This window comes from Phytophthora infestans, genomic scaffold (assembly GCF_000142945.1).
Source record: "Phytophthora infestans T30-4 supercont1.5 genomic scaffold, whole genome shotgun sequence".
Classification (NCBI taxonomy): Eukaryota; Oomycota; class Peronosporomycetes; order Peronosporales; family Peronosporaceae; genus Phytophthora; species Phytophthora infestans.
Window position 1 is genome coordinate 187,279 of NW_003303754.1, and position 72,089 is coordinate 259,367.

Genomic DNA, 72,089 nt, shown 5'->3' on the forward strand with positions numbered 1-72,089 from the left:
TTTGCAGATGCACTTCCAATCGACTTCAACCTATGAGTCGAACTTCTAAGCGAGCACGTGACGGCGCTCAGGACGCGCTCTCTAATGCGAGTCAGCCCTCAAGCGTAGAGGCTCAAGGGCGTTACGTACTCCGCTAAAGTCGCAGCTCTGTCATGAAGCCTATCGACCGATTCTTGATGGGGCCCAATTCAGCCATCATGGATGCAGCTCTCACTGCACACGAGTCGTGCCAAACCCGGCTCTTGAGACGATTCATTTGCGACGTCTCGAGGCAGCTCATTGCTGCCGCTACCAAGGGCCATCAAAACGTTGTCAACAGGCTGCTGGTGCCCTACTAATTTAGTAGGGCAGCGGTAGCCGCTGCGCGGGACACCTCGAGATGACAGCGTTTCTATTAAACCAAAACGAACTAAACGTAACTTACTTACGGGATGATATCGAACGGAAGTAAGCGCATACAACAGCTCGAGCTGTGTTGAGTACCGCAGCGGCAAATGGCCATCTGAATGTGGTGCAGTACATGGTGCAGCGTCCGCAAGATAAAAAGTACGATAACAAGCGATGGCAGCTCTGGCCCGAGCAATCACTGGTCGCCACACGGTAGTGGTGGAATATCTGCTCCTTCTTAGCATTTCTCCTTGGATCTGGTACTCGCCTTTGCAGCGGCGGTGGATACAAACCAGCTCTTACTCACCAAGAGAGTGTTTGACGCCTACAGAAAGAAAACCGGCGGGACCAAAATGTTCGTCAAACTGGCAGAAGGTGGCCATTTGAGCGCCGTCAAGTATTTGTATGACAGAGGAAGCCTCTTCGCTCCAGTTAACCCCTTGGACGCGGAGGGTTGTAATATGGTCTTATGCTGTTCAGAACAGCATAACAATTACTTAGATTCACTATGCCACGAAATCCGCAAAAGCGTATCCACGCCCCTTCCCATAAATTGATCGACTGTTATTGGTCCACGTGTACAAATCCAACAATTTAATTGGTTCATGAAACAGGTGGCTTGATGTACCGCGCGTAGAGAGCAGACTCTCATATTTTGGAAAATATAAATTTTGGTTTCCTTTGCCGCTTTCGCGCCAAGCCACTCATTCTTCGTTTTTGCCACGTCAAGCGCAAGAATGACTTACTTTATGGATTTCAAGTCAGTATGGCCACTTCTACGAAAGGAGGGTTGGACGTGGAAGCCTGCAGCCGGCATCCAGATCCAGTACGTTACCTTTTTGTCTACTTTGTTGCACCACAGTAATGTACTAACTTGCATAAATGCGTGTAGTCACAACTACCTGAAACCAGGAAGCAAAGTTAGGGGAGGTAAACGCGGCACGAACTATTTCAACGGCGAGGATGAACTACTGGCGTATGTGCGTCGCGATACAGAGCTGTGCGCGCGGCTTAATATCGCGAACGTATGGGTGCGCCCGCCTTCTCAAGCGGGTAAGTAGTATCTTGCTGTTACTATGTGTTTACAAAAGTGACTTACTGTTTGTATTGAAATTTAGTCCAAAGCACTATAGGTGCTGCTGCGTGAGACTCTCCCACTCCAGTGCCTGATCAGCCCGAAATCGAGGCTGCAACTGCACCAAAGAGAGATGCTCCTGCGTCAGGTAAAGCGCCGGCGAAGAAACGCGTGAAACAGACATCTACCGAGCAGAAGACTGCAAAGCCTTCTACAACGAAGACGAAGAAGATGACGAAGAAGCAGCTTGACAAAGAAGCAGCAGATCGCCGTCGAGAGCTCTCGTCGTTCGGTAGAGTGTGGGGAGGCGAAAACGCCCAAGGTACCGCTTCGTTTCAGTGCTGGTGCCTATAAAGATCTAACTGGGTATTTGTAGCAAACGATGGACTTCGTGCAGATCCCCCTCAGACAAATCAAGAACCTGGCTCCATGAGCGCTGACAAGAATGGTATAAGAACCCGATAATATGCTGACGTTATGCTAAGCTGACACTGTCGTAATGATTTTTAGATAATGCTGACAACGGAGGACAAGCTAACGCTGACACGACAGGTATAGTCGACTGTTTTTATGCTGACTTGTTCATACGCTGACGTGGTGTGTATACAGAAAACGTTAATGCTGACTTGGTAGCATCTGCTAATACTGACCCTCCAGGTATAGCATTGCTGATTTTTTAATATGCTGACGAATATGTTTGCTAATTCCAAGTGTGGGTTATTGTAGCTATTGATGATGCCAATAAATCTCTAGTCGGATATATGGATGGTGATGTGGATTCAGTCATCGCCGGTAGCAGCGATGGCAAAAACAGTGAGTACGTTTTCGATGAGAGTGATGGGGATGATTTTGAGTCTGAAGGTGATACTGGCGACACGACCCGAGACGACGACGGAGTGACGATTCCGCCTGCAACAGTCAGTTCGTCTCAATTTCGAGGAATCGAATTCGCGGTGATGGAAGCCACTGATCCAAACCTCGTATTGAGAGAAGGTGAAGATTTTCTAGATTCGGACGGAGAAGGGAGTGATGATTTGGTGGAGGCCGCTGAAACATTTGTGGATGAAGATTCCAGCGAGAGTGAAGATGCAAACGAGTCAGTCGCAGAAGAGGTCAGTCGTATGATCGGCCGTATGAAGCCAGCTGAAATTGATTATATGCGGTTGCGCGTTCAAGGTGTGTGGTTTTTTGTTGTGGAGCCAAGGAGAGTTTATCTAATTGACATTATGCTGACAGGGTCGTCTGAGATTTATGACACCACTCAACTTGCTGCCATGGCACAAGATGGCTGGACTGTTCTACCGGACGATACAACAACGCCTGTCACTAATGATGCTGGTGTAGACAACATGTACGACGGTGTACTTTGAACCCTCAAAAGGCGTCATAGCTGCTTCACAGTCACCTATCGACCTCTTCTACTTTTTCCTGCCCAAATCGTTGTGGCGGCATGTTGCAAGCGAATCCAACCGGTATTGGAAGCAAACGCTTGAAGCACGCCTCGAGAAAATGGTACAGCAAGAAGGGAAGGTGATGCACCGGCTTCACAAGAGTAGAGAAAAACTGAGAAAGCGCCTGATGAAATTTGATAAGATTCTGCCGCACGAAGTTGTTCAATGGGTTGGGCTGATGTTGGCCCATGCCTTGAGTCCTCGAGAGTCGTTTGAGATGCACTGGAATATGGCCGAGGATGGCCTAATTCCTGCAGGAACATTTGGAAAAGCTATGTCTCGAGACCGTTTTCGGCTCATTACCAGATTTCTGCATTTTACTGACAACGAAGATCCTGCGGCTTCTAGTGATAGGGTCTGGAGAACTCGTTCGGTGTTGGCAACGGTGGAAATCACATTCAAGGAGGGGTTCAAGAGTGGCTGTTGATGAAGGTATGTTACCTTCGTTCAATCGGCACAATCCGACACGCATGTACATGAAGGACAAGCCGCATAAGTGGGGAACCAAGTGCGTATGACGTGCTGCGCCGAGTCGGGCTACTGCAAAAGGTAATGCTGACATAGTCACGATAAATTATTGAATCTATGCTGACTTAGAGTACATTATTTGATGCATGACCGAGTTGAAGTCGACGTTGGGCGAAAGAAGGACAAGGAGGGTGCTCAATCGATGGACACAAAGAGCGGCCCGGCGGCTGTCATACGAAATATTGCGAGTGTTTTCCGTGGACTCCCTTACCAAGGAAGGCGTATCGTGGTTGCAGATCGGTTTTATACTTCTGTACCGCTAGCGCAACAACTGTGGACTATGGGCTTCAATTTCGTTGGGACTATAGAAAAGAATCGAAAAGGGTGGTGCAAAGGGGTTGAATTTCCTTTCAAGAAGCGACCAGCAAACTTTACAAGGGGCTCCTTCAAAATGGCGATCGCTAAAAGCAATCCGGGTCTAGTGGCACTGGGCTGGGCTGATAACAGATCGGTTTACTTCCTGGCATCCCAAGTTGGAACAGCTATGACGACTGACGAGTGTTCAGCGCCGTGAAAAGAACGGAGAGCAGAGCACTGTTCCATGCCCGGGGATTGTTGCAGAATACCAGCGCTTCATGGGTGGTGTTGATCGCTATGATCAATTGCGACTTCAGTCGTACTCTATGCAATATGCAGCAAGGTAAATGCTACCCTGACAATGTCAACTTATGGTCTCTAATTTATGCTGTTCTGTATACCAGATTTCAGAAATACTACAAGAGTCTCTTCCTTGGGCTATTAGACATGGCCATGGTGAACGCGTACATTGTACATTCGCTGTTGTAGGAGGAACAGAGCAAGAAGAAGATGTCGCATTACGTGTTCTTGGCAAGAATGCACAAGCAACTTATCCTGCAAACACAGACAGCATTTACAGAGACAACCAGATTATCTCGACCGACTAAAAACAGTTACTGAACAAGTTACTGTACATGGCGGGCATGTACTAGTTCAAACGCCAGATACGCGCATGAACAACGGTGTCCAGAGGCTGAGACAGCGCCAGTGTAAAGTCTGCTCCTGCTACAAGCCTGAAGGTAAGCGGCGTGGGGGGACATCGACATTCTATTGCCCAAAGTGTTTGGAGGACAAGAAGGGTGTGGTGACGCTTTGCAACAAAGTCCGAGGGCATCCAGCAAACGAGATATGGCATATCCTGTGGCAGAACGGTGAGTTTTCGCCAAAGGAGAGTCACATTCGGGACCGTAGTCTTGCCAACCCGTAGCTAACCTTGTCAATACACGTACCTTCACAATCTCAACCATTTATTGGCACCGTACCTGCACATGCGTTCGCCTCTGTTAGCTCTCGCTTGGCCATCCAGTTACTGCCACTATGCCGCTATAGTTTGCACCGCTGCTTGGGGTCTAGTTGGGGGAAGGAGGGAGATGTTTGTCTGTGATGCGTGTGCTGTGGTTGTCTCCAAATTTAGAGCTTGCATAGAATGACCAGGAAACAGTTGATTGGAGAATTTTAAATCCGCTGATCACACCATCCCCTTCTGCGGAATAATTACCAAGGAGGTTAGCCACATTCGTTGCTAAGAAAGTGCATTTTTAACCTTGAATTAATTATATCATATTTTAACGAAGTTATTTTCTTATACCCTCCGGGAGGGTAAAAGCATTTTTCTTAGCCTATTCGTGTCACACCTCCGCGTCCAAGGGGTTAACCCCGCGTTCTTGAGCGCTGCAACTTACGGCAAGACTAATGTCGTTGAGCTCCTGCTCACCACTGGTCTAATCACTGCCGAGTCTCTTGATAACGCCTTCGAGGCTGCTGCGAGACTTGTCGGGGTTGTTCACTTCGACACAGTGATATTCGTATACATGACACGCCGAGCATTTCTAGACGCAACAAACAAAGCACACGAACGTATTTCTGACAAAGCAATTATAACAGCATTCGAAAAGGCTACTGAAGGTGAAGAAAGTAACATCAACTACCACAGTCGCTACCAGGAGCTCTGTATCCCCACTGAGATGATCTGCAAAGCCTTCGTCATTGCAGCATCTAACGGCAACTTGGAGGTCGAGGAGCATCTATATGACTATCACCGCATTTCTGCTGAAGCAATGGGTGAAAGTTTCGCCGGTGCAGCATGTAGCAATCATGTGGACATGATGACGTCGCTCTATGACGGTCAGCACATTCTCCATGGCCGTTTTTCAAGCATTTAAGAAAGCTCTTGTTGTGGAGAATCCTTCAGCTTTGTAGTACTTAGAGACAAAGCCAACGCAGGAAGAGCGTGTGCCGCGAGAATTGAAGCACCAAGCGTTCGTGGCTGCTGCCAGGAAGAAGACGCACTGTCGCTACTAACGAGACACGAACGTGGAGAATGGCCACTGGATGCACTGAAAGAAGCACTCGAGGCGCCATATTACCGTGTCATCGAGAACATCATCTAACCGATTGACCACGTTGGAACTGAACATAAAACGTTAGCTCCGCGTACCGGTATTATAGGTTTTGTAAAATACCCTGGGTAAAAATTACTTTTTGAAAGTAAAATGTACAATTACTTTAATCGCTTTTAGTAAGAACAATTTCATTTGATGGCGTAGCTACGCTGGGCTCACCGAAAAAATGTAGTTTTTTTTAGTTTTGGTGCCGCTAATACTGTACTACAGTAGTAGCCTATCGTTATAAAATTCATACTCTTTTTATATCAATTCGGTAATAGCCGCTCATGTTAAATAGAAGACAAGTTATTCGATGACGCCCGTCCGTAAACAATAAACCTGCCACCTCCACGAAATGAAAGCAGTTCTTCATTGTTCTATCTCTTTTTAAGCGTCACTAGTTTGCTTCAAAATGAGCCACTACATCAGTCCAATCGCTATCATTTTTCTTCTTGTATGTGTCTCTGTTTCGGATTCCAAGAGGCTGTTTGGGGCTCAAACACCCCCGACAATGGTCAACGAAGATAGAGGAATCCCGGGCTGGAACAAGATTGCGTCGCCGGTGAGGACAAAAATATCAAAAGTCGCTAATGCCGTGATTTTAAGAACTTGGTTGTCCACGTGAAAACCTGTTGACGACGCATTTGCGAGTCTGAAGCTTAACCAAGGTTTGAGTAAAGCTCTTGGCAGCCCAAACCTACCGCTTATGAGAAGGTATGTGGACATGTTCAACAAGAAGAATCCTGACAGGCAAGTGTCGTTAGTCAATATGCTCTCGACGAGATACGGAGAAAAGGCGTTGGCCGAAGCGCTTGTACGTGCGACGAAGGCCAAAGATCGATAAAAATCGCATCACAGCTGCAGAGCCAGCAATTCAAAAATTGGTTGCACGCGGACAAGTCTGCTGATGACATCTTTGCGATGCTAAAAATCAGCCACGATCCGACTCCAGCTATGATCGATTCGAAACTGGAAGCGCTGCGAGGATATATTTTCGTGTTCAACCGTAAGAACCCCCTACATGTAAAGGACGAGCTCACAGTGTTGCGGGATGGCTTCGGTGACAGCAAGCTCGCGATGTGGATTGCAAAGCTCATGCACGGTCCAGACTCGGACAAGGCCACATTGTACAAAGATTGGCTGTTTGCGAGATGGTACGAAGAAAAAGCTGCTCCGGCGGGCATTTTTACCCATGTGTTTAAGGTCTCAGACGACTACCGGGGAGCTGACGTTATTTGGATGAGATGGATAGCTAAAAACTACAACTTCTACATGGACAAGATTACTTAGGGCTGACTTTTGTGTGCCCTCGGTATTAAAAGTCAAGTGAAAGTAACTACCGCTACAATTGCAACATTCTCATACCGCTTTATTTGCAAGAACAATCAGACTGCTAAGTTGATTCGCTGATTTTTAGTGCTGGATGGTGTGCATGTCTTCTCAGGGTCCTCGGGTTTAAGAATATCTAAAATGTCGATCGGGTTGTTCAGTTTTGGCACACCTGCAGCGTTTCGGCCATCGTCGTTCCTCCACACTAAGCTGGCCTCTTTCGTTACGAAAAACTTCACGACCACGACTCACTGCCAACAACAAAGGAGTCCACTTTGACTTGGTTACACTATCGACCCGATGCAGCAAGGAAACAACATCAACAAGGACTCGCTGAACCGCCGTCAATAGCTAAACTCGAGTCTCTCTGAATTAATATCCGAGCGCACTCTGATGACCGATGTACACTGCTTCGCGCAGAGTCGCCATCGCTGTCTTTTGCGTTACTCTGTGACCGTTAAGCTGTGTTTTATCCGCAGTTTAATCTTTTCGCATGACCTCTCTGTGATGCGGTCGTCAAAGGCGCCGAATCTACTCCGCAAGAGTTCACGTGAGCTCCACGCTCCAGTAACGTTCGAGCTGCCTTCACTAGCTCGCTTTCAGCTGCAAATGTCAACGCAGTGCTGTGTGGCTGCTAACATGACTGGCGTTGGAGCTGCCCCGTTACTCAAATTTATCTGGCATCACACTTAAGTAGCAAACAAACAATGTCCAATTGAAACATTTGGCGGGACCCCGGGGTCCGGATGGGACCCCGGGGCTCTCATAAGTAACCGGTAGAAAACATAACCAATTTTTGTTTTGGCTGCTGAGGTACATCCACGATTACATTTGTAGAGCTGATATGCTGCCGAACTGTCAGCATGGGTGTTTTTTGTGTTGGAGCGTCAACGTCGTTGACATCGACGAACAGATCTAGTGTCATCAGGGAGAATCTGGTACGTACTCACTGTGTCAAGTGGACACAGGTCACAGTGCGATGAACACGGGCGACAGAGTGGCTCCAGCATTAGCGACATCAATGGGAGCGACGTGGGTATTTCGACGTGAGCGATGAGAAGGCTTGGGCAGGCGGCTCGGTCAAAGGGGACTCCGTCTGCATGTAGTGTCAGTTAGTTTTGCATTTTAAAGACCCACCAGCTCCATCACTTTCCAAAACACCATGACGAGTACAAGCGCCTTTCCGCCTCTCCGCAACCCTCCTTCCTCCAAGTGTCAACTTCCGACAGGTTATGACGTCCGCAAATACGGCTACGGCGTTCGCGACGAAGCTGAAGCAGTTCAACGGTACTGGGTTCCCAGCGTGGGGCGCCTAGGTGAAGCTGGTCCTCGAGATCAAGGGACTCTGGGCTGACGTCGAGAAGGATGCGCCACCGGCTGACGGGCTTGCAGCGGAGGCTGAAGCGCTGAAGGTGTACGATGCGGCTGTCGCCGCTGGAACGTCCGGGACGGTGGCTCCGAGAACACCACTACATGAACAAGTCATGCGGCTGAAGAGGGCGTCATCGATCATCCTGTCGGCGCTGACGGAGAAACTGGCAGCGGAGGTGTATCTGTTTGATCACCCGCTGGCCATGCCGCGCCACCTGCGGCTGACCTACAACGTGAAGTGTAGTTCCAGCGTCGGTGCTGCGAAACGAGAGTACATGAGTCTGTACCTCGCTGATGGTGACTCCATGACGGAGCACATCAAGACCACCAAGAGGGTGATTGGGGACCTCCAAGAGCAGCGTGTGTACTTGGCGGACGAAGAGAAGCGCCAGAACTTCATGCAGAGTCTGGGACCTGCGTGGAACGGTTTTGTCGGCGTTCTCGAGATGTGCCAGACATTCGAGGCGATGGTGACGCGGTGCCAAGCTGAGGCAATTCGTCGAGACCAGCAGAAGAATCGTCGCTCGACGAATGGCAGTGGTAAGTCGAATGCATCGAATGGAGCCTTCTCTGCTGAACAAGTGGCTGGCAAGAAGGGGAAGAATAAACGTGACATGACCAAGGTCAAGTGTTACAGCTGCCAAGAAATGGGGCACTTCGCGCGAGACTGCTCGAAGGAGCGAGTGCCACCGAAGGGCAAGGGCGGCGAGGCCGCTAGTGTGGCGTTCTCGGTCCACGATGTGACCGACGAGTGCAAGCGAGAGTGGATCGTGGACAGCGGGGCCACGAGCCACATGACAGGACATGCTGACAACTTGGTGGGGGCGCGTGAGCTGGCAGAGCCTCGTGTGCTCACAGTTGCGTCCGGTGACAGCGTGGTGGCAACCGCCATGGGGCAAGCACCACTGTACCAGAACGGGAAAGAGGTATGCGTCCTCCAAGATGTCCTATTTGTGAAGGGACTAGCCCGCAACCTCGTGTCTGTTGGGGCGGCATCGCGTCGCGGGATGACGGTGGAGTTTAAGGGAGTTGGTTGCGCTATTCGCGCGTCGAATGGAGTGACCATACAAGCATCGAGAGCACACAACCAAATGTACGTGCTGGATGCTGCCAGCAAGCCCGTCGAAGATGTCGCGATGATGACGAGCGAAGCGCCTCATGTGGAGACGTGGCATCGCCGCTTTGGACACTTAAATGTGCAAAGTGTTCAACAGCCTCTGGGAGAGCTGGGGGTACCATTGAAAGGTGCTGTGAAGCAAGCGTGCCCAACGTGCGTGAGTGGCAAGCTGTCACAAAAGCCATTTGCGGCAAAGGACAATCGCGTCCTCAAGAAAAACCAGATCCTGCTCGCAATCGACTACGTGGGGCCAATGCAGGTGACGTCTCGTGAAGGTTTTACTGGTATGGCAAACGTTGTTGTGGAGCCATTTCATCTAGATATGGTGTATCCACTTCGTGTGAAGAGCTCTCAAGCTCAACTGGATGCTATCAAGGACTGCATCGCGAAGATGAAGGCGTATGCTCCGACATATCGTGTGGCGTTCGTCAAGTCAGACAACGCTGCAGAGTACACAGGTGGTGTGTTTGCTGCCTATTGTGAGAAGAACGACATTGTACAGGAGTTCTCGACTCCGTACAGTCCACAGCAGAATGGGAAGGTCGAGCGTGGCAATCGCGTAATTGTCGAGATGGCTCGGTCCATGATGCTTGGAGCCAACTTGCCAACTGTGTACTGGGCTGACGCAGTCGTGTGCGCTGGGTATGTGCGGAATCGCTGTCCAACGAAGTTGCTTGATGGGAAGACGCCGATGGAGGCCTTGTTTGGGAAAGCTCCTGACATCAGCAACTTGAGAGTCTTTGGATGTAAGGCGCAAGCACTGGTTTCGAAGGAGCACCGTAAGAAGCTGGACTCCAAGACACGCAACGGCATCTTCATCGGGTATGCTACAGGTGGTGCGTACTTGGTGTACATTCCGCACCATGGGACTGGTGAAGCAATCACGGCGCGCACCGTTGTATTCTACGAAGACCAGTTCCTTCCTGCCGAAGATGGAGACGAGATCACGATAAGCTCGCAGCTGGATCTCTTGCAGTTGGATGCGGTTATCAGCACGCTTTTTTCACGTCTCGAGACAGTAGAAGAAGAAAAGCAAGATGTGTCCATGGCCACACCCGGTGAGGAGGACGTGGCAATGGCGCCGACACCGAGCGCAGTAAGCAGCAATTTGGAAACACCGGATCAACCAACGAGTGGGAGTTCTCAACCAGTGGGAGCCGCTCGTATGCAAGCCCGGCTTCGAGGTGATCCACGTCTAGAGAAGGCAAAGAATCCTGTTCGCAAGTCCAGCAGGATCCCGAGGCCAAGTCAGCGCAAGCTGGACTACGACGAGTCGCACTTGTCCATGGAGGAGGTCTGCGCGATGGTTGAAGAGCGTGTTATTCCTGCAGCAGTTGATGGTAGGAGTGTTCGAGACGGCTACATCTACAGCAAGCTAACACCAAGTGACATTACGAATTGGGCTCTGGGTGTTGAGCCGCTCAACATTGAAGAAGTCGACGCGTCTGATGATCGAAGCGAGTGGGAGCGTGCAATGGACGACGAGATCCAGAGTCTTCTGGACAATGGGACGTTCGAAGAAGTACCATTGCCTCCAATCCGCACTGCTGTGAAGTCAAAATGGGTGTTCAAAAAGAAAACTCTTGCGGATGGCAGCTTGGACAAGTACAAAGCACGTGTCGTCGCTAAGGGGTACAGCCAGCGGTTCGGAGTGGACTACACTGAGACGTTCAGCCCGGTCGTGCGCCACAGCACTCTTCGTCTTGTGCTGGTCATTGTGGTGACGAGACGCATGAAGCGCATGCAGTTGGATGTGAAGGCCGCGTTCCTCAACTCAGCCTTGGACGAAGAGATCTACCTGGAACCAGCTGAAGGCTACAAGAATGCTGATGAACACGTATGGCGTCTGCGCAAGGCACTCTACGGGCTAAAGCAAGCGTCAAGATCCTGGTACGAGAACCTGCGTCTCTTTCTGGAGAGTCAAGGCTTCTATCAAGGAGAAGCCGACTACTGCCTGTTCTCAAAGGGCAGCGCGGATGACGACAATCTGATGATAATACTCGTTTACGTTGACGACATGTTGGTGTTCGCAACGCACGATGAGGACCTGGCCTCGTTCAAGGCTGCTATGGAAACGACATACGACGTGAACGACTTCGAGGATGCCAGCTACTTCCTTGGATTGGAGCTGCAGTGGTCACCAAGTGGTGACGAAGTGACTATCGGGCAGCAGAAGTATGCGAAGTCAATCCTCGAGCGGTTCAACATGGATAAAACGATGCCAGCACGCACTCCGATGGAGGAACGTTTTCGTGATCAACTCTTCAAGGCGCAGGAGGTGATCAACTTTCGTCCCCGTCCTGCCATCGGAGCGCTGCTTTATCTGACGGTAAACACGAGACCGGATATGGCTACTGCGGAGCGGACTCTTGCTCAAGAGATCGAGACTCCGACCGACTGCCTCAAGCACGGTGTGGAGCACGTCTTTCGGTACCTGCGCAACACTCAAGATTTTAGGCTGGTATACAAGAGCAGTGCTGTAAAAGGACTCGTTGTATACTGCGACGCTGCATTCGCAGTGGAGCGCAATGCTAAGTCGGCGACGGGGTACGCTATCTTCTACGACGGCTGCCTGATCGAGTGGGGATCGAAGAAGCAGTCGATGGTGACGCTGTCCTCCACCGAGGCTGAGTACATTGCGATGGGGAGCGGTGTCCAGGAGTGTATTGGGATCAACTTGGTCTTAAAGGATTTGGGACTGGAAGTTGACCAGATCACTGTGTTCGAAGACAACCAAGGGGCCCAACACCTGGCGGAGAGCAAGGCCGTGACGCAACGCTCGCGCCACATCGACACGAAGTATCACTGGCTTCGTGAGAAGGTGAAGGAGGACCACATTCGTATCGAGTACTGCCCCACTGCGGAGATGATCGCCGACCACTTCACCAAGGCTCTGGGAGCAACCAAGTTCCAGTACTTTCGTGACCGTCTCGCCGTTCGTCGAGTGGGAGTGTTGGAGCGTCAACGTCGTTGACATCGACGAACAGATCTAGTGTCATCAGGGAGAATCTGGTACGTACTACTCGTTGGCCCACTGTGTCAAGTGGACACAGGATGAACACGGGCGACAGAGTGGCTCCAGCACTAGCGACATCAATGGGAGCGACGTGGGTATTTCGACGTGAGCGATGAGAAGGCTTGGGCAGGCGGCTCGGTCAAAGGGGACTCCGTCTGCATGTAGTGTCAGTTAGTTTTGCATTTTAAAGACCCACCAGCTCAATCACTTTCCAAAACACCACGACGAGTACAAGCGCCTTTCCGCCTCTCCGCAACCCTCCTTCCTCCAAGTGTCAACTTTCGACACGCTGGTTCGTTCCGTTCAGCAGAAACTGCTCCAGCAAGTAACCGTTCGTGGCGTGAAGCTCCACACCGTCGAAGCCTGCCTCCAAAGCGTTTTCGGCTGCACGCTTGTAGTCATCGACGATGCCTGGGATCTCACTGACCTCGAGAGCTCGGGGGTTCGGGTGAGGCAAACGACCCTCGATAGTGGTGGCGAGACTCTGCACGCCCTCCATGTTCGTCGCGCTAGCCGAGACAGGTTGGGCTCCGTTCGGAAGGTTCAAGGGGTGACTGATGCGGCCTGTGTGCCACAACTGGTTGAAGATCTTGCCACCTTTGTCGTGCACTGCGGATGTCACGGCCTTCCAGCCTTCTACTTGCTCCGGCGTGTAAAGACCTGGAGCTCCGTAGTAACCGCGAGCGTAGGCACTAATGTTGGTGGCCTCCGAGATCAGTAAGCCACCATCAGTAGCGCGTTGTCTATAGAACTCGGCTACGGCATTTCCAGGTACCCCGTCGTTCCCCGTACGCTGACGGGTCATGGGTGCCATCACCACGCGGTGTTTCAATTGGGTCGGGGCCTTCTTGCCACCAAGTTTCACTGCAGAGAAGAGCTTGGACGCCATGATAAACGATGAGCTAAATTTGCTGTTGTCGACCTTGCTAGTTGGAGGAGATTTAAAAAATGCTACATGAGTTGCTGGCGTCGGTCACAAGACTGATTTAGCACTCGAGTGCGGCAATCATCACCGTTTCGCTTCTGTTTACCACATACATGTATGTACATGTAACTGATGACGCGATCTTATTCTCTACACACTGGGAATGTTGGCGCACAGCTTTAAAAAAATCGCTCGCATTGTGGTCAACATATTTTTAGCGTAAGCAATGAACGAGGCTGGCACCACTGTCATTGATGGAGTCGTCGGTTTGGCCGCGCTTTCGCAATGCCTCTGCAACAAGCTTTTCAACTACAATTTCCCTGCAGCCTCCAGGTGAAATTACGCATTAACAATTTCTCTATTTACTACAATTAGCAACTCAAATGTAGATCTGCTCGTCTTCTTCCATCTTGTGGTGCAGTCCGACCGACTCGACGGCAAACTCGCCGAATTTGATCTCCTCACCAGTCTTGCCGATCAGGAAGCGCTTCTTATAGATTAGATTGGGGTAAATCTGTTCCGTCTGCACTGCCACGAATCTCTCAGCACGTGCATTGCCTCCACGCGGTGGTGAAAGTCGAGCCCGCTCGTTGGGCAACACGAGGACCAAGACTGTCAAGAGCAACAGCACGCCACACCCCGTCCACGTACACACGTTGCCTACCTTGGTATTTGTCAAAAAAACCTTTACCCGTCGTTGTGAGGTATCAACAAGTCGTCTTTGTGTCATCATGATGTCCATGCCTGGTGCGTGATCCAATACTCGAGCGTTTTGGAAAATAAACAGCAGCGCAGATGCTGTCATCGTATCCACCAGATTGCCATTCATGTAGAAATGGTTGCTGTCGACGTACTGGAGATACGTATCCACCGTTGACGAGCACTTGTGCGTGCTGTCCCGTGGCCACGACTCTAAGTGCTCCAATGTCGCAAACGACGACGTTTGTCCGGGGACAACTCTTACTTTGGGCTCTAAGAGCTGAACAAGAGAGACGGGAGATCTTGCACTGCCACTTTGGAGTTGAGATGGGAGCAGCTGTTTGGGCAGTACCAAGTGGCGATCACCGTCACCAAGCTGGTGGTACAGTACCTCACAGCCTTCTTCGGATGACGTCCATAAGTCGCACTTGTATGCAGCATGATCGAAACGCCATGATAAACGGCCGAGCGACAGCACCAACGAGCGTGTCGCTACAGCGGCCTCACTTTCAACGCCAGTCACAGTCGTAAAACCATATAGGAATGCCGTGTTGGAGGTGTTCATTTGAGCCATTCCAATCTGCTTGCGTGGCAGATTTTGCTTAAGATTTAGTTGTGTCTCCAGCAGCGCACAATTGGTTTCGCCACAAACGACCGAGGCGTTGCTCGGGTTGCGAAGCGGCAATGACAACGTCATGACATGGATATCCATTAAAGAGCTCTGTGTCCGCGTCTCGAAGGAAGCGTCTACAGTAGCAATCTCCGCCAAAGGCAATCCCATGTCAAGTAGTGAGCTCATGACATCATCCAGAAACTCGTCCATGTTTGAAGGCGGCGTGGTAGATGGACGGTTGCTACTAGCCCTCACACTCTTCGACAAAACCGCTTTCCCTTGCACCCACAGCTCGTACGCCGTGGCTAGTGACATGACCTCACTCAGCTGCGCGTCACTCGCAGGATCGGCAGCACCAGGGTGAGAGATCTCGAAGCGCTTCGTCGCTTCTTCACGCGACCATCCATTCCCGAACTCGACACCCCACTTACGCAGAGGGAAGCCGAAAACAGCCTTCGGGGTTGTAGATAGTAAAATCTTTGTAGCGAACTGGTCTTCTCCTGTAGAGCTGCACCTCGACATTTCCAATGGCTGCATGGGATCCACCTTTCGTGCCAACGCCGATTTCAAGATGGTGTCGCCCAGTCCTGCACCTCCCAGCTCCGTTCCATCCTGCATCAAAAATCTTGTTGCCGTGGTTGAGTTGTTATTGCTGATTGTTGAGTTGTCATCCTTCTGGTTGGCCTGCACAGCCGAAAGTGAACTGCCCACGGCCATCATGACAGCAGGGATGAAGATTGTAAGCGCGAACTTTTTGAACTTGCTCTGCTTCTTAGTCGCCGGGTCGTCGCCTGGGTACCATCTTAAATTGTGCAGGTACACGATGAAGACGGGGAAGATTTCTTCCACGCCGAGGCCCACGATAGACTCGATGAAGCCCATGATGAGACCGATGTACGAGTTGACCGTGTCCACTTTGCTATCAGCAGTACCCACAGGAACGCTCTTATCCACCACGAAACCCTCGCGCAGCCACGCAGCGATTGCTGACATGACAGCGGCTGTGAGCACTACGAGCACAGCAAACCGCTTCCATCGCAGAATGATCTCGGGTCGCGGCTGAGCCAATTCCCCATACGCTACTTCGTCGTGGGCGTCGCTGTCGCTTACGCTATCCACCCGCAGGCGGCCGATATTGTCCACCACCAGGCACGGGGACGTCGTCTGTAGATCACTGCGCTGCTCTGGTCGCACCCCGCGACTGCTGGCCAGTATGGCGTGTGGCGATTCGCACTCGAAGGCGTCGTCTGTATACGATGACATGCGGTCCTGCTCCAGTTGCCGCCGCTCGGCCACTTGCAGTTCGTACTTCGCTTCCGCTTGCGCTCTGAGCGACTGGTGCGTCTGCAGAGGCCCCGCCGGCGCACCCGAAGGTCGCTTCCTGCTGCTCATGCGGCCAGACGTTACTTTAGCTTGAATTTTGTAAGACGGAGTGAGATGGGCGTCATATTAATACCGAATACGATTTGGCTATGATCTATATTATAATAGCGTGGCACAACAACTGGCTTCTAAGTTATTTTACAGGCATCTGAGCTACTACTGTACAGTACATGTACTACATTTAAAATACTGCTCCTCTTATTTATTATAAGAAAGTAAAATAAACGATATCACTGTCCAAGGGATTGGTGCCACTTCCACGATGGACCAACATGGAGAAGCTCCGACTCGGAATCCGAGAGGGCTTCGGTCTGATGTTAGCTCCGGCATCTCCTCTTCGACCAACAAGACGAACTGCTCCACAACGCACTCGAGCAGCTTTATGGTGGTCTCTTTGCCCACTTCCGGCGATGACTTACAGCGCAGCTTCGCGCCAGTTGAGTCGACGATGAACGACATGGCTCGCACCAACGCGCTTGCCGACCGCAACACCATCGTGGACATGAGTCTGCGGCTATCTCGTTTCGTGCTGTGTGTAGTGGCAGCTTTAATCTTCGCGTTCGGCTTTGCGCTGCTCACGAGCAACAAGAAGACCCTCATTTATGTGTACGAGAACAAACTGGCAGCCAACGAGACGCTGTCCGCCAAGGCCTCGTCCGTCGTGGAAGACTACAACACCCTCTTCGGTTACATCCTGTTCGCGGGCGGTAAAGTCTTTGAGGTCTTCTGCGAGACGCTAATCTTCCCCACGCTGGCCACGTATCTGCACAATTGCAGTCTGTACCCTGGAGACCAGCCAGCGCGCATGCACTCGGTCGTCAAGGCACGCAGCATCTTTTGGGGACTCAAGACTGTCATTATCCTCATGAACGTCGGGTTTACGAGTGTTTATGTAGGTCAAACCACCTTCGAAGCGGGACAAATTTCTCGCCACCTCGCTGTCTCGGATGAGTTCACAAGCATGACAATAGAGATGGAAATGCCGTGGACTGTAGACTTGGACGCTGACGTGCTTCACTCAGTCCTGCAATCATCTATAACCGGAACTACAACTCCGTTCACATTCGAAGATACCTGCAAATGGTCAGAACACAATAAGGACGACGCAGCACAGCAGTGGGGAGCGTGGGTCGACGACGTGGACACCACTTCCGTGAGCTTCAGCTTCCAATCGCACGCATGGAACGCTGCTCTACTTTCATCTCAAGGAACGGTGCCAACCAGGTCAGTGGAGATTCCGCTACGAGGCTACCTGGCCAGCAGTGACAAGTATGCGATCACCGACGACTGGGATGTTCCAGAGCTGTACTCGACCTTCAACCAGGGCATGACCAGATTGGGTCTAGCGAACGATCCAGTCGATGGAGCAACTCCCCAGTCATTCGACGAGCTGATTCGTGTGGTTGCGAGTGACCTGAAGACAGCGCTTCCCGATAACAACCGTGTTGGTGATCAAGTGTTACGCCTGGAGCACCGTGAACTGGCTGAGGACGTGCAGTTTACAAGTCTGACAATGTCAGTCCCGGTTGAGGCGGACATCACGGGATCTACACTGTGTGGAGCTTCTGGTTGTGTCTACGCCACGTCAACAACCGCCTTGGACCAACTTCACCTGCAGCCGGCCGTGTCTATCGCCTCGTACGAGAAGGACGCGGCGTCCGCCTTAGTCTACAGTAGTACCAATCAGTTTGTGCAGGAAGTGAAGGGAGCTCAAACTCCACACGAGGTGCTGACACTGTCGGTGGGCAAGATAACGTGGCAGCTGAGTCCGCTGCATATTCGACATGACGCCGCCTGTGCAGATGACGACGACGGGTGTCTCGGTCTGAGCCTGCCCTTCGCCACAGGCGACGGTGTTCTGTTGGTCGGTAAAGAAGCGCTAGCCACACAGCACTTGGCACACCCAGTGGCCCTTGTGACGCTGCATCCAGCCACAATACCAGATATGACTCGGCCGGACATCGATGCTCTCACGTCGTGGCATCGGCTGGTATCATCAAACGGCATGCTGGTGCGTCCAAGCTCGTCTGGATGTAAGTCGCTGGTGGATGCGTACCTGGCTCACCTCCAAGCAAACCATTTCTACCTAGACGATCAACTATCTCTGGATATGTACTCGACAGCTCTGTTTTACTTAGTTCAGCGCGGAGTACCGACGTCGTTTGCAGATGCCGTGTCACGACGACGTCTCGCTTTATCGGCTGCGATGGCCTCGAGTGGCTCTGGTTCCGGCAACGTCACAAGTGTTCGTGCTACGACGGACATCGAAGTGAACGTTCCTACGGCGACGGCTTTGGTGACGATGGCTGGATGTATTTTCATCGTGCTGCTGATGCTGTGTGTCATTTATCTGCCGACGCCGCGTGTTAAGCTTTCACCAGACACGACACCGGCCGCTCAGTACGTGCAGGTTCTGACGGACGACTTGTACCCGGACTTGGTGCACAAGAAGCGGTTGCGATTCGCGAACGGTGATTGTCTCCTGTTTAACGAGTACGTGGTCGATGCGATCGTGCTGCATGCCAAGCGCGACCAAACCAAGAAGATTTATCTGTAAGTTTAAAGTTAAGTTTTGAGTGCATTTGGCGATTGCTCAATTATGGCGATTGTTTAAATATGGCGATCGCTCAAGTTTCATAAACCCATCAAGACAACGGTAGCAACAGCACAAATGTACTGTGGCAGATTTTACTTACTAAGCATGGAAAAACTGTTCAGCAAAAGATCTCATTGTTACCCATCGGTGGCTTCTCACACTCGCGTTTCTCCTCATATTTCTTTCTCTTCGTTCCGTTCTCATGCCATCTATGTCGCCCCCTTCCGCCAATTGTGACCACAAACTACGCAGCTTGACGCCTGAGGAAAGGTCTGAAGCCATGCAGCAGCCCGAATTCTCGATAGATAGCAACACCATTGTGGAAGTGAGCTTACGGCTAGAGCGTTTCGTGATATGTGTGGCCGCCGCTCTAGCCGCATCCGGAGCCTTCCTATTCCTAATGTCCAAGGAAATTACTCTTAAGGTCTTAGAAGGAAGCGGTGAAGAGTTATCTAGGGAGGTGAAAGACGTTGTGGAAAACTACAAGTCTGTATCCGCTTACCTTCAGATCACAGCAAGTACAATTTTTGCTGTCTTCTGCGAGACGCTCATTTTCCCCACTTTAGCCACATATCTACACAATTGTAGCTTGTTTCCTGGCGACCAACCTGCTCGAGTGCACTCCGTGTTAAAGGAACGTGGCATTTTCTGGGGACTCAAGATGATCATCATCATTATGAATATCGGTTTCACTAGTGTCAACATAAACACCAACAGAGAATCTCCTTCAAGACGCCTTACTAGTTTCGACGAAGTGGATGGGATACTGATGCAAGTAGAAACGCCGTGGACTCTAGACTCTGACACTGACGTGCTTCACTCAGTCCTGCAAACGTCCATAACCGGAACTACAACTCCATTCACGTTCGAAGTTACCTGCAAATGGTCAGAACACAATAAGGACGACGCAGCACAGCAGTGGGGAGCGTGGGTCGACGACGTGGACACCACTTCCGTGAGCTTCAGCTTCCAATCGCACGCATGGAACGCTGCTCTACTTTCATCTCAAGGAACGGTGCCAACCAGGTCAGTGGAGATTCCGCTACGAGGCTACCTGGCCAGCAGTGACAAGTATGCGATCACCGACGACTGGGATGTTCCAGAGCTGTACTCGACCTTCAACCAGGGCATGACCAGATTGGGTCTAGCGAACGATCCAGTCGATGGAGCAACTCCCCAGTCATTCGACGAGCTGATTCGTGTGGTTGCGAGTGACCTGAAGACAGCGCTTCCCGATAACAACCGTGTTGGTGATCTAGTGTTACGCCTGGAGCACCGTGAACTGGCTGAGGACGTGCAGTTTACAAGTCTGACAATGTCAGTCCCGGTTGAGGCGGACATCACGGGATCTACACTGTGTGGAGCCTCTGGTTGTGTCTACGCCACGTCAACAACCGCCTTGGACCAACTTCACCTGCAGCCGGCCGTGTCTATCGCCTCGTACGAGAAGGACGCGGCGTCCGCCTTAGTCTACAGTAGTACCAATCAGTTTGTGCAGGAAGTGAAGGGAGCTCAAACTCCACACGAGGTGCTGACACTGTCGGTGGGCAAGATAACGTGGCAGCTGAGTCCGCTGCATATTCGACATGACGCCGCCTGTGCAGATGACGACGACGGGTGTCTCGGTCTGAGCCTGCCCTTCGCCACAGGCGACGGTGTTCTGTTGGTCGGTAAAGAAGCGCTAGCCACACAGCACTTGGCACACCCAGTGGCCCTTGTGACGCTGCATCCAGCCACAATACCAGATATGACTCGGCCGGACATCGATGCTCTCACGTCGTGGCATCGGCTGGTATCATCAAACGGCATGCTGGTGCGTCCAAGCTCGTCTGGATGTAAGTCGCTGGTGGATGCGTACCTGGCTCACCTCCAAGCAAACCATTTCTACCTAGACGATCAACTATCTCTGGATATGTACTCGACAGCTCTGTTTTACTTAGTTCAGCGCGGAGTACCGACGTCGTTTGCAGATGCCGTGTCACGACGACGTCTCGCTTTATCGGCTGCGATGGCCTCGAGTGGCTCTGGTTCCGGCAACGTCACAAGTGTTCGTGCTACGACGGACATCGAAGTGAACGTTCCTACGGCGACGGCTTTGGTGACGATGGCTGGATGTATTTTCATCGTGCTGCTGATGCTGTGTGTCATTTATCTGCCGACGCCGCGTGTTAAGCTTTCACCAGACACGACACCGGCCGCTCAGTACGTGCAGGTCCTGACGGACGACTTGTACCCGGACTTGGTGCACAAGAAGCGGTTGCGATTCGTGAACGGTGATTGTCTCCTGTTTAACGAGTACGTGGTCGATGCGATCGTGCTGCATGCCAAGCGCGACCAAACCAAGAAGATTTATCTGTAAGTTGAAGTGAGCTAAGTCGTTTTTATTACCGAATCTACCCGAATAGAAGCCCTTAAGCTGAGGAAAAAGAATAAAATGGCAACGTCAAGCGACAGGAGGGCGACGCCACTTCAGCCTACGCCGCTCGTAATTGTGAACCTGGCTCTGCGTGATACGGCATATCTCTCTAATCTTCCGCATGTATTGCACCTCGTGTCGACCTTCATGGACGACACAGTGAACATCCCGCTGCACAAAGCATGTGCCATTGGATCACTGGCGCCCTTGATCGCATCTGGATTTACAGCCAAACCCCTCGTTGCGAAGATTGGCGATGGTGTCCTGCTGCATCACTGCAGACTAATCGCCATTACAAGCGGTGGCAATTCTCGCAGTCATTAATCCAGGCCCGACGCCGAGAGTTGGCGATGGTCGATTGGATTTTTAGTCGTTTTTCGCATTGCGTGAGTCAGGTGGAAGTGGTGGAGGAAGCAGCATCAACGGGTCAATTGGAGATGCTGAAGCTTCTGCTGGACAAGGACAGCGGTCGAATGAAGAAGTACGAGGCTGGTGCTGACAAACGGTGACGACCATCGAGTTATGGAGCAGACCAATGGCGTTACTTGGGGCGGCAACGATATGCTACTGGCTGCGAGAAATGGGCACGGTGCTATTGTTCGCTGGCTGTACGAACAAACCGGTTTTGCGCACCGTGGCCATAGTACTGTGCTATAGCATTCTGTTTTGTCCGGGGATCTATCGCTGGTCTAGTTGGCTGATTTCGCGTGGCTTCCAAGTGCAACATGGGAAATTCCTGGTCGACTGCGCTGCTGAAAAAGGCCATTTACCGCTACTTGAGTGGCTTGTCGAACAAGGACATGCGGGTAACGAGCGTTGGATATAATTTCCGAGCAAACACTTAGAAGTTATCAAGTGGCTAGACGAATCGGGTCTAGGAACCGGTGCTGATGAAGCTTTCGTGGCAGCCTGCGATGATGGTCCGCTACCCGTTGTGTGGTGGCTAGCAGAGCACGCGTCAGTGAAGGGCATAGTCATTAAACCAGAATCAGCTCAGATCGCACTCGGGTCTGCTGCCGGTGCCGGGCGTCTGGAGGTGGTTCAGTGGCTTCTTAACCGCAATGTCGGAAAAAAAGCACGTATGCTATAGGCGCTGCTGCTTTGAATGGGCATTTGGAGGCTGCCAAATACCTCTATTCGCAAGGCTTGTCCGGATGCCAGCGTGAAGCCTTCAAGATTGCTGCCAAGAACGGGCACCTCGACGTCGTTCAATGGTTGTGGTCGGAGTTTAAGGATGATCCAAACGCGGATCTGCTGTGTGTATACGGCACGAGAGAATTTGTGCCGCGAGCACCCCCATTAACGCGTGAAATGAGTGAAGCGGCTAGTAATGGACATCTGGCAGTGATTCAGTACCTTCACAACATTGCGCTATCACTTGCTGGGAAAAAGAGAAAGCGTGGAGAAGAGTCACGGCACTCCAGTGTCATTACTATGGAATCCACGGTAGTCGAAGCTGCTAGAAATGGTCATTTGGATGTCGTGCAGTGGGTTTGCACTCACACAGATGTCGAATCGACCGAGGATGCCATGGCTTGTGCTGCGAGTGGGGGCCATTTTCGAGTAATTGAGTGAAACCGATCGGAACACATCGGAACTGACGTGATAGATGAAGCAGCAGGATTCGGAGACTTGTCTGTGCTGAAATGGCTACTTGCCAATCAACAAGAGGAAGGGTGGTCAACCTATGCGCTCGATTGTGCAGCTCGTGGAGGCCACTTATCCGTTCTTCGGTGGCTGGTTGACCACTCAGAGTCATACCATGACTACTACGATGATTGCGATCCGATTATGAATACTATTCAACTAGCTCTGAAGGGTAACCATTTTGACTCACTTCTTTTCGTGTACAAGGAGTGCAATGACTGGAGCAGCGAGACCATTCTGCTGTATGACAATGTCTTCTGCAATGAGCACATCGAAGCATGGCTTCACGACGTAGGAGATGGACCCGAATTCGACTACATGTAGAACGCTGCTACTTGAAGTATTTGACAATAGCCAGCTAAACCTATGAATGGCTCAATTCATTGCATAATAAAATTACATGGAAGTAAGTTTAGGAATATTGGAAGAACCTTGTTCTCGCAGAATGTAAATAAATACTAACTGAAGTAGTAATTCGCCTCAAATTTTAGGCCGTGGCTAAAACCAACTGTAATCGTTATTAAAGAGCTGGAATGTCTCAACCAGCTAAGAAACCCAAACGACTGGTTTCAAAATTCAGCTGTGGGTTGAATTTTGATTCGTCCTCCTTTGCGCCTTTAAACAGTATATCAAACCAGCCTTTTTCTGATGGAACACGATCACTTATTTATTTTACTTAGCAAAACGACTGTTCTACAGCTCTAGCTTATTTTCAAACAAGCTGGATTTGCCCCTGCAAACCAAACACGGCCTTAAAGAGCTTTTAGCTCAATTCGCTATTATCAGCTGGTGGTTCAGTACAAGCAGTGCTGGGTAAAAATGTATTTCAAGTATTGGCATTGATCAGTACTGCCATACTGCAAGCATTTACAATACATGTACTGCAATACATACTGCTGGGACTGAAGCCCTCACACCAAAGCCCTCGGGCCGTAGTGGAGTGTCTGCGCTCGATCCGAAAGCGCTTAACCCACGTCAACTTCGAGAAGTTACTGGTTTTGAAGCATGACAGGCATGCTGACATGGTTGCGCAGGCTGTGCCAGGTATTGCAATAAATATTGCAAGCTCGGTGGGTATTGCAGTTCTTACTGCTACGTGATGGCTTACTCCAGTACATATTGCATAGTGTTGTCTTCTTTGCAATGCCCCCCCATACATTTTTACCCATACTGAGTACAAGTATTGAATGTGCTGGCTGCCAAACACTACGAATTGAGACAGCAGGGGTATTTGGAATCGACATTTCGGCAACTATTAATAAAATCCCGGAGCAGCTTGTATTATCGCGTCGCTCACTTATGCACAGCCTACCGCGAGGGACATTATAATCCGAGTCGTACCGTAGCCAACTCGTACTTATTTGAAAGCATTTTTAACGACTGGCTGTGACGTTTGTCGTATCCGTTGGGTCCTTTGCCCTCACTTCAGCTCATTACCAAATCTCCAGTTCCAGCGGGAAGCCTCATCCAGCCACAGGCGAATGCAGATTTTTCATCGCTAGCAAGCCCTGATACTCCGCGTGATCGAGATGATAGGACAAACTTCTTTCCCCATACGACCGACGCTGAGTACAGCCGAAAGACCTGACGTCCTTTTGCCAGGACGTTGGTGCTAGTTTGATCGATCCGATACGATGCCGATGTGCATGCTTGTATGGTTTGTGTATGTATTTTTTGTATATTGTGTATTGGGATGTGAGTGCGGATGAGGATGAGACTCAAACTTAGGACACCTTCCGAGAAGCATTTGCTCCGTGTGGACTGCTGTTGTATTCATACTGCCTGAGTCCGCATTTTGCTTCAGTTCTTTGTATGATTTTGTTTGTGAGCGAGGATGAAAGAAAGGATATCTGTGTTTGTTTGAGGCGATCATCGTGTTGCCGCTGAAAACAAAATCACTTTCTGCTGCCTTCCAACTGAGCTTGACTTCAAGTTTTCTGTTTTATTGCTGTGTGTCGTGCGAGAAGGTGATGATTCAATTATGCATAGTTCAACTGAACGCTACCAAAGCTGCTGTTGATAACATTCCATCAAAGTCTTTCGCTCCTATCTGATTCTCCACGACCAACAAGTGTATGAATTGCATGTGATGTTTCAACCGATTGCGCATGCCTACCGAAGAGAGAAGGGGTGATGAATTTGACATATGGGAATCTCTCTGAAGGGCTGTAGTGGCTCTCAAGGTGTAGAGAAACATTAGTCATCCTTGCACTGACTTTCTCGAATTGGAGCATGGTTCAACAAGTGACATCGCGATTGAAATGATGCTTACAAGATAATCCAACTCTGAAGCCTATGTGTAGATTGAAATCTAAGAGCTTTTTAACCCTGATCAATCGCAAAAACTAAAGTCAAATTGCTTTGCGCTAGGAGCGAGAATAACTTCATTAAACTCACAGAGAAAAAGTAACGCTACATTTACTACTACAGTAGGAGATGTACTACGTAGTACTGTAGTACTACTAGTAGGACACAATCGGATACTGGAATGGTGATACTCTTAACCACAACTAATATTTGAAGTACTACTAGTAGCACTACGTAGTGTTGAAGTGTAAGGCGAATGCTGATAAATACTAGTAGTTTTGGCTGCCGTCTTACAGCGCGTTGTTCAGCGTGACGACCAGCAATGCGTCCACCAAGCCCTTGACGCTTAGGCTGCGCCCTTCTGGGTGTCCTGATGCTAGTCCTCGCAGGCGGTTGCTATACTCAAAGCTGTCGTTCTCCTGGAGCCTCACATGCCTAAACTCGTTGCATCGCTTTATCATGCGCCGTTGATACATGAGCATCTCTTCGTCTCTGCATGGCGGAACCTCCACCACATCTCCGACCCAGGCAAGACAGTCGATTGAACAGGCCTCCTCGTCGCCCTTGATAGCCGCGGACAGGTCGAAGGTCAATGCCGCCGTGCAGGCCGACGGAATGTTTAAGGCCTTGTTGCTGGAGTCAGCATCCGATTCCAGTGCCGCGCGGATCGCTGTGACTTGCGTCTGCACTAGGTGTAGCTCCATACTTGAGCACGAGGAAGACGTCGACGTAGCTCCTTCAAGACCCTGCCCGTTGGTGTAGAGCGCCGAGCCAGTGAATACATGCTGAGCGATGGTACGGATCGACGGCATCCTCCTGCAGGTCAGTTCCGTTGGTGGGAAGATAAAAGTGAATCTCCTCGAGAGCTAGGCTCGACTGCCGACTGGGCAGTGGGCAGTGCCCATACATAATCACAACCTTGTCCATTTTGCGCCGCTGTAGGACGTCTTATACTCCCAACATCTCGTCGGTGAATTAACCTGGGTGAAATAGCTCCAATCAAATACAGGACTGCACCCCTTTTTCGCGCCCTTGGACCGTTGATAAACTTCCGGCCTGAATCCAAATGAGCTTTAATTTGTAAGCTAAAATCTAGTTTATTTGCAAATCCTATATGGTCCACCCCGCGTTTTTGTCAATGATGTGTCCTAATTGGTGACATAGCGTACAAGTTATTGTACAGAATGTCTTACCATACAAAATATGTTCTGGACCCAATCCTGCATAAGTCGATACATCACCTTTTACAGGAAAGATAAATCAATGGTGCCAGGAAACTCTCTGAAGACAGACTCATAAAATTCAATCACATCTCTATTTTCTTCCTTCTACTCAAGCTCCTCCACCTTCCTCGCCTCACCTTCAATAGGTTATGAGCTCAACGCAAGCCTCCACCGCTGACGACCGCGAGTTTCCGCGCCTCAATGGCCGGAACTTCATCATCTGGAGGACCCGCGTCACTGCCGCCCTCGAAGGAAAGAACCTTCTCGGCTACGTCGAGCGTATCGACTACACCGGTGACTCCGACTACGAGTTCGACTCCGATGAAGAGCTCAACCCGGCACTGTCCGACATGAACGACATGTCCGCCGCGCTTGATGCTGCCGGTGCTCCCAAGGCCGACGAAATAGTGGGCTCCTCACCGAGCGAGTCCTCCTCTGATGCCAGCTCCGCAAGCTCGGATGCACCCACAGCCGGAGACGACGGCGATGTGGAAATGGGGCAGGAGAATCCCCCCGTTATCCAGTCATTCACTGCTCAGAAGCGGGATGAACTGAAGCGAGCAGAGAAGCTGAGGGCTAAAAGCCAGAGGCTGAGCTCGAAAAAGCTTCGACTCAACGAGGCAAAAGCAAAAGCTTTCCTTATCAAGACCATCGATGACCAACATGTTCTCATGGTCAAGGACAAGACTACTGCGTTTGAGATCTTCCAGACGATCTGTAGCAAGTACGAAGGTGCTGCCATCCACGGCGACCCGTATCATGTGCTATCATACCTGATGGCACTGAGGTATGAAGAAGGTTCAGACCTTACGGGGTTCATAATTGACATCGAATCTGCCATGAAGGTTGCCTCCGAAGCCACAAACAGTGTGCTCAGTGACGAACAGAAGTCACTCTACTTGTACCATGCGCTACCTGGAAAATGGAAGCAGCAACTATCGGTCTGGAAGGGTAGCAGGAAATTCATTCCCTACGAAGAGCTAAAGCGTCACATCGAGGCCAAGGTGCAGCATGAACTGGCGAAAAACCGCTACACGCTCAAACAAGGAACACCCGAATCGAGGGAAACCCGAAACGAGCAGGCCCTACAGGCTTTAGCACCTGAACCAACCTTGGTTCAAGCTCCCTATCAAGAGAGCAAGGCTCTCCTTTCAACGATGAGCTGTACATACTGCCTGCGCACCAACCACGATACTGTCGACTGCTATGTTCTACAGCGCCACCTACAAAATGGTCAGGTAAAGGCAGGAACGGTGCTTCCCGCCAACTTTAAGCTGAAACCTTCGTCCAATCAAGCTCGACAGCATCCTTACAAGGACGGTTTCGGCGGCAAGTCACGAAGCCAAAATCGGAATGACTACAAGAGCAAGCGGAACAGCAATCGAAACAGAAGCCAGAACGGCAACCAGAAGAATACATCTGAAAAATCCAAGAGTCACAATAAATTCCACGGTCGCCGCAAGGACACCGACTCCGACAACGAGTATGGAATCATAGCCATCACCACTCTGGACCTCAGACAAGAAACAGAGGCTGTAAGTCTCACCGCCCAAGATGCGGAGCATGACCCAGTGTGGACTGTCGACTCAGGCTGCACTCGCCACGTTACGTCCAATCCGAAGTGGTTTGAGAAGCTGATCCCAAGTGCTGGCAAGTCAATCACTGTCGGCGGCAATCACCAGATTCTGATAAAAGGAACTGGTGATGTCAAGATGACAATCAAGGACACGAAGGGAAAGGAACGAGAAATATCCTTGGCCAACGTGCTATATGCGCCCCAGCTGAAGTTCAACCTACTCTCCGTGCGCCAAGCCGTCGAAGATGATTTCAAAATCAACTTCCCCAACGCCAAGAAGTGCGTTCTGTTCTTCGCTAGCCGAACCAAATTTGAAGCCAAAATTGGTGAAGGGACTCGACTCTACCAGTTTCAAGCGAGCCCGGCAACCTCAAGTCAGGTAGCCCATGTGGCCACTTCAGGTAAGCCTGATAATGTTTTACTTTGGCATAAACGAATGGGTCATCCTAACTTTCGCATTATGCAGGATCTGGCTAAAGCCAACACTGTCATGGACATGGGCCTGAAGGACTTTGATTCCAAGAAAGACTACTTTTGCTCTTCCTGCACATACGCCAAGGCCCATCGTAACCCATTCAATAAACGTACCGTTGAACGGGCAAAGTTCCCTCTTGAAAAAGTTCATTCTGATATGGCTGGTCCATTACCCGTCCCCACACTCTCGGGGTGTCAATATTTTCTGACCTTTATAGATGACTACTCACGGTACATGTTCATCTACATCATCAAGTGAAAGTCTGAGCTGTACGAATGCTATGAAGATTTTCGCAAGAAAGCACAAAACGTTTTTCGCGCTGATGTAGGCGAACTCCAGTTCAATGAGAACATACACGATGAAGAAGTTAGACATCTTCAAAGCGACAATGCCCGAGAATATGAGAAACTTGGAAAAATGATTTTTCAGAAGTACAATACGCACGCACAATTTACAAATGCGTACACGCCCCAGCAAAATGGAGTTGCAGAGAGGCGCATGCGTACACTACTCGAGCGAACCAGGGCTTTCCTCATTGATGGTAACCTACCGCAGGTTCTTTGGGGAGAATGCGTCAAACACGTTGCTGACCTTCTGAACATTACTCCCAGCTCGGTAACCGATAAGGTCACCCCATACGAGAAATGGTTCAAGCGAAAACCATCCGCGCACTACATCAAAGTGTTTGGGTGTACTGCGTACGCTCACATCCCTGAGATACACCGCACAAAACTAGAACCACGTGCTAAGAAGTGCATGTACTTAGGACTTCCATCAAACAAAAAGGGATATAGACTCCTTGACACGAAAGAAAACCGTGTTATCTACAGCAGGGATGTTGTGTTTAGAGAAGACGAGTTCCCACACTTGGAATTCCTCAATACACCCGCAATCTCGGACCAAAATGGCCCCGCACCGACGCTATCACCGTCGCTACCAACACCACAATTGCTACCTCCAATAGCCTCACTACTAAAACGCAGCGTCAATGCGCTTGCCGCGGAAGTAGTAGTAAAGATGAAGAAAGTCAAACACAAAACGAACGCTCAGAACGAGGATGAACACTCGTGTCTACTTGATGATCCACTCGACATTAACGAACGAAAAGAGCACCTCACTCATATCTACGCTCTATTGGCTATCAGACACATATCTGAACCAAAGACGTTCCTAGAATCCCAGAAACTACCAGAAGCACAACACTGGGAGAAGGCAGCCATTTGTGAATACAAATCATTGATTGACAACAAAACGTGGGTCCTCACAAAACTACCGACAGGGAGAAGGGCCCTACAGTGTCGATGGGTATTCGTTGTAAAATACAATGGAGACGGCAGTATTGACCGCTATAAAGCTCGCCTGGTAATAAAAGGTTTTTTGCAAAAGTATGGCGTTGACTACGATGAGATATTCTCTCCAGTGATCCGCATGGAAGTGCTGCGACTTTTACTGACGATTGCAGCACTCCTTGACCTTGAGATCCATCAAATGGATGTTAAAACCGCTTTCCTGAACGGATACCTCGATGAGGAAATTTACATGCTGCAACCTGAAGGGTTTACTGTTCGTGGAAAAGAGCACTTAGTCTGCAAGCTTTTGAAGAGCCTATATGGTCTCAAGCAGGCACCTCGGATCTGGTATCCTACCCTGTGCTCTTTTCTTCTCACCATGAAATTCCACAAACTCATCAAAGACCAATGCGTTTTCATTGGAGTTGTGGATGGAGCTACATGCTACATTCTAGTCTATGTGGACGACCTCCTCATCATAGCCCCTACGCTTAATATCATTAACAACATAAAGAACGCTCTCAAGCAGCGCTTCAAAATGTCTGATCTCGGTGAAGCTCAATACATCTTAGGCTGGTCAATCGTACGCAACCGTACGGACCGAACCATTTTCATCCACCAAGAGAAGTACGCTACCAAAGTCCTGGATCGCTTCTTTCATCTTGATGCACACCCGGTTGGTACACCCGCTGATCCCAGTGTGAAGCTGACGGAGGCCATGTGCCCCCAAACGCCAGAAGAAAAACATGAGATGAAAGCGATCCCGTACAGAGAGGCAGTTGGTAGCTTCATGTACTTAATGATGGGAACTCGACCTGATCTCGCATATTTTCTACGAGAAGTCAGTCAATTCCTGGTGAACCCAGGAAAACCTCACTGGAATGCCGTTAAGAGAGGATTGAAGTACTTAAACGGTACGCGCAATCTTGGCATCACCCTTGGTGAAAAGCAAAATCTACAGCAGTATAAGTCAAAGCATTATCTCACTGCATACTCCGACGCAGACTATGCCAATTGCCCAGACACACGACGATCTGTGGGAGGCTATATCGCATATATGTGTGGAAGCCCAATTTCATGGCAATCGAGAAAGCACCACACCGTAGTTCTGTCCACAACAGAGGCGGAATACATAGCCCTATGTCACTGCATGCAAGAAGTTATTTTCTTAAAGCTTCTTTTAGTAGAGCTTAAACACGAAAGCTCACATGCTATTACCCTATTTGAGGACAATCAAAGTTGTATTAAACTTTCCTACAACCCAGAACTGCATGGCAGAAGCAAGCACATTGACATTCGGTATCACTTTGTACAAGAAAAAGTAGAGCGAAAAGAATTTGAAATTATGTACTGCAACACCAAAGAAATGGTAGCAGACATTTTTACAAAAGCACTATCAAAACCCCTTTTTATAAATCTAAGAGGGTCACTATGTAAGACACTCATACAAAAATAAGAAAAAGAAAAAAAAAAAAAAAAGGAAAAGAAAAATAATAATCGATATGTAAAATTTATACAGCAACAAGTTTTGTTAAAAGTAAATACGTATTATTTAAATCTTACAGATTAGCACGAGGAATGTCCTCAATTGAGTACACACCATCTACTGTCTCAAAGAAACTTGTCAAAAGCTCCTCCCGGTTAGGGAAGAAGTGATAGGTGTCGGAATCGATGAACACAAACTTGTTACCAACCGAGCCAAAATAGGCCGCAACATGGCTGGGGTGATAAAATCCCTAGTTTGAAGAGCGTTGCTGATCGATAAGAGACCGCACATTGAGTACCGGTCCGACAGCATCTCTTGATGTTGGCACAAAATTGATGTGCGAAGACTGACAGGCATCTGTGTATACAAAATAAAGTATATTAGTACTGTGCAAATCACATGAACCATAGCAGCAAAATATTGATTGCAGTAAATCAATATGACAAAACCCAAGGTTATTGAGACCAGTGGAGACGATTCGCTTCCGAGTGAAACAAGTTCACTCAGAGCTAGCCCAGACTATAGCGTCAGGCGCGCATCGCACTAAGTCTCGCTCCCTTGAGGATTGCACTTGATCAACACCTTCAATACTTGCATGCAAATCAGAAGAAAACCGCACCTGTGCAAAAGTTGAAAGATCAGGAAATGAACACTTAATGCACTCAACGAGAACGATACGGAAGAGAAAGCAAGCGTATTTCACTGATACTTAAACTGCACGACGGTAAAGAACTTTGCGACCTTCGGAAAGGTATAGACATATTTTCTAGCAACTCACTACCGCAAGAAACAGTCGATTATCCTCGAAGTAGTAATTTAAGTCAAAGTCCTCAACGTCTTGAATGCAAATCAGCTGCACCATCTGGGATAAGAACTGCCCCCAACTTGGGACACAGAGAGGCTGTCAATGATGTGTCCTAATTGGTGACATAGCGTACAAGTTATTGTAAAGAATGTCTTACCATACAAAATATGTTCTGGACCCAATCCTGCATAAGTCGATACATCACCTTTTACAGGAAAGATAAATCAATGGTGCCAGGAAACTCTCTGAAGACAGACTCATAAAATTCAATCACATCTCTATTTTCTTCCTTCTACTCAAGCTCCTCCACCTTCCTCGCCTCACCTTCAATAGTTTTCGCCGAAAACGGGGTGGAGTACTGTACTGTATTTCAATCCACTTTATGCACAAAACACCCATCTCCCTTCGATACAACCTGCGTATGTGTTGAAGTAACCATCTCCGATGTGATGCTGACTATCTAGGGGAATATAATTGTGCTATATCATATAGAGATTTCTTATATAACTGGACTGGTTGGTGGAGAATAACTCCCCTCCAGGACACCAGACTATCTAAATCACCACTTCCTCTTTTACGAACTCTACCACACAAGCGTCTTCTCCTTCTACATTCAAGACTTCCTCTTCACTATGGCCGCCTAATCCTCTCTACCTTTGTCCTCATTCAGTTCTGCACTGCCCTAACAACTCTGCGCAAATCATTCCTTCAACAGGTTATCAGCCCAACGCTTCGCCAGGGTACTGACGAGCTGAAAGCGGCAAGACGATGCGCCTCCAAGCCCCAAGGCTCATGAAGGAGATCGGAGAGAAAATCGCCCGACGGACACCAACTCGCGTGAGGCCACGTTGCCAACTTGGCTCCAGCCACTGTGCTGTAGCACAGCATGCGTAGTTATTCGCCATGCTGGGAGGTCATGAAACCCCCGCGCCAGCCATGGAGCTGTAGCGCCGCACGAGACACATATATTCCGTGCCACACCGGCCATTGCCGAGTTGTGAGGCCATGATGCCAGACCAGCCATAGCGCTGTCTGGTTGAAAAGCCGTACTAGAAGGCCACAGTGCCTTGTGCTCTACGTACATGTACGCGTGCACGTACATGTACACGTACATGTACACGTACACGTACACGTACACGTACACATACACATACATGCATTTGATGATGTACAAGTACATGTAGTACATATTTAAGGCGAAGAACTAAATACCGCCCTCACGCACCAGCAGCATTGCTGTAGTGTCACGCCATACTGGGAGGCCAAATGCCCCACTTGCGAGCTATAAAGCTGTGCTTAAAATATTCCAGCTACAAGCTGTGTATTTACTACTAGTATATGTGTACTTAATGAGATACCATTTTAAATATGTACATCTCGAGCTACAAGGCCGAATGGCACAGCTAAAACCTCGCTTAATGCAAAGCTGCAGCAGTCTACTAAATGCAGATCTACGGCTTGTTGAGAACAGGTAATCCACTACATTTTGGACCTGTAAAATAAAAATATACCTTAAAAAAAAAACAAGAAAGAGATAAAATGAAAATGGGCAATTGTCCATACAAACATGTGTCTGGTATTTAACCAAGTTAAGAAATACGCCCAGAAATGTATGAAACTGGGAGGCAACAACGCCGAAACAATTCATTCAATTCGCCAAACTTAAAAATTTATTGCGGCAAAAGTTTCAAACATTTCCAGCATAAAGAAAAAATCTTCAATACTTTATGACTTTAAGACAAGCCTACACAAGCCTCTGTCTACAGAAAGCAACTATAGTTTTACTGCATTAGTTTCATGGAATCGATAGTTTACAAACCTATTGCTTGCACTTGCGAAGTATAAACAAAATAAAAATCTTCGAAATGAGAAACAACTCCATGAGCCTCTAGGGAGAAAAATAGCCCCAACGATGAGAGCCTGCAAACAAGATGCGTACACTACCGATGACACTGTTAGATGTTTTTATGCTTTAAAAGCTGTAGCCTTTCTTTTAAAATATTTGCAAACTATAAACTCTCCACACAAAAGTAAAAGCAATCAAATAATAACGAAAAGCAAATACGAAATTTCAAAGTGTGAAGAAATATCCACAAACTAAAGAGCACAAAACTGGCAGTTTAATGAACAAAAGTTTAACACAACTTTCACAAAATATCTAAATATCCTCAAAGGTTTCCTGAGTAGCCAACAATACAGCGAACAGGTTTTGACACCTCAAAATGAAAGGTTTTCCTGAGTAGCTTTCTTCAAAACGCGTGCAACAAAAGCGCTAACAACGACATCCTACTATGGTGAACAGGTTTAATCCTTTACGGTTTTCCTGAGTAGCCAAAATAACAATAAAACAAGAAATCTGTACAACCCCTGCCAAAACTGGTAACAAAACGACAAATCTGACAATAGAAGTCAAAGAAAAAAGAATGTCAATATCAAAACAAGATCTACCTCTTGTAAATGTTCATGTACGCACAGGACTGTTATTAACAGCCACCTGTGGTGCACCTGACAGACAGAGCATCATACACATTCCTCGATGTGGGAGGCTGTTGAAGTAACCATCTCCGATGTGATGCTGACTATCTAGGGGAATATAATTATGCTATATCATATAGAGATTTCTTATATAACTGGACTGGTTGGTGGAGAATAACTCCCCTCCAGGACACCAGACTATCTAAATCACCACTTCCTCTTTTACGAACTCTACCACACAAGCGTCTTCTCCTTCTACATTCAAGACTTCCTCTTCACTATGGCCGCCTAATCCTCTCTACCTTTGTCCTCATTCAGCTCTGCACTGCCCTAACAACTCTGCGCAAATCATTCCTTCAACAGTATGTGTCCAACACAGGTTACACAGCGTCTCAGAAGTCGAAGCGGAGCTCTTCTGCCGCTATCTTGGACCCTGGCTATTGCACCGTTAGACCCGTACACTACATTCATGCACCCACACCTCGCAGTAGATATGCCTGTAGCGTTAGCTTCGACGCCGACTTCCTCGTTTATCTGTTGAGCCACCATACCACTGGCATTCTCTTGGAAATGAGCAAGCTGCTTCAGGCGAGGCAGACCAGCATCTCCACTAACGTCATGGGTTATCTTCATCTTATACGCATGCCCAGGAGCGAATGCACAACATGCCAACAAAAGTTTAAAAAGGTTTCACATTAAGTGCGTACCCTTTTTTGAGACTGAGCTCGTGCACAAATCCAAGAGCGTGATGAGACCAGAACCTTTAGCGTGGGATACGCAGCTCGATATCGATGCTGTGGTCACAGCAGAAAACCCCTGGTGTGGTGGCCAGCATCGATCGGCTCAGCTTAAATTGTAGACTTTCGATCGACCGGGTTTTAATTTTTTTTAAATATCTTTATTAAGGGTATTATCGGAATAACTAATTATTGCCTTAAGGCGTATTGAAATTATTATTATTATTGCAAGAATGAAAAGACAAATAAATTCCAATTAGCAGACTCACAAAAACAAGGTATAAGTAAATTAATTGCAATTATTACTGAGACGTTTTGTACGAAAGTACTTGTAAGTATTTTTTTTAATGAAATCTGGATATTAATTGTTTTTATCGAACGAAATTTTTAGCAGTGTAATAAAAGTTTTTATTTCCATTAGATGTAATAAAAATAACAGTAGTTTCTGGAGGCAGAACTCCGGATTAGCCAAAAATAGATCCCCTAGTGTATATTTTGGGACCAATAATTAACTCCAGTGAAGTTAGAGTCTAGTTTTAGAGCAACGCTTCGTATCGGAAAGCTCCAGAAACTACAGTTTTCTAATTGAGAGCTGTAGGCTATCCGAGGTTATGGAGTTAATCGAAGCGTCGCTCAAAATTAGACTCCTTGGAGCTAGAGCGACCCCTCATAGCTCCACTGGAGTCAAGTATTGGGGCATCTCAAAATACCCACACACAAATCTATTACTGCTAATTCGGATTTTTTGCTTAGATATTCCTTACTCCAACTCCAAAAACTGCAGCTCTCTAATATCCAGGTAGTTGACTCTTGTAATGTAATACTTGTACATCGTAAAAGTCAACTGTAGCAGTACTGTACTCCAGTTTTTCATTTCTTATCTTTGCTGTAGCCCAGATTATTCAAGTGCATTTTTTTTATATTAACTTCACTCAAGTTTGTGCATACCGAATAACCTTAGTTATGAATTACTCTTTGTTATCAATTACACTTCAATGTGGCCAATCAGAAGCCGCCAAACGCTGAGTGGGAAAAGAAGCCGTGCATCCTTAGTTATCAATTACACGACTTGACAGCCAGTAATTTGCGTACATTATTTAGTACTGGTCTCACTTCTCAAAGCCGCAGATGAGTCCAACGCAAAGAAAACGCCCAAAGGGGAGGCCTCGCCTACCTGGTGGCAAGGGCCACCAAGCACCAACGAACACCATTACGGCGTACACTGCTTCTCACAAGCTGAGGGTACTAGAGTATCTAGACAAGAACGGTAGTATTGCGTCCGCAGTTCACAAGTTCTACCCTGATTTACCAGCTAGCAAATTTAATTGCCGCCGTATCCTCATTTATTCTTGGCGTCGATCTCTTCACAAGATCGTCGCTGCGTGTACAGTCCCTAAAGAAGCCAAGAAGATGGAGGCACGTTGTAGTGGTGTAGCTACCGCTCTACCTTACTCAGTAGAGTTAAAACTTGTTCGCTGGGTCGGGGACCTACGGGACGAGGGGGTGCCAGTCACACCAATGATGCTAAGGTTGCAGGCACTCGCAGAAGCTAACAAAGCGGGTATCCACGCGTTCACGGCATCCTGGAGTTGGCAGAGCCTGTTTAAAGGCCGCCATCGCTCAGCCCTTCGAGCTAAGACCCGCCAGGGTCAAATTTGCCCTCCCGAGCTCGACCAGATTGCAAAAACATTTGCTAAAGAAGTACATGAGAAGGCACAAAGCCTTGGAGTCACCAAAATCTACAACGCGGACCAAACAGGTACATTTAAAAAAAATTATTCTCGTTTTGTCATTTGATTTGGACTAACGTTGCCTTATAACTTGTAAAGCTGTCAATTTTGAGTACTTACCTAGGAGGACTTTAGCCAAAAAGGGAATTAAAACGGTGTGGGTGAAATGTGGTGGAAAGACTAAAGAGAGAGCTACCGTCATGTTCTTGGGTGACTCCGAGGGAAACAAGTATGATCCATACGTCATTTTTCAAAGTTCGTCCTGCTAAGAGCCCAGAAGCCCAGAGTGACAACGATAAGTACCGTAACGGATTTGGCGCTTATATTTGGAAATCGATCTCTAAAGCCCAAGTCGAGACCGGAATGCAGATCTACGGAAACGGCAAAGGTAACACTATTGTTTTTTTTGCAATGAGAATGGCTTATTAACTGAATATTTTCATTACATTTTAGGTTGGTGGGGAGGAAAGCTAACCGTAGCGTGGCTTCGCTACCACTTTGGCTTGCGGCCGAATCGCGACCAACCTGTGTTGCTTTTACTCGATGACTTCTCAGGTCACTGGGCCACAGAGATGCAAAGGCGGTCAACGTCACGTTGATGAAAGTGCCCCTAAATGCTACCTCAGTTTGCCAGCTGGCCGACGCCACGTGGAACGGTCCTGTTAAGCAAAGGCTACGAAACGCTTGGATTCTCAACCTTATAAAGCAGCTAGCCACCTGTGTTGCTAGTGTCGCGGTCTCCTTCTCTTGTCGGGGTCGTGTATCTTGTGAAAGCCGACGTAGGAACTTAGACGTATTAGATGTGTAAAATATACTTGTTTCTTATTTGTTTTCTTGAGCACTTCTCGTAAAAGAAGGAAATTCACGACTGAGAGCTCTCACACCAGCTCTCTACCTTGCTAAAGTACCTCCTACCAACACCATTACCTCTAGTTGTCGTTCGTAAACGGAGTCAGCGTACCACTGTCTGAACTCCTTCGTTCCGTTTCAGACTAGGGACGAGGTAGTCGGCGACGGGGAACGAGACTGGTCGGGCCTGACACTCTTCTTACGCCGCTCGCTAAATTTCCGTAGGCAGTCGTCCAGAATAGCGAGTCCTTCCTCTAGCCGAAGACCGTGACATTTCTCCCCGACTGCAGCTTGGAGTCCTCGCCGAGCCTCATCCTTTCCAGCAGGTTCAATCACCGAGTCGACCGGCAGATCTGGAACGATCGACCTCGTTCCAATCGACGTCGAATCCGAATTTCCTTGCGCCGCGGAGGTCCTATCATTAGGACCTGCACGCAAATGGTCGAGGCTAGCTCTCTCTCTCCTTTCTCGTAGCTCCTTCCGACTTTCAAGCTTAGCCCAACCCTTCTGTGCGGCCTCAATTCCAGAGCCGTCGACAGTCTTCACCCGCGACGCCCAGTAGTACCTCGTAGCGTGGCTATAACAGCCCAGACCCAGGACGAACACGTTCCCAATGAAACTCGCGACCGAGAATTCCAGAATCACGTCCACCATGAGAGTAATCAAGGCAGCACCCATCCAACCACATAGGGCACCTTCCACGCCTTCGTAGAATACTCTAGGCAGGTAGAACACAAGTGACAACAGCAGTTGTCCCACCAGACACACGCCCATCAGGTATTCACCCACTCGATCGATCGAGGCTACCGTAGCCTCAGCGATCGCCTTCGTGTAACGACAGCACGACGTCCACACAAGTTGCATCACATCTGGAACGAAGAGACAGATCGAGTGGTGCCAAGCCTCACACCATCTGAGACACAACAGTCCAAAAATGCCGAAGCGGGGTTCATACTTTCGTAACACTGCCATGGGAACGAGGAATATTAGCGTGACCAAAGTGCACGCATACTCTCTAGGGTGCAGCTCTTGAGCGTTGGCTCCACGGACGGTAGTGACAAATCGGTCACTACAAGTATACCAAAAGAAGTAGATGGTGGAGCCACAGTCCACCAGGCTCGCGCTGAAAGCCCATCCCACATTGCGTAAAGGCGTCGTGACCACCCACACTACTATCCCAGCTACGGCACAGACCATCATAGCTCCAGTCTCGATTTCAGGGAACGTCACGACTGGAGCTACCGCTTCGATTCCATCGGCCCAGCTCCTCAGCACTTCCATCATTTCAGACTGACGCCGCGTCAGTTAGGGAAGGTCATCCTGTCGTCGTCCGTTGGCACCCCTTCCCAAGTGGCGTCAGTGTCACCCAAGTCGTTTCCTTTCACCTCGTTCCATTTTTGCGCCCTGTCGCGGGCGTCCTATTTCCAACGTTCGTCAGCCATCATCTGTAATGGGCCCAACTCCAATTACATAAGTAGGTAGATATTTCTTTAGTTATTACATAAGTAGGTAAAGTGGCACACGGGTAGCGTGTGCCAAGGTGTCATCATCTGATTGGTTGATAGCGAGGAGCCAGACTCACTTATTGACCAATTAGATAAAGACATGTGTTTGAGTGGTTCACACGAGGCCAGGGGTAGCCGCCCTGGTCCTAAATAAATCAGAGTTGAATTTGACACAAACCTAAGACTTGGTTTTATTATTACGAGCTTCCTCCGCACTATAGTGTAAGCTAGTAACGGTATCTCTTACCCCGTTACATCATCCGAGCAAAATGCGATGTATCTTTTAGTTTCCAACAATCTCCACGTAGAACACCTCCCCGCTACAACTTCTCAGCTGCCAGCATGTCCAAGCGCCTCACTGTCGCGGAGCGCCGGCGATTCAAGCGATTTTTCGACGCGTCCCTAGAGTACGACGATCACGGAACGCGAGGAGACGACGCTAAGACCATCAAGCGGGAGTTCTGGGACGCGTTGAAGGCGCACCTCGGCGGCAACGGCCTCTCCACTGGTCTAGAGCACATGGAGCGGTTGGTCGACGATCTCCTGGAAGGTCGACCCTCCATCGCATTGCGCGGTCCCGTAGTAGCGATGCCGTCAGCGCCAGGAGTCTTGCCCGAGTCGTCCACGCCTGTTAAATCGTCTACCTCCTCCTCCGCGTCGTCGGCAAAGAAACCTGTTCGCGGTAAGCGGAAAACGCGCAATGGGCCACCCCCAATCAAGTCGTCTAAGAAGCTGCGGAGCAGTGACAAGCCTGACAAGCCGACGTCTTCGCTCGTTCCTTTGGCCGAGTACAAGGCGCTAGTCGACTTGAACCTCGACGCCCCTGACTCTGTAAAGGCGGCCGTCTACTTCATCTTGGCAAAGGCGGAAGCGGCCGGAAAGAAGCCTTGATGTCTCGCTTATCCTTGGACGGGGCGTCCGCAGTGGTACAACCCGCTTCGTTTTCGTGCGATCTACCGGGGTCACTGGCGCTTCTGGATGTGTCACCGGCGGGCGTTCTGGGAATGGGCCCTGTACGCACCTCTGGCGTCGGAGACGGCGCAGAATAATCGTCGTAAGGCCAAGATGCGCGCCGTACAGGCTCGAGTGGCCTTCATAAGTTTGTGCATCGAAACTTGGGGCTTTTACGGATTCCTCACGCTCCTTGACAAGTGCCCTCTAATGTTCTGGATGGGAGGCCAGCCCGGTCGTGACAACAAGAAGTGCCTGCACTACGACGGATCTCTCGCGGACACGTTAACTTCACTCGAAGACAAAGATCCGGATCGATATCAGGCTACCATCGACAACGCTCTAGAGCCCGTGCAGATCGACGCGTACGGGTACCCGAGTATCCGCGTCCTGTTAGAGACGACCGAGGCCTTGGTCCCTACGGCCAAGCCGGCCAATCGACTCTCCATGGTGGCTTTGGCACGCATTCGGCTCGATCTTCAGTCCTCCGCAACGCCTCGTGACACCTGGGTGGGATCCACTAGTGACGAGCCTTGGAAGACCCTTATGGACAACGCCCTGGTGAAGCAAACCCAACTGACTATCGCAACCGAGTTGGAGAGTGGCTCGTACCAGCTCCCCGAAGTTAAGGGACCGACCAAGACGGAACGCCGACGTGCCGACTGGTCCGATCTCGAAGAGGACGACGAAGACGAGGCCAAAGCTGCCGTTCCAACTTCCACGGTCGTGACCGCTGCTACTGCCGGCTCCCCTAGTGCCGATGACGACGCTGACGACGGAGAGGACGACGACGAAGAAGCTGGGAACGACGACGAAGACGACGACGAAGACGAGTACAAACCGGGTGAAGACGACGAAGACGATGACGAGGAGGATAAGGCTGAGGCCGACGACGGGGAAGACGGCGAGAAGGTCGTTCCCAAGAAGGTTTCAGCCGACAAGGGGAAGACCACCAATAAGTAGTCTCTCATTCGGATTCGTTTCCATCCCTCGTTCCGTTTCTTGTTTCTTCGTCTCGAATATATCCGTTTAATCTTCGCGTTTCAAGTCTTTACCGTTCTTCGATGTCCAGCTAGTCGATATCATCCCTCGTGGCAATTCCTCCTCGTTCCAACTTTGTTAATCCCTGGCCTAACCGTCTCGCCTAAGGGTCTAGTGCTCCGTCGGTATCCCATGCCACTTTCCCAGTGTCCCTTTTCGTAGCGTTCCAATATGTAAATGCAAAATACAGTTCAGTGTTTCGAGACTCACTCGTTCCCAAACACCAACAAGAGTGAAGCGGTCCAGCTTCACTCGTTCCAACCGGTCAGGGGACCAGTTAGAACAACACTTCCGCGTCGTCCACATCAGCGTTGGCTTCGACCAACCTGACGCTCCGACGTATCTCCGGGAGACCCTTCTTCTTGTGGTCTGCTTCCTCAAAGACGCTTACCATGGTTCCGAACTCGGGGAACAGAGCAGTTCGAGGTAACCAAAAGGTCTCGTACGTAGCCGTCAGCACTAGGTACTGCAGCTCACCCTTATCCACTCTTTTAGCAACGATGTCCACGATGGGCGACGAGACGCCGGTGAAAGCTGTCTCCTCACCCCCGATCGACACTCGTTCAACAAAACTCGACTGAGGCAGATCTTCTTCTTGTAGTGGTCCCGCCTCTAATAGCAATTCGTTCTCGGCTTCAATCTCGATGGCCGCGTCACTACTTATCTTGTCCCCAGCTGCCATATCCTCGCCGGTATCACTCCCACTAGCCACATTCTCGGCTATTCGTCTAGGCACTTCGTCCGCGAACGGTCGACTCCAGCGACCACGGAAACGTTTCAACCTATTCACGTTCACAGCAACGACCCGGTCGGGGTGTTTAGGGATTGCGATCTTGTAAGCATTCTCCTCGACTTGGCGACAATACGGTACGGGCCGTGCCAAGAGAATGCCAACTTCTTTGTCTTGTTCTCGCCAACTTTTGCCCTGAAGAGCTGATAGACCCAGACGGGATCGCCTACTTCGTACGTGACCTTGACTTGCTTATTCAACCGCTGCTCGTGACGATCTTGGGCCTTCAATAACTGTCGTTCCACCAGGCGCTTTGAGTCACGTAACGACAGATACAACTTTCTTCGGTATGTGGCAATCTCGTTGCTTTTCCAGTCCTTTCCGGTGTTGAGGAAGGCCAAGTCGATCGGCAATATTGGGTTACGACCGTACAGACTGAAAAAGGGAGTATCTCCAAGACCTTCATGATAGGCAGTCCGATAAGCCAATAGGACTCGAGGCAAATAGATATCCCAATCGGTCTGAGTTTCACCCACGAACATCTTAAGCATTCCCAGCAGCGTCTTATTGAATCGCTCTACCAGCCCCTGAGTTTGGGGGTGGTAGGCGGCTCCAAACAACTTCTTTATCCCTAGCGTCTGGTATAATGATCGTGCCAAATCTGATGTGAAGTTCGTTCCTCGGTCACTAAGCAGTCGTTCCGGAACGCCGTGACGACAAATGACACCTTCGAGCATAGCGTCCACAAAGGTGATCGTGTCCAACGACGCCACCGCGAAAGCTTCAGCCCATCTCGTGAAATAATCCACGAGCACCAAAATATACTTGTTCCCTCGTGGAGTGACCACTAAAGGACCGACGGCGTCAACCACCAGCAACGAGAACGGTCCCGATAACGCCTGGATCGGCATCTTCTGCATTAGACCAGCTCTCCAGGGTCTCCGACCTTTACCACCACTACAAATGGCACACTCTTTCACGTACTCAACCACGTCCTTTCGCCATCCGTGCCAGTAGGCATGACGCCTTACTTTGTCCAACGTCTTCGTCTTTCCCAGATGAGCAGAGAATATGTCAGCGTGACAAAAATGCAGGGCCGTCTCGATAAACGGTAAAGGAACGACAGGAACTGTCACCGTCCGCGCAGGACCGGCACGAGCCCCTAAGTGCACGAGACGCATAAGGACCTCGTTCTTCATCAAGTGGTTCGGTGACATCTTTAGCACCGTCACACTTAGTTGAGGATTCAATGCCAGCACACCGTCCTTCAGAAATGCTCTCATGGCACGCATCCACGGCACTCGCTCTTGTTCTTTCACGAACTTGTCGTAGTCTAACCCGAACACGTCTATCGTGGAAGGCAAGGAAAGAGGAGCACCAGCTTGTAGTTCTTCCTCTTGTTCCTCCTGGGTGAGCTCGTTGGCAGGGACCGCCTCTTCGGTTCGCTCCCCGACTGGAACTGAACCGTCGGTCACATTTGAGCCCTCGTTCCCATCTGAAACGATCGTTCCAAGTCTGTCAGGCGGATCGTTCCTTTCTTCATTCAAGAGATCTTTCATCGTGATGGCCCCCATCGTTCCCTTTCCCTCGCGATGATACAGCCTCGACAAGCCGTCGGCGTGCCCCATGGACGTTCCTGGCTTGTGATACACTTTAAACCTCAGTTGAGACAACTCCGCAGCCCATCGTGCCAACTTCGCATTCGACGTCCTTGTGTTGTCACTAAAAATCCACGTAAGGGCTTGATGATCCGTAAACAGGTCAAACTCACCGTGGTCGAGATAGCACTTGAACTTTCGCGTCGCCCAGACGATCCCCCAGCACTCAATTTCGGTGGTGCCACAGGTCTTGTTGATCCAATTCCTTTGGGATCCTATCAACATCTTACTCGCGTAGGCAACCGCTCGGTCACGTTTGTCGACTTCCTGCATCAGACAGGCCCCTACCGCCAAATGGGACGAATCCACATAGAGCTTGAACCTCTTGCTAAATTTGGGGTATATCAGAATAGGAGGCTTCACCAAAGCTCGTTGTAGTTGTCGGAACGCCACTTCGCAATCTTCGCTCCACTTGAAGTCCACTTCTTTCTGTTTTAGTCATTCCAAAGGGGCGGCAATAGCAGCAAACCCTGGTATATAGCGCCGGAAGTAGCTCGTTAGTCCTAGGAAGGCACGAACGGTGTGAAGGTCGTGCGGCCTTTCAATATCCATCACTGCCTTCGCTTTCTCGGGGTTCGGTAGTATGCCCGTAGGTGTCACGATGTGTCCCAGGAACGCTACATGGTCACGTCCCCAGTAACACTTCTTCATTTTCAGCTTAAAGCCCGCCGAGCGGAATCGTTCCAGCACTTGTCTTACTCGAATTAGGTGAGTAGGGAAATCGTCGCTAAACACCACACAGTCGTCCAGATAGACGAGGCACGTTCTCCACTTCAGGTCGATTAGGACGTTCTCCATTAGTCGCTCAAACGCAGGAACGGCGTTGCATAACCCAAAGGGCATAACAAGTCATTCGTAAAGGCCAAATTTGCTCGTAAAAGCCGTCTTCTCCATACTATTCGGTTCCATCGGGACGTTCCAGTATCATGAAGCAATATCCATAGTGGAAAACAGCTTGGCGTCTCCCAGGACGTCCAAAATGTCGTCGATCAACGGCATAGGGTAGCTGTCCTTGACCGTGACCGCGTTGAGCTTCCGATAATCGATGCAGAATCGAATCCCGCCGTCGGGTTTTCGAATCATTAGTACGGGGCTTGCCCAGGGACTGTTTGAGGGTCTGATCAGGCCAAGCTCCAGATATTCTTGGATCTCAGCCTCCATTACGTCCCCTTCAGCCTTCGAGACTCGATAGGGCGGCTGCTTGATCGGCACGCTCGTTCCCGTATCGATGCTGAACTTCAAAAGGTCCGTACGCCCCGGTTTCTTGGACGTCTCTACGAATAAATCCTTCAGACCACCTAGCATCTCGGCAAATAGCCTCCTTTGTTCCGCTCCCAGCGACGAATCTTGGAAATCTACTTCAAAATCGTCGTCTCCTTCGTCCTGCATTGCGGTGGCTATTTCAACGCCAGCGGGTCCCACTTCTGTTCCTTCGTTGTTGCCAGCGGCACTTATCGCTGCGCTTATTTCATCCGTCGTTCCACTTCGGACCTTCGTTCCAAAAGCAGATTGAGGAACGAGAGCTACCGCTGCCACGTATGCACCCGACGGAATTTCAACTTCTTCTGTGGACGCGTTACAGACTTCCACTAAGGCCATTCCATTCCTCACGGTGCACAGTGTTCGGGCCACTCGCAAGTTCTCATCGGTCCCTGGAACGCCTTCTACCAGCACTGTGGAGCGATCTTTCATCGTTCCACGAATTTTAGACTTGACCAGCGCTAAGTGACCAGGCTTCAAGCGAACTGCTGAAGTCGTCGTGACTGCATAAGTCTCCATCACTCTCGCGATGCCCAACGGGATCACATCTCCCGTTCCTTTCAGTGTCATCGTTTGGTCTTCGAGATCCATTACTGCTCGGAACGAGCGCAACGAGTCCGTTCCCAATATGGCATCCACGAACAATGGTCGACTACCACAAACGGAAGAGTCATATCGATCGTTCCAAGTGTTATTGGGAGTTCGACCACGCCACGTACTCGTATCTCGTGTCCCGAAACGCTGTCTAGGCTTCCAGTGTAGGGCTTGAGGGGTTCTGACGCGCGACCAAGCCGTTTCAGCACTCGCCTGTTCACGAGACTCGCCACAGCGCCCCGTGTCCGCCAACATCTCAGATGGGCAACAGTCGATGAAGCCACCGGTTACTGCCTTTAGCCCTCCCACACTACATATGACGCGCTTTCCTTCCGACACAACTCCTGCCTCATCCTGAGAGGCATCGTCCTCACTCACTGCTCGCAATCCCGGCGACCTTCGCGGCCGCGGAGCCCTTCGCGCGTAGATGGCATAGATGTCGGATTGCTCATCGGCTATTTTCAGCCTCTCCTGGTCCCGCGATTGGATTGGAAGTCCAAACGTCACCTCCTTCAACCGATTTAGGGCAACGACATCTGGGACGGGTCCGTCTATTTTAGAAGCTTTTGGCTTGTCGCGCAATTTGTCACGGATGGTAGAAGTCTCTGTCCGGAAATAGGAACGAGCCCAGGTCACAGCTCGATTTAGGAACGAAGGAGCCGTGACTCCACCTACTGTCGCTAGGTGGTCTCGAAGAGACTTCTCGTCCAAAACGTTCTCTTCGTTCTTATCTCGCAGCGGGGGAACATCAGCCCTCGTTCCGCTTCCTTCCGCCGGATCAGTCTCTCCCTTCCCACTTTTGCCGTATTCGTCCCTTTCCAGTTTGAGCATGTCGTACACCCTCTTACGAATTTCGGAACGCCACCTAAAAGGTAACGGCACCCCTTCTTCGGCTCCGTCTATCACAGTAGGGGACCCGTCAAATCCGACGCAAACGTTCCGTATAAACTCACTCTCCGCGGAGTCGTCCTCCGAAGCACTGTCACCATTTTCTTCTTGGGTGATAGCGCCGACAAGCGACGCCGTCTCCGTCGTTCTCGTTTCGTCCTTAAAGTTTCGATTAGCACGCCGGGCCGCTGCAGAATTCTCTAGTGTCCTCTCGTACCAATCTAGCCAGTACTCTGGCTCCCTCATCTCTCCCGTAGAGACTTCCCTTTTGCGCTCTAGCACTTCTTCCGGTATTCGCAGTTGCTCTCTCAGTTCTGCAAGTGACGGCTTCTCCTGCTTGCTAGCGTTCTGTGCTACTCGTGACTGAATCTTCTCGTCATCCAACGGAAACAGTCGCTCTTCCAGCTCCTTGTCGTACTCCTCGGGTTCACTCTTCACTATCGGATCGTCACCGCGCTCGAGCATATCCAGCTCCTCGTCGGTAAACAGACGATCATAGTCGTTTAATGAGTCCATCGCCTTGGTACGTTCCGTATTCAGTTCAGCTTCGGGAACTTTAACGCCCCCCTCAGGAGCATCCACTACTCCGATCACGGCCGCAAACAGGTTAGTTCTGACGCCTACCACGTCTTCCGTCTTTGTCTCGAGTGCCTGCTCAGCCCGTGTATACTTGTCGGACAGCTCGTCCGCTTCCGCTCTTCTGTTGCACTCTTCCTGGGTCTTCAACGCATCCTCGGGACGTTCCGTTGTCCCTTGATCGACGTTCTGTGCCCTATGGGAACGATCCTTCGTCCCATCTTCACTCTTTAATGTCACCAAAGAGCTTTCCGTTGCTCCTTTCTGGGTCTTTGACGCATCCTCGGGACGTTCCGTTGTCCCTTGATCGACGTCCTGTGCCCAATTGGAACGATCCGTCGTTCCACTTTCGCGCTTCCTCGTCATTGAGGAGCTTTCCGTTGCTCCTCCTTCTCGTTCTTCTTCTACTTCCGGTCCCCTCGTAGAGACTTCCTCTTCTCCTTCGTACTTCGAACCAGTCCGATCCTTCAGACTGCTCGTTCCAATCTCAACATCAGCCTTTTCAATCGTCACGCTCGCAACGGGAACGTTCCGAGCGTTTACTCCAGTATTCACACCAACCTCGGGAGCCCTCTCAGGTCCACCAAATCCACTTAGCTGTGAGCCTTCATCTCCTTTTGTGTCGCCAACCTGGCAAGAGGAAAGAGCGACACTTCTTTCCCCTCCCTCTTGCCCCCTTCATTGTCGGGACATTCCAGTCGGTGTAGCCGAACCTTGAGCAGTCGTCGTTCCACTCGCTACGGCATTCCTCGAGAGACTACGTAGTTTCTTGATCTCGGGACAGTTGGTCACGCCATGACCCGGCTGTCGACAGAAGAAACACTTCGTAGTCCGACGATCTCCAAATCGATTTCCACTCGTTCTCCTAGGCAAGCTACACTCCATGGAGTAGTGACCAAATTGATTACAGCGATTACACAGGCCTCTCGCACGAGGACACGTCTCTCGACCATACCCTTTTCGTTCGCAGCGTCCGCACACCACTTCTCCTTCTGCGGTACGAGTATCGGGGCCCATACGAATGTTGGGAGGCCTCAGTTCAGCACTCACTCCGCCATTGGAAGGACTAGTCGGTTTCGGATCGTTCGAAGCCACTGCGCCTATGTACCCATCGCTCGTTCCAGAATGTTTTTGCACGCTCCGATTTAGCAGTTGCAGCTCTTGAAGCACCTGTAACTCCGTCGAGGGTACATTCTTCGTGCCCAGGGGTTTCATTCCATCCTCTGGAAAATCATCGTCTTCTTCGATAGGCAGGTGGAGATTTTTGAACAACAGAGTACGACAGGCTTGCTTAATAGACCCAATCATATTACCGTTCAGCACCGCTCGCATCTGTTTGTTCCTTATTCCTTCCAGGAAGAACTCGTACCTCATGCGGGGTTCGGGTAAGTTCAGCGCGTCGCATATTGTCTTGAGTCGATCACCCCATTCTTCGGCCGACTCGCCTCGTTTCCTTGCAGCCGTCTTAAGGCGGGTCCAGGTTTGGGCCGGAGTCAGGCAAACGAACCGGTTGTGAAATCTGGAACGAAGCGATTCAAAGTTATGGATCCTCGAGTTGTACCACCATTCTTGTCCCTTTTTTCCCTTCAGGCACTGTTCGAAAGCCGTCAAGCGCAGCTGGTCGTCCATGCCCACCGTACACTTCTCGAACGAGCGCCAGAACGCCGCACCTCTTTCACTCGAGGCCGTGTCCGAATAAAATGGAACGATCACCTTGACTGCGTTCCTCAATTCGTTCGGGATTCCCACCATCGGAGCTAGCTCTCGGCCATAGTCATGCGGTTCACGTCCCGCATATTGGGCCATGGGAGCCGTCGGGTGAGGCGTCGCATATCTCGGGTATCGTTCTCGGTCAAACCCCACGTTTCCACTGAGTCTCGGGTCTCCTTCGTGACTTTGGAACGATCTTTCGTCGGTCGGCCTCGTCCCATAATTCAGCGTTCTCTCCGTTCTCGTTCCGGCCGGCATTGAAGGCGTAGTCATAGGCGTGGACGGATAAGTAGGAGGCATCTCAATCGGGTTCCAACCCGGCGGTAACATCGGACCAAACGGGTTTGAGGACGAATATTGTCTCGGCGAGCCGTACGCCCCACTTCCTCCGTACGCTCGGGGTCCTCGGTCGGAAGCCTTCTCATACAAAGGGATGGGAGTCGAGTGTCCGCCGGTTCGAACTTCAGGGTTAGACCGATACACGGTTTCTCTTCTCTCGGGACTACGGGTTCCACTCCTCGAAGACTCCAGTAGTCGATCTAACTCGTTCATCGAGAGTCGGGGCGGAGCCTCCAACTCTCTTGACCCTTGCCCTTTCGACGAAGAGGGGTGAGCCCCTCCGGACACACTTGACATAGCCATTTGCTGCATGGCCTGGCCGATGGTGTTGACGATAAAGGCTTGAAGAGCCGGGTCCACCCTCGCCGTCCCTTCACTCGTAGGCGTCACTCTGTCCCTCGCAGGGATCGTTCCATGTCTCGTGAGCGTCGTTACTCGGTTCATCGGCGTCGCCTTTGGACTAGCAGGTGTCGTTCCACGGCGTACCGTCGTGGTAGGAGCTGGCAAAGTCGCACTTGACGCCCAGTGACCGCTCACCGGTTCAGCTTGAGAGTCAGTCGTACTTCGAATGCGCGACCATGATGCAGGGACGTCGCTCTCGTTCAGCCTTCCAACATCCTCCTCCTGCGGGTACTCAGCTGTCGTCGCCGAGGGCGCCTCCCGCCCTGTCTCGTCCTCGTGAGTTAGCGACGGTCGGGACGGATCCAGCGAGAACGACACTCCCCTTTGCGTTCCAGAGCTCGTCGTCTCGGTCTCTCTTGCCTCTCTTGACCGCGCCTGCTCCTCTCTGGGAGTCGGTCGATCCGCTAGAGTCCCGAGGAACGCTTAGAAGCTGGCTCTGCCCTGGGGCGTCCCCAACATCGTCATGAACATTCTTCGGTTCTCCTCGGCTCGTGTTGACGCTCCAAACAAGCTTTCGTCGTCCTCCTGGGCCGCTCGTTCCCTCAGCCCCTCTACCGCTCGTTCCGTTCGGACCTCAGCCGTCTCTCCGGATTCACCATGCGTTCGGGGGTCCACTTCGCCGCCTTCGCCTTCCTCAGCTGGGGCATCAGCGATCTGGTCCTCGTCAGCATCCGCCAGGATCCGTGCGAGGCGCTGCTCTTCGTCCCCTATTGGATCGTTCCAGTTTAGGGAGCTCATCTCGTCCCGGCTCCCTTGCACCTTTGCCCGAGTACTTCGACGCTAAGGTATTCCAAGCGGCTCTCTCCGCTTCTTCTCTATTACGTTCCTACGAAAATTGGCTAGAAGATACCCTGCTTCTCCACCAAATTGTCGCGGTCTCCTTCTCTTGTCGGAGACGTGTAGCTTGTGAAAGCCGACGTAGGAACTTAGACGTATTAGATGTGTAAAATATACTTGTTTCTTATTTGTTTTTCTTGAGCACTTCTCGTAAAAGAAGAAAATTCACGACTGAGAGCTCTCACACCAGCTCTCTACCTTGCTAAAGTACCTCCTACTGTGGTGTAGTGATTTCTCCGTAGTTGTGGATTATCACCCGTCGACAAAGACGTGACACCGCCCAAGTTGATCAAGCGACGAACCCTCGGTCAGGTGATGTACGGAGACGCCAAGGTGCAAGGGACTCGACGGCGTCACCTCCGAACGTTCAACGAGTATTGGATACGGGCATATGTCACTGAATCCAGGCTGTCCTTATTATTAATAATGGACTGGCCGGATTCGCATTCAGCGGACCATCTACGGTACGAACCCTCAGTGGCGGTTGAGATGAGTTCGCAGAAGACTCAGCGACCCTTGGAAGGCACGTTCACCGTCTGGGACAGGGCGCGGACCGTTAAGGATGCTCATGCGACGGTGCAGACAACGCTTGGCATGCAAGAAGATCCATAACGGATCATTGTTCACTTGATATTTGTATACTTGATTAGGACTTCTTATTAGGAATAGACCCGAAAGGGTAAGCTTAAATACAGAACAGAATTTCCACTCAAGCACACAGAGCGACGTCCGGCTTCAAGGTAAGCGTCCGGTCAAGCTTGTTTGAGTGTGTTATGCCTGTCGGTGAACTCGAAGCTCTGTAGCGAGGGTTCATCCGGCAAGGCCAAGAGACTTTGTGTATTGGCCGATTATTATCGGGAGATTTTACGTGACGGCTTATTGTTGCCTATTTGCACGACTGGGAGTGCTTTAATTGCCTCCCTTTTATTTCTTCCAGCCGAGTGTTGAACACTCGGTGATCTCGTAAAAGGCTTACCCGTGCCTGGTACCCTTCCGCTGTTGGGACCACGAGGATTCAAAACACCTGCTAGCTTTGCTCGTGCTAGTAGCGTGTTCTTATTTTTACTGGTTGGCCTATATAAGTAGGTTACAAGGCCCAGTTTGTCCCGGTGCAAGGGCAGAACGGGGGTCTTCAGGTCCGCCCGAACGATCGTTTACTATCCTAGTAGACGTATTGTTGTGGGAACATCCTAACTACATTTGTAGCTAGAGTTCACGTGGGATTTCCAACACCACAACTGGTGCCGCGACCCGGGAACAGATTGTGACCATTGTGAACTGTTTGTATGGCCTTCCAGTTTACGAGCTACCCAGAGAAGAAGAACAAGAAAAAGACAAGAAACATGGCGAAAGGACAAGCGACGGTACCAGTTACGCCTGCCAAGTCTGGCGGGGCTCGCAACGAGAGTTCAAGCCCGGCTGCGCGCTTTGCAGCCGCCACCGAGCTTTCAGTGAGCTTCGACGACGAAGCGGACATCGGTCCTGACGTCCACGATTATGAAGATTACGAAGACAAGACGCCGGCTCCAGAGCCAGGCGCAGCGACGCCGGAGACGGCCACGCTATCATCGGGGCTGAGCGGGGCGACCAGGTCCCTTTCGAGGAACCTCGCCGACGAGCTCGATGATGTTGCGGGACCGGAACCCGCCTACGAAGATTATGACGATGGGACCGAGGGTTCTAAACCTTCGGTGGCGAGTGCAAAGCATTCAGCACTGCTGAAGGCACCTCGCCCACCTATCAACGGTGATACACCAGCCGCCAAGCGCGTTTTCGACCGCGTACAAGCGCTGATGCAGAATGATGAGTGGATGCAGCTGTTCAAGCCTATCCCCAAGAAAAAAGCCGACTGGCCTGCGCTTGCGCAGGAACTTCAATACCCAGTCAACTCGGTTTCGACTAGCTAAGTCGCCGAGGATTCAGTTTCGCTACTGTTGTCGCTGGGGTTCGAGAACGAGACGTACCCATCGACGATGTCGCTCCAGGATTGGAGTCCACATGAAGCCGGAGCTGCTCTCCAGAAATGGAAGAAGAAGCTTCGGAAGGCGTTTGGCGCTGTTGGCATCAATGCCGGAAAGCAGCCTGTGAGTCGACCGATGATTCAAGATGAAGATCCGTCCAAGATTCCACTGCCGCCGACGCCCCAACGACTCGTTCGTACTCAACTGTATGCAGTGGCTCCGTGGGTTCATCTATGAAATGACTGGAACCCACACAGATGCCGACAAATGGTGCATTCCATTTGAGCTAAGTCTCCGGGACGGAGCCATTCATTGGTTCCGTCAACTTCCGAAGAAGCCGAAGCGCAAGTGGAAGCTGCTGAGCGATGCGTTCATCCGCTACTACTGCTCGCAATTCACTCAGACGACACTGTCGCGTTACTACTCCGCCAAGCGGGGACGAAATGAACATCTGTGCGACTACATAAACAGGCTGAATGGCTACGCTCGGACCGCCCGTCTACACTTTGAGAAGAGTGGTCGCGACGCGAAAGAACACGTACAGCAGTTCCTGGCAACATGCGACGATGACAAGCTAGCGGAGAGTCTCTACCACGCTCGAGTCGCCGACATACACGAGCTCGAAGACATCATCGAAGATGTTCTCAAGGGCAAGGAGAGGATGGCCAAGCGTGACAGTGAGTACCGATACTCCAAGAGTCGTGACGCGCGACGCGACGATGGATACACCCGCAACAACCGGCGTGATGACCGTCGCCGCGATGACAACCGAAACAAACCAAGAGTGACGCTCATTGAAGCCACGGTGGATGACCTACTAGCTATATTTAGAAGGTCGTGAAGCCGCTCAGGGAGGCACCGAGTATTCAAACAAAGATCCGAACGCTTACAACGATGTCCAAGACGAGTACAACGACTTTCAGCCCGATAATACGGATGGTAATTTCTCATTGGATGAAAACGACCGATACCTCGCCGCTGCTAACGAAAATGAGCGCCGTGCAGCTGCTGAAGGCACCTACGCACGTTCGGACAACAGTCAACCGCGTGGAAACACGCCTGATCGCGAGAATGGCTTCAATCAAGACCGCCGAGGTGGTGACCGTGGGTTCAATCAGGACCAACGCGGTCGACGTGACTTCAACCGCGACAACCGACGCCCACAGTACGGACCATGCGCGGTGTGCGGTAGCATGAGTCACTCCGCCCACTACTGTAACAAGCGATGCAAGTTCTGCAAACAACTCCACGATGCTGGACAATGCGAACTTTTCCGCAACTTCCAAGACCTTGCCAAATTCGTGCGTACTAAGGGCACGAAAGAGGAACTCCCGCCTGAGCTCAAGGCCGTCGTTCAAGAACGTCATTTAAACTAGGCAGCCCGCAACTACGACTGGGTTGGTCCCTATCGGGCTGACACAGTTAACCGAGCCTTCAATGGAAGCAGAGTGCATCTTTGCTTTCATGGGGCAGCGTGAATGGCCTGATAATTACGTAACAAGTGTAAACGCGACGGAAAATGGAAAGGAGAGAAGTAGAATCCTCGGTGGAGGTGTTGGAGAGAGAGTGGAGTGTGCTGATGCTGATGAGGGCACCAGCGAGGGTTCGTTCGGCTTGGTTTTGAGTGCAGCGCGAGACCAGCCCAAGGGTCACTCCAAGATGATGAAGTTGAACCCTGGCGAGAGACAGGGGTGGTGGTCGGCCAAGAAATTCGACCGACGGATCAGAATGAGAGCTCTGGTGCAAGGCGCTGTGAACGACCAGCGAACGAGGATTCTCCTCGACACGGGAGCGAACGTTAGTGTGATCACTGACGCCTTTGCCAAGAAGTTGCGACTCCGAGATGTACCCGATCACGGACGCCGCATTGACATCCAAGGAATTAACGAAGGCAAGGTGTCTACGACGCGACGAGCGTGCGTCAAGATTACGCTCGGATGGGAGATGGTGTACGAGTTTGAGATGTGGGTAATGGCGCATAGTGCGGGCGTCGACGTGGTACTCGGGACCGACTTTATGATCCCAGCTGGGATCCGGTTGGACCTGTTTCACGGCGCGGCGCAATTACCGCACGAAGCTCAAATCCCGCTGATCAAGACCAAGAACATGATCGACAGCGAAGAATACGGCTGCCATGTTAACGCCGGGCCACCCGAGCGTTTGGACATTCAAGCGCACGAGTGGCGAGAATACCGACTAGCGAAGCGTCAAGTCGGGCTGGAAAAACACGTACTGTGGGTTCGTCGAACGAACAAGCTAATCCCGTCAGTGACGAGGTTTCGACGTGGACGGCCTCAGAGCATTCGACTGACCAACGTGTCTGATCGAACTGTGTACCTACCAGCACACGACTCGATCGCAATGTGGATTCCAGATGGGGATTTGCCACGAGGTGACGGCTATGTGCGTCTGGAGTCCAAGAAGTACCAAAACTGGCAAGTGTTGGCCTACGAAGGTTGCAGAGACCGCGAGCTCTTCCAGCGTGAATGCGAAATCTACGAGCAATGGCTTGCAACTCAACCTTCAGCAGTTGATCGACCAAATTACCCAGAACCCAGTGGAGTGCTAGCACGACCTCTAGAAGACTCGCTAGTGGATTCTAGTGATCGTCTGACGTGTGCAGAGCGGTGGGCACTGATCCTGGAAGAGCGTGAACGAGTGGAAGCCTGTCTGGCGTCTAAGGTGACAGCCGGAGATTCGGCTGACGGTCAGCCTTCCGCAGAACCTTTGGACAAGTACACGACAACCCATGGCGGAAGCAATAACGCGAACAAAGCCTCGGTAGTCCGTACACACGAACTACTGAGGCCGGTAAACGTGGCACATACGCCAACGAGTGTTAGAGTCCAGTCAGGGGTGACCACGGAAGCGACAAGTAACGGCACTGGTTTAAATGGAGTCACCTGTTTTGACGAAGCTGTTTCGGCCTTGTGTGCCACCAAATCTGCGAATGAGACATCGGAGGTTGATCCAGAGGATGCAGGCATCGCGCTGAAGGTGTTGAGTGCGGCACCGAGTATTCATTGCAAGATTGGTGCGAATGCCGAACTGTCAAGACAGCGGCAGAACGAGAAGCTGAGCAAAAGTCAACAACCCAATATGTCGGTGGTCCACGCATTCAATATTGCGAGCGACGACTCGGCAGATGGCCCAGAGATGGGAAACCAGGATGGGAAGGAGATAGACCAAGTACCGACTGTTGAAATTAAAGCAGATGCCAATGTTGAGTCAAGGGAAGAATCCGTAGCGGCGTTGGACGGAACATACATCTCGGTTGCTCGAGTGTTAACGACCGAAGGAAACGAAGCAACGGAGGATACGAGAAATGATTTCTACGAACACCCAGCTAACAACATTGGCTTGGACGATTACGCGAAGGAGCTGGCATTCCTGCCGGATCTGACCGAAGAGATCAACACGACAATTGACTACACTGCGCCTAATGTTGCTGATCCTGAGCTGTCGGCTGAACGCCGAGAGCGTCTGGTTGCGACGCTAAAGAACCACGAGCATATTCTAATTGCTAGTGGTAACGCACTGCCGCCGCCAGCCTGCGGCGCGGTATGCGATATCGACACACAGGGGCACGCTCCAATTAAACAGCGTGCCCGGCGCGTGCCGCTACGATTTCTAGGCAAACTGTACGAGCTGCTGCGCGCTCTGCTGCGAGCGGGACTGATCGTCTTTTCAGACAGTTCATGGGCATCGCTGATCGTGATTGTGATGAAAAAGAACGGGCTGGACATCCGGCTCTGCATTGATTACAAGATGGTGAATGCTATCACCGCGATCATGGAGTATGCAATGCCGCTAGTCGACGACCTGTTAACAGATCTCGAGCGCTACCTATGGTTCTGCTCGCTGGATGCAGCAAGCGGCTTCTGGGCGGTCATGATGACCTTACGAGCGCATAAAGTGTCGGCGTTCGTCTGCGCACTCGGACATTTCGAGTGGTTACGCATGCCCTTCGGGTTAAAGAACGCGCCGATGATCTACCAGCGGATGGTTGACAACGCACTCTGGGGGCTCGTTCAACCTAAAGGAGGTTGGTTTGAATACTCGTAGAGGATGCGTTTAGCTGAAGAACAGGCCAAGGAACGTCGTGGGCCAAGCGCAGAGGGTTCGTTTCAAACGAAGTTCGCGGCAGACCGCGAAGCACCGGTAGAGACCGACCCTGTACTGCAACTCGTCAACAGCCCCGTCGCTGACATGTTTACGAACGGGGAACCGGACGAATCATCGCTGGTACCTGTATTTGGTCGACGGTCGTTTGTGGATGATATTTGCTTCGGTGGCGAGGATTTCGACAGCTGCCTGGCGACGCTGGACCGATTGCTGGCGAGGTTTGCACAGTGTCGGATTAGCATTAGCTTCACCAAGAGCATCTTCTGCCAACCCAAGGTGGACTTTCTGTCGCATAAAATTTCGCCAGAAGGTATCAGAGCTGACCCCAAGAAGCTTGCGGCCATCACCGAGCTTTCGTTTCCAACGAGTAAGAAGGGCATGCAGTCGTTTCTTGGAGCGATTAATTACTACAGTCGCTTCATTCAAGACTTCGCGGTCTACGGTGCAGCGCTGTACCAGCTCAAGGATGAAGACTTTGCCGTTGAAGGCGGCCTTTCTGTGGCACGTCGTTCCTTCGAAAAATTGAAGACGAGTGTTTCACATTCACCCATCCTCAGGCACTTCGATCGGTCGAAAGAAGTTCACGTAATGCTCTTTGCGAATGAATGGGCGTTGAGCACTACGCTAATGCAAGAACATGAAGGCAAGTTACACCCCGTACGGTTCCTCGGTCGGGTGCTTAAGGAAGCCGAGATGAACTACCATCCTGCTGAGAAGGAAGTTTTGGCGTTACTTCTGCTGTTGAAGATCTGTTACGTCCAGCTGGCAGGAAAGACGCTACATGTCTATACACGATTCTCGACGTTAAAGTGGGTGCATAAGTCGAAGTCTCTCTTCGGACGCGCGGTCCAGTTCGCAGTGCTGCTATCGCAGTGGCACCTGAAGGTGCAGCGCGTGAAGGAGAAGGATGTCGCCTTCGCACAGCTCCTCCAGTCAAGCATCACGAGCTTCGTCGACCTGGAAGACTCGCTCGCGCTGGTGGCACCTCCACACAAGAGTTCCCCGACTATTCGAATGGACCCCGCGTTGCTGTACACCAAGCTTTCCCGTAATTACAGCGGATTCGTCATGTCTTTTGACGGGTCAGCGAAGACAGAGAAGTACGGTGGCTACGGGAGTTGTTCATGGGTGCTGTGAAGCCTTCCTGAGTGGAAGGTAGTGATTGCTGCAAACGCTTACCTCTCGGCTACCACGGTGAATGAGGCAGAGTATACAGGTATGATAAACGGGGTCAAGGCTGCTATTGCGGCACGGTGCCGAGGATTTAGTCATCGTTGGTGACTCAAGGCTCGCGACCACTACAAGTCACTAGGGGTGATCGCATGCAGGAAGGGGACTTTTCTAGGGCTGCTGTATACTCACAAGGAACTCACGGCCAAGCTTCGATCAGTTAAATATCTTCACGTTGTACGAGAATACAACGCTGCCGCTGATTCGTTAGCCACTGAAGCGCTGGAATCGAAGGTCAGTCGGGTAATCTTGGCTGAAACTCGCAAGTCGGAATTGGCATCGCTGAATCGCATCCACGAAATGATCTACGAACCGGATGAAGACTCGGTAGATGTTTCGTCACGTGGAACAAAGCGTCAAGTACATGTACTGTCAGGCAGCGAATCTTCAAAGTGGAAAACTTTCGAAAATTTCGTGGTGGATTACAGTTCACCAAAGTGCGATTATGGTAATATGGCAGTGATGACTCGGCGACAGACGAAAGCTAAGAAACGCGTCAGGTTTGCGGATGAGCACTCGGAGGAGGTCTCGAAAGCTCAAGAACAGCATGAAGAACGACGAGAGACGTCCACCGAAGATTCATTTGGCGAAGATTTGCCAGACCATCCTCACAAGACTGTACCAGCGGCATTTCCCGATGCGGAAGATGTTGACCCGGTAGCGATACAGCGGGAACGACGCAGACGGATACTGGTGGCACAAGACGAGGAGCAGAAGTGGTTTAACATCAAGAAGGTGCTTCAGGGCCAAGCAAAGAGCTGAGTTACAAAGAAGCTCGAGATGCCTGGAAATATGCTGACCGGTTCGTATTGTCTGAAGACGGCGTGCTTCACTATCTTGGATTGAATCGTCGGTACGACCACGGTTGGCAAGAGGAGACCAAGCTGCGGCTTGTGGTACCAACAACGATGATTCAAGAGGTCCTGCAGAGCTGTCACGACTCGCTGGAAGGAGGACATCAAGGTGTGGTGAGAACGTTCCATCGCGTTAAGTCCGATTATTATTGGATCGGCTTGTACGCTGACGTGGAGAAGCATGTGAAGTCATGTCCAGATTGCAGCTCGAGTAAAAGCCGTCCGCAGCTTCGTGGATACTCACTGGCAACGTACTAGCCGAACGACCTTTCCAGATCGTCTCGATGGATTTTGTGATCCCACTACCGAAATCTAGTAGGGGCAACACGGCGTTGCTCCTATTTCAGTGCTCGTTTACGGGATTCGTTATTGCCAAGGCTATGTCAGATACGACTGCACTGAGTGCTGCCCAAGTGCTCGAAGAATGTGTGTACCGACGATTCGGAGCCCCATCATTAATAAGGCACGACCGCGACCCACGCTTCATGAGCGAGGTGTTCCAAGTGTTCGCAGAGATGATGCAGTCAAGATCACGAGCGACTTTGAGCTATCGACCACAGGCTAATGGACAGCAGGAACGCTCGGTGAAGTCAGTGATGGGTTCCGTACGGGTGTACGCGGAAGACCCTCTACAGCAAGATTGAAACGAAATCGCGGAGAAACTAGTATTTGCTATTAATACTTCTCAAGACACTACGAGGAAGGAAACGCCGTTCTACCTCGTTCACGGTTGGGATGCTCAGTCGACGTTGAGGGCAATGTCGTCATCACTCAAACGAGGACTCGGCAAGCAGTCTGACGCACTGGCGTGGCGGCGCGAGATCAATCGACAACATGAGGTCGCCCTCACTATGGCCAAAGATTATCAGGCTGTAGAAAAGGAGCGAAGGGCTAAAAAGCATAATGAGGCCCTGAGTCGACTGGAAAAAGCTGCTGTACCTCAACCCAGTGGAAACGAACACTCGGCGGACCCTCCAGAAGCTTCGACATCGATGGAAGATCCTGCAAGAGCTCCACCGAGATCTCTTTTTGAGATTGGGAGCCGGGCGTAGTTGTACATGGAACGCGTCAAACCGGGCTTGACGAAGAAATTAGCTCACCGATGGCATGGACCTTTTCGGATCAAGCGCAAGGTGGAAGAGTTTGCGTACGAGCTGGAACTGCCTGACCGAAGTGGGTATCGCTTCTACCCAGTAGTGCATGTGTCGAGACTCAAGGCTGTCAACAAGTTCAACAGTCGACCGAACACTCGGTTGGTACTAGACACGACTAATGAAGCAAGACTCGACTTCGATGAGGAACTGTTGCCTGAGGACAGCTGGGAACCAGATCAAGTTGCCGGTGAATATGAAGTCGAGGGCATCCTCGACGACAGAACACCACTGACGACGAGCACGGAGCGTGCTGTACGCGAGCACAAAGTCAAGTGGGTGGGCTATGAAGATCCAACTTGGGAACCATCATCCAACTTGTCATGTGGAGGTCTGCTGTACGACTATTTGCGAGCCAAGAAGAGCGAGAATCGGCTGCAGATGGCGCAAGTGGCGGACGAAGACTAGCGTGACTGGATCACGTGTGAACTGTCCACAGGGCGATGCAGCCTGTGGTAACAGACGAAAAACGTTACTGCAACAACAAATTGTATATGCATTTGAAGAACAACATGAACATGATTACGCTGTGGAAGTGGATTAAGAATAAGAAAACATGAATGCCGACCGGAGAGCGACCACTGAAAACGAAGTCACGCGGGACACCTCAACAGTTAGCTGAGATGCTAGAGAATGTCGTGGAACGTGCAGCGAGAATTCAAATCGATTCCAAGTGCCTGGCCGCGGTGGCCAAGAGTGTCAGCGAAGTCGAGTCACCACTCTCCTTCTCCTCTTCATCAGGAACCTGAGCCTCGGCAGCTGGAGCTGCAGCCGGACCCGGCGAATCCTCGGTACCAGCTTCAACAGGAGCAGCAGCCAGAGCGGGACGTGGAGTACCCGGTGGCGAGTCAGACAACGAACGCCAGGTTGGAATAAGTTCGGTTGAATCGAGAGACGGGTCAACAATCACGCTTCGGTACACATTCACGAAACGCGTACCACGAGGATTGAAGAGCTCCGGATTACGCTGGCACGGGAAGTACGTAGTGCTGTACGGGTGCTGATGCGGCGCATTCATCCATCCAGTACGCCATGGCTGACGAGCGTCGAGAGCCGGAACTTCGGAAAGCCAGTCAGAGGTCCGAGGTGCGAACGACGAGTTTTCAATGGGGTACCACGGCTTCGACGGCTCCAAGAGCAACTCGGGACGAATGAACGACGCGCCAGAAGTACCAGAGGAAACCGAGTCACGACTCCACGCCATGTACTGCTCACGGTACTTGTTACGAAGACGATCGGCACGACGATCGCGCTCACTGAAGAGCTTCTTCAACACAGCTCTCAGTTCCTTCAAGCGTTCCTTGTCGCGGCAAGCCTTTTTAGTTTCTTCAGCGAGACCTCGTTCAATACCAGCTAACGGAAGCCAGTGGAGACGCTCCCACAATGCGAACCCGAGGTCACCTTGCTTACCGCCGTCACCCCGAAGATTCGCCCAGATCATCTTGAGACGGGTCTCAATCGGAGCACGCTTGGAGATGGGGACGCTTGGGTTGAAGTCAACAGTGTCGAAGAGACAAGCTTGAAGAGGATAGAGCTGCCGAAGTTGCTGGTACGGGTGATCAGGATGCGAGTAATCAAAGAACGATTGGAGACCCTCCAACGTTGTACGCACGGTCACCTCACCAGCTGGTTCGGGAAGCGTTAAGCTCAAGAGTCGCTCGAAACACTTCTTGGCGCCTGCATCGGTAAACTCCATGTCCACATACGGAAGAACCCACGGTGGTAGGGTGGACGAAGCCGGCACCGTAGGGCGAGTACCAGACAACACTCGGTGAGGCAACGGCTCAACCGACGGTGCACCACCACGACGCGGCACCGAAGTGTAGGTTGCCGCAATCATGCGTCCAGGTCCAGCATCGAGACTCCAAATAGGCGGACGAGGAGACACTGGAACAGGAGGAGAAGATGCTGGTGCCGGGGGACTTGCTGGTGGCGAAGGAGGCGGACCGGCAACGATGATTGGGGAAGTCATCATCGGCGAAGGATTTGGCCGAGGTGGAGTCGGAGGACGAGCTGGACAAGATTGCTCCAATTTCTCTCGGAATCTTCAATATCTTCGTCATCGAGTGCGCTTGAATGATTGGTAGGCGACGGAACATCATCGCCACCACTGGGAGCATCAGGAGAATCATCCACTGAAAGTTCGTTGTCATCCACGTCATCTACACGATCGTCATTAGCATGTCCATCGTCATCAATCACCATCGAAACGTCGGGCGAAGACACGCTTGGTACAACAGCCGTCGGAACAGTCGGAGCCGGCTTCGAAGACACGGAGGCTAGTGGAGCAGCTTCAACAGGGGCAGACCCTGCTGTAGAAGCCAGACCCGAGACTTCAACTGCCTTGGACGTCGCGGCAGACGCCGAAGCAGACTTGCCTTGTGGGACAGTTTGGTCCGACTCTTCACCTTCGTCACTTGAGCCAAACATGAGCCGCATTTGCTCGGCCTCGCGCAGAGCTTCTTCAGCAGCACGTATGTCGGCTGGAGAAGGTGAAATCGTTGAAGCTGGTGGCTCGACCACATCGGGTGGACCCTGAGGCGGAGGCGAAGGCGCGTCAGGAGAATTGGGAACATCGTTGTGATCCCCAGGGGTCACATCTTTACCCGAAGGCTCTGTAGCAGTTTCTTGAGCCGAATGGACGCTACTTGAATCAGCAGTCCCCATGTCCACGTCACTCTGGTCGCCACTGAGGTCGACCACGGCGGGAGTCGAGGAAGACGCTGGTGTAGGAAGTGGCGACCATGAACTTGGAGAAGACGGTACAGACTTGGACCGAGTCTTCATATGACGTCGGGGCGACTTAGCAGGAGAACGAGGACGAGATTTCTTGCGCTTCTTCTGGGCCGCCTTCTTCCACGCCTTCGGACCGAACAGCGATCTACGAGCAGACTTGGGCGTTGAAGTATCGTCAGGTGGCGCATCACCGAGACCGGCGGCTGCCATCGAAGTACTGGCCTTGTCCGTTGGGATTGGAGCCTTGTCTTCGTCAGAGTCTTCCGACTCGTCGTCTGAACCCTCGTCACCTGGTCTAAGACGCTTATGGGACTTCTTATGGGCCACTTGGTGAGCGGCCTTGGCCAAAGCTGCAGGAAGGGCTTGAGGATCGTCCGAAGACGCGGTGGCAGACTGAATGCGCCGCAAAGCGACTAACGTCTCCTGATACAAGTCCAGCGCGTCCAGGTCCAGCTCACCCGCAGTCAAACCTATCACGAAGGATTGTGAACGAACGTTAGTTGCTGAACACACGGTGGAAGGAGCGACATTAAGAGCGTACCTTCAACAGCCAGACGAAGTACCTCGGGATCCATCCCTGCCAGACTCACGTGTGTACGGAGGGTACGATTCGCTTGGAGGAGGCGAGTGTTACGGTCTTGCTGGTTCTTAAGGACCTTGAGCGTGTCGTTATCAGCGTACTTGCCCTGGGCAAGCTTTACCAGAAGGAGGTGGAGCTTCCGATTCTGCTCGGTATTCGCTCTAATAGAAGACTTGTACACCTCGCGCTCGCGAGCCAGCTTCTTTTGCAAAGTGCTGATGAAGACGTCCCGAGCTTGGACCTCGCAGTGAAGACATTTCAAATCCTCTGCGTGTCGCTCCATAGTGGCTTGAACACTTGCGAGCATGGCGTCGCTCTTGGCGTTCGACTCGCGGAGAATCTTGACGTTGTGATGTAAGGCTTCAATCTCAGCGTTGGCAGCCTTGAGGAATGTCTCCGCGTTCTCACGAGCCATGATGTGGGGTGCCACCGAACGTACGGCGGCAGCAGCCTCGGACTGAGCAAACCGCAACTGACGCTCCAAGTCGGCAACTCGTTCGGGTAATGCCGACAGCGCGTCAGGAACAGGTTGTATCGCAGCGAGGACATCATCGAAACCAACGGCAGTCTCGAGGCGACGCTGAGTGTGTATATCGCCGTGGAGAGGAGGCGCAACGCTGAGCTGCACTTGGTGACGAGCCATTGCAGTCAAGTACGGGATTATCGAGGTCATCATGTGATCGACCGATGCCTCCGTACTTTCAGCCAGCAGGGCGCGCAGCGAATCTTCGGTGAGTGGTGGCGGACCACCAGCTGGGGCAGGAGGAGCAGCAGGAGCCATCTCCGCGGATTCAGCGACGACGGGGAGTGCTGCAGGAGCTACCGCAGGGAGTGAAGAGTCCGGGGCAGCGGGCGCCGGAGGACCGGTTGATGACGATGCTGTCGGAGGAAGTGCAGCAGACTGAGGGGCGTTCGAACCCTCGGCCTTGCCCTCCTGAGAAACAAGTCGAGTAATGCGAGGTGATGAGCAAGGTGCCGATGATTCAAAAGAAGGATGAGCTGACGTACCTCCAGCTGTTCACGTTCGCGACGTCTACGAGGATTGAGACGCTGAAAAGCGTCGGACACGGCTCGATTCAGACGCTTGGACATACGGTGGCGAGATGGTGAATTGAAGAATGAAGAAATGTCACAAAGGGCACCAGTACCGTGGCTTCCATTGCGACAGGGGCAGCTGTGGTGTAGTGATTTCTCCGTAGTTGCGGATTATCACCCGTCGACATGACGTGACACCGCCCAAGTTGTTCAAGCGACGAACCCTCGGTCAGGTGATGTACGGAGACGCCAAGGTGCAAGGGACTCGACGGCGTCACCTCCGAACGTTCAACGAGTATTGGATACGGGCATATGTCACTGAATCCAGGCTGTCCTTATTATTAATAATGGACTGGCCGGATTCGCATTCAGCGGACCATCTACGGTACGAACCTTCAGTGGCGGCTGGGATGAGCTCGCAGAAGACTCAGCGACCCTTGGAAGGCACGTTCACCGTCTGGGACAGGGCGCGGACCGTTAAGGATGCTCATGCGACGGTGCAGACAACGCTTGGCATGCAAGAAGATTCATAACGGATCATTGTTCACTTGATATTTGTATACTTGATTAGGACTTCTTATTAGGAATAGACCCGAAAGGGTAAGCTTAAATACAGAACAGAATTTCCACTCAAGCACACAGAGCGACGTCCGGCTTCAAGGTAAGCGTCAGGTCAAGCTTGTTTGAGTGTGTTATGCCTGTCGGTGAGCTCGAAGCTCTGTAGCGAGGGTTCATCCGGCAAGGCCAAGAGACTTTGTGTATTGGCCGATTATTATCGGGAGATTTTACGTGACGGCTTATTGTTGCCTATTTGCACGACTGGGAGTGCTTTAATTGCCTCCCTTTTATTTCTTCCAGCCGAGTGTTGAACACTCGGTGATCTCGTAAAAGGCTTACCCGTGCCTGGTACCCTTCCGCTGTTGGGACCACGAGGATTCAAAACATCTGCTAGCTTTGCTCGTGCTAGTAGCGTGTTCTTATTTTTACTGGTTGGCCTATATAAGTAGTTTACAAGGTCCAGTTTGTCCCGGTGCAAGGGCAGAACTGGGGTCTTCAGGTCCGCCCGAACGATCGTTTACTATCCTAGTAGACGTATTGTTGTGGGAACATCCTAACTACATTTGTAGCTAGAGTTCACGTGGGATTTCCAACACCACACTACCAACACCATACCTCTAGTTGTCGTTCGTAAACGGCGTCAGCGTACCACTGTCTGAACTCCTTCGTTCCGTTTCAGACTAGGGACGAGGTAGTCGGCGACGGGGAACGAGACTGGTCGGGCCTGACACTCTTCTTACGCCGCTCGCTAAATTGCCGTAGGCAGTCGTCCAGAATAGCGAGTCCTTCCTCTAGCCGAAGACCGTGACAGTAGCGTACCGTTCAAGCTGAAACCTCCAGATCGAGCTCTACTATGTGAGTGGGTTCGAGAGGCATGGGGAGATTTGACCGCCTCGACGATACGCGCCGGATTTCGCCACTGTGGCCTAGTGCAGCATGATGAAGATGTCTTCGACGCACCAAGACGTATAGAGGCCTTACAAGCGGGTGAAGAGATATTTCAAGCTATGGTACATTCCGATTTGATCGACACTAGTGTAGAGCAGTTTACGCTAGACGACGACTTTGATGATCTTTTTCGTGAGCTTGCTCAAACTCAAATTTAAATAGACTGTTTGTTCGAAGATACCGATAGCCGGGACACGCAATTTCTGGTCTCTGCACTGCAGATTGGGTGTAATCTTACCCCCCTAGTGGAGTCTGGTGTGCGTCTGTCAGTCCGTCCGTAACGGGCCTGTTTGCTAGCATGAACCTTTCCCCACGCATGGCTACACTCCACCTGTCCAGTACAATATCGTCCCATCCTTTCAACTGCATCTATCTTTGTGACTCGGCTTGACTATGCAAAAATTGCACTTTTAGCCATGAATAGGGTTCATAAATGTAACGCAAATACGCGCATTCTACTGGCTGCCGAGCGCAGCGAAGGCGGCCTCGATTCGCTAAAATCGGCATTATGTGGTGGACACATTGTATGTGGTCTACACCTCGCACTTAACAGCACCGTTCAAATTTCATTTTGCCCCATTTTCAACTGTGGGCCGCCACCTCACGCGAAGGGCGCTGCCTGTGTACGCGTTAGTTAGCATAATTAAAAGGCGCCGACGTGCACACACATACAATATCGTCGTAGGAGCTGTTGAAAAAAATTGTAGGCTTTGTTGACTCATATTTCGGCCTCAATCGAAACATTAGTACTTATTGGTTTTAGAATGATATTTTAGGCTTCGTAGTCCTTTTCTAATAAAAATACTAGCAATACTGTTTTGAGTAGTACTATTACGACATTTATTATTTTTGCTTGCAGCTATTTGTAGTAGTACACATAATAATTATATCAGCGTTTAATAATAAATAGTAATTGTATTACTATTAATAATAATGTGAAAAACTTAAAATATGACTATTGTGGCTTACACCCCTGCACCCCACACTGCCTGCGGGATAAAGTGTCATCTTCCTTTGTATTTGCGCGCGTAGGGTACGACCTTCAGATATTGTGCGAACTTTCCAACAATATATGTAGCGTACATCAAACAAAATGGGAACAGCTATTGTGTTTAAGTTAGCGCGATGGCACGTGACTCAGCAAGAACACGAAACACGTAAGAACACCGACCCACACTATGTAGACGATGGGATAGAAGAGCAACACGAAGCACGGAAGGTCATGGACGATGATAGAAGACTTAACCGATGCAAACCACGAGGTTTTATGCGTAGCGTGAAGGACGGAAGAGCACACAGCCATGAAAAAGACAGAAGAGCAAGAATATGACGGGGGCGTACGGGCCACGGAAGGGAAATAGACATACAGACACCCTATCATGCTAAAAAGGGTGGCTACGGAAGAGTACGCACGTAGCGGTAAGAGTGCATGGACAGCAAATCTCCCATTGCACCACGGAAGAGCACGGAGCACGGTCGACGGACCAGGCATGAAGCGGCGGGAGTCCGAAAACGGGAAGTCATCGAGCATTAGAGCACGATATCAGGGTAGAACCGGATATCACCGAGCCAGGGAGCACGATACTGGTAGCTAACAATCACACGGACGACAGACCAGCCGCGACACCACAAGCTAGCACGATAGCATGGGCTGTGCCACTAAGCCATGGGAGATCGCAGCCGCAGAGCTATAGACGTAAAATCACAGTGCCGCGGAGAACGATACCAGTGTTGAACCCGAGCTTACCGAGCCACGGAGGACAGTACTACATTAGTACTAGATTGCACGAACGGCGGGCCAGCCACGAAATAAACGGGGAGGTGGGCGCTTGGGGTGACCACGATTGCACACCACGGAGCACGAAGCCATTGTAGAGCACGATAATATACGGAAAACGCAGATGCACCGCGCGAGTACAATATATTAGACAGCATTACCACACCGGAGTTGCACGATAGCGTGATAGCGTAGTCGATGGAACCTCGTCAGGAGAGCACGATACACGGGTGACGGAACAACACGACTGCGTGGAGGCACGAAACCACGGAATAGCACATTTTGGCAAGCGTACCGGCGATTGGAGGGCACCGGCCACGAAAGACTACGTACCACGAAACCGGTGCAACCCACATAAACGTTTGAGAACAGGAAATATGTAGCAGCCACGAAAAACGCAATACTCAAAAGCATGAACCCTAAAGAGAGAGCGCATAACCGCTGAGCAACGTGGGCCACGGGTGAACGAGAACCACGAAAACGGGAAGAGCACGAAAGAGCATGGACCATTGCAGAACATGACATCCAGCCTGTAGTACGAGGTAGCCGAAACGTTCCAAGCCACGATATTGTACGGGGCCGAATGAGACTACGGAAAAGCAAGTGGTTAAATACACGATGCCAAGATCTACTGGGGTGAACGACGCTAACAAAGGACGAGACATTAAGAAGCACTTAAATTTGCGGCCACCGCATCTCCAACAAACCACTACACTCCGCCGCGTAGCGGCGGCGAGCAGCTAGACATGTTTACGCCGGAGCGCAGCGAAGGCGTGAGCCCATTTCCCCTGGGACTCAGCCTGCCACCTCCGCCGCGTAGCGGCGGCGAACGGCTAGTCTACCCCATCTTGTGGAGTGTGGTCTGCGTCCGTCCGTCAGTCCGTCCGTAACGGGCTAGGGTTAATAAAACTCACGCTCATGCGGGCGTTCTACTGGCTGCCGAGCGCAGCGAAGGCGGCGTCGATTCGCTAAAAAGCTGTCGAGTGCAGCGAAGGCGGTCCCCATTGGCTAAAATCGGTATTGTGCTTTGTACACACAGTATGTGGACTACACATCGTACTTAAAACCACCGTTTAAATTTCATTTGGCTTCATTTCTAGCTGCGGAGCGCCACCTCACGCAAAGGGCGCTGTGTGTGTGCGAGTTAATTTGCATAATAAAAGGCGCCGATGAGCACACACGTACTATATCGTAGTAGGAGCTGTTGAAAAAAATTGTAGTCTTCGGTGACTCATATTCCGGGCTCAATCGAAACGGTAGTACTTATTGGATATAGAATGATGTTTTAGGCTTCGTAGCACTGCTGTACTAGTTTAACTTACAATATTATTTTTCTTAGTACTATTATCAAGGCATTTCATATTTTTGCTTGCAGTCATTTGTAGTAGTAGTATACATAATAATTATATCAGCGTTTAATAATAAATAACAATTGTATTACTATTAATAATAATGTGAAAAACGTAAAATATGACTATTATGGCTTACACCCCTGCACCCCACACTGCCTCCGTAAGAAAGTATTGTCTTCCTTTGTATTTGCGCGCGTAGTGTGCGACCTTAAGAGATTGTGTAAGCTTTCCAACAATATATATTGGGAAAAGCATTTGTTATTAAGTGAACGCGGAGGCACGTGACTAAGCAAGAACACGAAACACGAAGGAACATCGACCCACACTATGTAGACGACGGGATAGAAGAGCAACACGAAGCACGGAAGGCAACGGACGATGATAGAAGGCTTAGCCGATGCAAACCACGAAGTTTTATAAGTAGCGTGAAGGACGGAAGAGCACGCAGCCATGAAAAGGACAGAAGGACAAGAATATGACGGGAGCGTACGGGCCACGGAAAGAAATTAAATACATAGACACCCCAGCATGCTGAAAAGCACAGCTATCGACCGTCCGGGTAAACGTGTTTTAATGAAGTATCGTCCTCAGTGGCCCGGCGATCTCAGGTTCTACAGTGCTATCGTGCTCAGTGGCTCGGTGATTTCCCGTGGCTGCTTGTTCTCCCATGTTTTAGTGGTTGTCCCACTGTCCATGCTATCGCTTGGTGTCGCGGTTGGTCTGTCGTCCAAGCTTTCGCTATCTACAGTAGTATCGCGCTCCCTAGTGAGCTCCGGTTCTACCCTGGTATCGTGTTTCAATACTCGACAACCTCCCGTTAATGGTCTTTTGGGGCTTCATGTTTGGTCCGTCGACCGTACTCCGTGCTCTACCGTGGTGTTATGGGAGAATTGCTGTTCGTGCACTCTTATCGTTACGTGTTCTACCGTGGCTTCGAACGTCCGTGCTCTTCCGGACCAGCCATAAAATCGCGGGGAAACGCTTTGGGAGACCACAATTGCACACCGCGGACACGGAACCATCGTAGAACGCGATAACATTGGCAAAACATTTATACTATGCGACCACGATAGCATAGACAGCATAACCACATTGCGATTGCACGATAGCGCGATAACGCGGTAGATGGAGCCACCACAGGGGTGCGCGGCACACAGGTGACAGAAAACTTTGGGAGATCACCCATTGGCGAGGGTACCAGAAATGGAACGCGACCATGAATGATTATGGACACGAAGCCTGTGAAATCCACGTAAACCCTTGAAAGCACGGAATATCTAGCAGCCACGGAAGAGGGTCGTACTACGGGAGCGCATGAGACCAAAGGAGCTAGCACACAACCACTAAGCAGTGTGAGAGAATGAGTCCACAAATCCAGGATAATCACTAAGCAGCGTGGGTCACGGGTGAGCAGGGAGCCACGAAGCCAGGAATATCACGGAAGAGCGCCGGCCACTGTAGAACATGACATCCAACCTGTAGTACGGGGTAACGAGAGCGTACCAAACCACGATATTATACAAGTCAACATGAGACTACGGAATGGTAAGTGGTTAAGTACTCGAAGCCAAGACCTACTGAGGTGAACGACGCTCACAAAGTCGCGACATCAAGAAACACTTAGATTTGCGGCCACCTGATCTCCAACAAACCATGCCACTCCGCCGCGTAGCGGCGGCGAACGGCTAGTCCTAAAGTATCAATGCTAGCACGGTGTCCGTCCGTCCGTCACACGAAATGCTCAGATTTTTTAGCCTTCCCATTGGCTGTCGAGCGGGACCAAGGCGGCTCCAATTGGTTAAAACTGAATTATGTAGCTTACATCAGAAAATTCATGTGGTTCACAGAGCACATATGGAGATTTGCACAAGACTATCCATTATCCGAAGGCGGCATCGTTTTTACATTACGAAGTATTAACTTTTTTAATAATGCATGTTGCTTTTAATATTTGAGTGCTAAACAGAGAGAGCTACATATTCTCAAATGAAATAGCTCCTAAAGACGCTTCCTATGCTGCGAGGGGCTTAGCGTACACGTAGGAATGCGTGTTTTTGAGGCCATACTATAATATACGTATTCCTATGTTCTTAATAGTTTCTGCAAGCTACAATGACTACAATAATAGCTACAACTGTTTTGTTGTAGAAATATTAAGAACATATCTGAGTGTGAGGTAACTGATTGAGCTGTCAAATAGTAGTACACGTACAACAGAAGCTGGCCGTAAAAACAACGCGGTGCCAATAAACGCTGTCACCTGATCCATAAAGATAAATAGTTTTAGATTGAATAGATGAACTCATATGTGTTACTGCTGTAACCATTGTTTTCTAAGAGACTGCTGTAAGGCTATCTCCACTCGTAGTTGCTATCCGTATTGCAATCTGTCGAATCTGATTGGCTGTTGCTATTCGCTGCGATAATAGAAATAAGGATTTTTCACCAACTCCAGTCGTCTGGAGGCTATTCTATCGGCAATGGAGGGCAGTGACGAAGAGTTTCTCCTCGCTGATGACGATGATCTTTTAGCTGCTGTTTTCGCTGTGGTCTGCGCGGAGCCAACAGAACAAGCGACGGCTCCTTCACTTCGTCAAGGCTCAAACAAAGGAAGAATCAAGTTCTTCATCACGCAAATCGTTTTTGCGTTTTATTTCTTCCAGTATCTTCTCGTTTTTCTCCCTGTTGTGATCGAGTAGTTGTTGGAGCAGCGTTGAAGTTGAGACTGGTGCTGTGTGTTGTAGTCGTGCCTTTTTTGCTTTATCTCTTCCTTCTGGGCGGAGGCTGGACTCTTCCTGCTCTTCACTCGATGACTTTTGGCCACGTTTTTGATGAGCAGGTAGTCCAAATGCCGTGAACTTGGAACAGCTTTTCAGTATCATCCAGCACGACAAAAACTCGAACCTACTACCATGGGTTTCCTGATACAACGTGCCGGCGTCATTGGTCAAGTCGTCTTCGCTTTTACCAGACTCGTTGCGACCTTTTACACGAGATACACACCCCGAAAACTTTGCTACATCGTGTGATATGATGCTCCAACGGTTTTTGACGGCTTGTAGAGATCGAGCTTCACCGTCGAATACTGCTGCCGTGTGCCGGCACACATCCTCCCAGAATGCAGCAGCTTTTTGGTCCGTTCCTTGTATTGGGTTCTCCGCAGAAATCTTGTACGCGCGAGCCAGAGCTTCGTCCTCCTGAGCACACCACTTCCGACCTCTCCCCATGGCGCCTGCGATCTTTCGGTTGAGTGAGTTTCTATTCGTGCACCAGAGTTGCTATTGGGGGTCCGAATAGCAACTCGAATCAGAATTTCTATTTTCAAATAGCAATAGCAACTCCGAGTGGAGATAGCAGAATATATTCTTTCTGATTCCGTCGCTA

General features: G+C 50.6%; 3 protein-coding genes across 3 annotated transcripts; 2 read left to right on the forward strand and 1 right to left on the reverse strand.

The window, feature by feature from the left end:
• Nucleotides 1-4,587: 4,587 nt before the first annotated feature.
• On the forward strand, nt 4,588-5,621 carry PITG_04026 (uncharacterized protein; the record flags this gene model as incomplete). The annotated part of the gene is made up of 2 exons (XM_002905697.1): nt 4,588-4,610; nt 5,078-5,621. 2 exons carry the CDS (start codon nt 4,588-4,590, stop codon nt 5,619-5,621), a joined length of 567 nt encoding a protein of 188 aa, XP_002905743.1.
• An 8,359-nt stretch (nt 5,622-13,980) lies between these two features.
• Nucleotides 13,981-16,326, reverse strand: PITG_04027 (uncharacterized protein; the record flags this gene model as incomplete). The annotated part of the gene is made up of 1 exon (XM_002905698.1): nt 13,981-16,326. One exon carries the CDS (start codon nt 16,303-16,305, stop codon nt 13,981-13,983), a length of 2,325 nt encoding a protein of 774 aa, XP_002905744.1.
• Nucleotides 16,327-16,678: 352 nt separating this feature from the next.
• PITG_04028 (uncharacterized protein) lies at nt 16,679-18,853 on the forward strand (the record flags this gene model as incomplete). The annotated part of the gene is made up of 1 exon (XM_002905699.1): nt 16,679-18,853. The coding sequence occupies one exon, from the start codon at nt 16,679-16,681 to the stop codon at nt 18,851-18,853; it is 2,175 nt and encodes a 724-aa protein (XP_002905745.1).
• Between the last annotated feature and the right edge of the window lie 53,236 nt (nt 18,854-72,089).